Here is a 72,089-nt window from a genome sequence, read left to right as displayed (position 1 = left end):
GATAGCCAAAATTAGTTCAACTTTGGTAGGTGTTCATTATGGATGTAACTCATTTAGTTGGTTCTTGCATATTAAACTTGCTTGAAATTTCCTAATCTTGTGATTTTATTTGGAATTGCAAAATCTGTCATTTTCGAAACTCTTCCTCAGTCCACTATTGGGGAGCATTGGTTGCCTGTCAGATTTAGAGTCACTTTTACATTTTATTCAAGGACCACGTATATAAGAGGCATGTGCCCTGTTCTTCTTTTGGCTCTTGTTTCACATAAAACATCTTGAAGCATTGCTTATTGACAGTCATATAATTGATGTCCTTGGTATACACAATTAATGGGCATCTTATGTGTTAACATGCAGAAACAAGGAATCATGTCTGTTAATCCTCCTGGGAGCCCCTTATATACCCGTCTTAGTCATAATTGTATATGTTTGCTCTTTTTATCCTTGTGACATGGCAGACCCTGATTTGGGCTAAATATTTTTTTATGACAAGGAACCCTGGCCCCAAGGTAGGAAAACCCCGGGTGGGACCCCACAACCACCCTGCCTTACGTGACCCACCTCTGAGAGCTCTGGACAGACCCGTGCACCCGCCGGAATTGATCTGGCGTCTTCATCTCCACACTCTCACAACCACCCCGCTAGCCACTCGGGTAGGCTAAATGTTCAATTGATTATGTTTATATAGTTTTAAGGAGACCATAAGCCAAGCACTAACTTGTCTCTGCAGGAATTCCATCTAAAGTTAAGATACATTATTGACATGAACAACACAAAGCTTTAAGATGCATGTCATATGTTGAGATTACTAGCAGCACAACCAGCGCATATTCACTGCCTAAAGCAATTCATTAAGCCCCATTAGCATATGGATCACCAGTTGACGGTTTGTTTAATCATGCTTCATTTCGAAGATCGATAATGGTTGTTAATCACATTTACTGCTCGATCATGATCCACAAATACCACTAGCAAACAGAGTAGTTACATTTTGACCTGCTAAAACTCAAACGGAACAAGCATGAGTAGGCATTATTGCACGCACACACTCACTTTTTTTTTTTAAATTTTCGGGGGAGAAACACTTCTAGCCCTTTAACTTGTTTGCTCTTGCTAATTCAGTTTGTTCCTTATTCCTTGAAAAAATAGGGATTTCAGAGTTTAGCTTTGGTGGGCTTATCTGCCAAAAGAGTGAAACTGAGCAGTACCACTAAATCATGTGTATTCATTATCATTAGGCTAGTGAATAACACACTTGTTTAAATGTGTTCGTACCATTTTTTTCTAATAAATTCTTGTTTAACAGAAGTTGGACTAAGGTTTGTTTGCCTATGACATAAAACATGACTAAGTTCTAATATTCCATCATTTTTCTATCATCCTATTATCATAGGGCTTAATACTGTCTGGCCAAATGGTCTTGGATCTTAAGGCTTGTTTGGCTATGACACACATGTTCCATCATTTTTCTGCCATCCTATAAAGAGGGGGTCTAATCTTGTTTGGCTAGATGGTCTTGGACCTTAAGGCTAAAGCTCCTGTTTGCCAACCAAAAGAATAATGATAAAAACAGAGGGTCTAAAATACAGTTGGATGGTTGACCACCTACAAATGGCCAAAACCAACGTCTGGGAACATAATTAGAATCCCTTGATTTCTTAAAACCATCTGCCAATGGAAGCAAACAAACCTTTTCCGTTTTAGTATGTTCAGGTCTTGGGGTGGCAAAATCTGACCCGACCCGCCAACCCGCTTCTTATCCGGGTTAGGGTTTGGCTTAAACGGGTCGACCCGCCTAACCCGTTTATTAAACAAGTCGTGTTTGTGTTAGGGGTATGCCAACCTGCCAACCCGTTTGACCCGTTTAATAAACGGGTTAGGCGAGCGGGTCAACCCATTTACATGAACCCATCAACACACAACCCGTTTATATATAATTATATATATTAACTTATCTAGCCCTAACTCCTGTTTGACCAATAGTCCAAACCAAACCAAATTGTAAACAAAAATATTTATGTTATCGGGTCGACCCGTTTAATAAACGGGTCGCCGTGTCATATAATTGTGTCGTGTCGACCCGACACGTTTATTAAACGGGTTAACCGTGTCGTGTCGGGTTACCCATTTAATAAATGGGTCATGTTCGTGTTTGCCGCATCCGACCCGTTTAATAAACGGGTCGTGTACGTGTTGAGGTATTCTCACCCGCCAACCGCTGACCCGACCGGATTGCCACCCCTATGAATCAGGTCTACAACTCAACAACAGATCATGACAGAGCACACATAGATTTTGCAGAGAAAGATTGATGCTATGAAGCTTCCTATGAGTTCAAGGACGATGTCATTTGGAAGTCATATTCCAAGCAACTTTGGAAAAGATTCTGTGGTCAAAGAAAAAGAAAATTGATGAGATAAGACATCATGATCCATTGTTGAAAAGATTCTTTTGTGGAATAAATGACCTAGCTGCAAGGGTTTTAAATATGGTTAAGTTACAGTTGTCACTTCCACAAGGGACACCAGAGAGATTGTAAGATACAATTGTCTCTCTCTTATTGTGACAAAAAAAAAATCTTGGCGCACGTGTACCAACAAGAGGTAGTTCTGCAAACACGAGGGGTGGTACCAACTCCATATTCAATGTAGAAGCCCATGATGTGTATAATTTGGTATAGACATAAATGACACATCATTTTTTTAGTTTATTAAATCTGTTTTTTGCATATATATATATATATATATATATATATAGTCACTAAAATATGAGAATTGAAAATATGATAACTAATGTGTGAACAGCTATTTTTGTGAATTTTTTGTTCTTTTTTCTTGAATCTAATGTGATATACATGCTTGGTTTTATAAGAACCAGCTCTTGAATCATAGGATTTTGATGCATAAACAAGATTTTTTTAACACTTTAAAATCAATGATTCATAATCTTTATAAATATTCAAGTATTCAAAAATTATATTTTTTCATCGAAAATACAAAATTCAATGGTTGATTCCTAGTAAATTCATCATGCCAAGCACATCATCAACATGGTTGGATTTGCACAAAAAGTGTTAGAAATGCCCATATTTCTTATATTCTATTGACTCTATATTATATATATATATATATATATATATATATATATATATATATATATATATATATATATATATATATATTATTTTGACAAACAAAAGCCTCTTTGCACATGTACCTCCAAAAGTAGTCTGGAAACCCGACATGGAGTTACCAACTCCATATTCAATTAACTATCTCATAATGTGTATCATTTGGTAGAGACATAAATGGAGCATCTTTTTTTTTTTTAGTTTATTAAATCTGGCTGTGCATGTCTTGAATAAAGGAGGCCGCAGGGATCAAATAAGAATTCAATTGGCTTTTCAAGTTACCCATTGATTCAGCATTTATATATCTTCCAATTCAGAAAATTTAAAAATGCTTTCTTCTGATGTAATAAAGTTAGTTTCTTGTTTATAAAAGAAAGAACTATATGTGAATTAATATTAGTCAGTATAACTTGTTGGCAGAAAAGCGTAATATGAAATAGACTGGGTTAGCCCATCTGAGTCATGTATTGACAAATTAAGGCATCTTGGTGCAGTCTTGGCTAACTTGCCCGAGATGTGGATTCAACCGAGTCAATTGAGTAGCCTATGGACTGGGTTATTATGGACTGACCCAAGTACCAAATTTTTGGGTCTTGAGAAGATATGAACGCGTGTTAGGGTTTTGACCAAAGAGTCAGTGCGTCCAACACGAGCTTAGTTGATATGGCTATGCCAAGACTCAGTCAAATATTGATTCTATGCATGTCATGCGTCTATGGTGACTTTTGACCGAGGATTTGTCATGGCCAACAAAGCTCATTCTTGCCAAAAATAACTTGACAAAGCTCATTCATCTTAAAAAAAAATCATACTAGTGAATGTCGCACTAAATTGACAGGATGTCACAAGTTCAAAACCCACAGGAGGTGTTCCTTGACGCAAGGTTGAAGCTGGCGGTACTCCTGCTGGGCAGAGGAGATTCCAAGGGTTTTATCAACTACACGCCTGGCAATATGCAGTGGATAGGGGTGTAAGTGGGTCGGGTATGCCTGATCTGACTCAATGTACCAAACCAATTATACTCGACCCGAACCGATATTAGTAGACCCATGGGTTTGGATCAGGTGCAAAATATAAGCCTGTAGTGAAAATGGGTCAGGTATTGTAAATGAAGACCTGAACCCATACGGACCTGACCCAATGATATACTCGGACTCAAATGGTTCTCTATATTTTAAAACCGAACCGACCGGATTATGTACCTGAACCCACTTTATACCCAAACCAGAACCGACTCGTACCTGACCTGACTATATACCTGAACCGACCTGTACCCCAACTGGCTTCATACCTGATTTATTTGAAAACTTCCAATTGGTAAATATTATATATTAAATTAAATATTTAAATATGTTGATAAACTTAGAAATAATATGCATTGCATTTTAGTAATGTAAATTTTAATTCATTTTTGCATATACTTCCTGTTGCCCTTGGAAACTATCATATTGAAGTGAATCCTAGAATAATACTTAAGAACTCATTGAATTTGATACATTTTAAATATGATATATTATTGTTTTTTTTAACTTAAAATGTTTGGTTGGCATAAAATTCATATTTTGACATTATTTAGAATAGTTATTAAGCTTTTATTTGGTTAGCATATAATCTTCTCAATAAACAGCCGATTCCATTAATTTTACATATTTTTTTATTGGCGTGTAACTAGATCTAGAATACCGATCATATCAAGCACCGAGCTGAAATACGAACCTGTTAAGACCCGAACCATATAATACCTGAACCCATTAACCTATATAGCTTTACTTTTTTCAATCATACCCAAACCCAAACCCGACCAGAGTCAAAACAGGTGTAATGAAAACCCAAACTGGTTATACTCAACCCGATGTATACCCGAACCCATTAACCTATATAGATCCATAGTTTTTAGCTGTACCCAAACCCAAACCTGAATTAGATTTGGCCGGGTTTGAGTCTTACTTTTAGACCTGATTCAGAATCGGGTCTGATAAGACAAGATCCGGTTACACCCCTGGCGGTGGATGATAAGGTTTTTTCTTTAGCCACCTAAAACAAAAAAAAAAATTACAATAAATATAACTTCATGACCCTTGAAATACGTTTAGAATATATGGCCGTTCATGGCTTTACATCCACATCAGACCCATCTGGGTCAAGGCCGTGGTCTGACCCTTTACCATTAGGTCTTAGCTGGATCTTATCCTGATACACCAGAACCAGTAATAAAACCTTGTCTATTGACAACTGTTGAATGTTTGAATGTGGCAGTAGTCAGGATCTGATCTGATATTCCATTTGCCAGCCCCACATCCAAACTTTCTCACTTAGACTTCTGGGTCTGACAGAGCCCAAAAGAGTAGAAAAGGAGTGATCAATTCTGGGTCTGACCGGACCCATTGGCACCCTATGGCTAACCTCCAAATACTTAAATATTGGTACTTCGTAGATCACTCGTGGTGGGATCACCATGGAGTATGGGTCACTTCATTTGTCACTCTCTGCTCAATTGCCATACTTAAACATGAAAAAGGCAACAAATAATTTATCATCCCCTGCCTAAGCCGAAGACATAGACCCAAGGGGTTTGAAGTAGTGGGATGGAGCCTGAACCGTTTGACGGACAGTCTAGATTCAAATCCCATGAGCACCATAGCCCTGCCTGAGCCGAAGTTTGGGGTTGAGGAGTAAGCCATCGAAGTTTTATGCTGACAGGACAGTGACCGAAAGCACGGCAGACTGAGCCAGCACGGCTAGGTCTCTGCACCTGGGGTGGTTTCTCCGAGTAAAAAAAAAGACCAAGACATGGCGCTACTACTCATCAGATTTAGTTGAGTATGGCTTAAGGACCATCAATCTAAATAATTCTAACAGCCCATATTTCCAGATCAGTGTGGGTCCAAACATCAATTTGGGTATGTTTTCCTTGACCCCATATAGGATATATGGCCAACCATGAAAAGGGGGCCCTACCAAACTCTAGCTGTATGACAAAGATACAAAGTAATTTCTAGAGCCTGCCTTGAAACTATACACACCGCGTTTTCATTAGCTGAGAACCGAATTGCATTCTGTCATCTAGCTCTGAAACAGTTGTACTAGTTCACAATATATATGGTCTCCCCACACCAACCAACCAAACATACTTCATTCCCTATATAAGGACACACTCTGCTCTCTTCTTGTTCATAACATGAGCTTTAGGGCCTCTGCTCTTGTGTCCAAATGGCTTGGTGGCATCTGAGTCTCCTGGTTCTAGCACTGCTGTGTGTAGTCTCTCTGGGTGCGGACATGCCCGCACCTAGCCCGCAGCAACTTGGTTTGAGCAACAAGGTGAGGTGGTTCAGTTTTTTCAAACACCCAGATAGTGAACATGTGCAAGTTGAGCCACATGATGCAGGAGCAGCAACTAGTCGGTCACTTGGCCATCATCATGCGGGCAATCGATCGGTAGTGGGCGGTTGTGTCATACTCGGCGGGCTTGGTGTCGCTGCTGCTGTTGTCATATTTTGCTATATTCGGGTCACTAGAAGGCCTAGCACTTGCCCATGTAGTGAAAAGTGATGACAGTGAGTTGGTGGTTCCAGTGGTAGCTTGGCTGACTTGCTGGTGAGAACCACTCACTACGTTGCAGTTGTATAGAATTTTTCAAATGGATTCACTTGTAAATATTGAAGGATTTTTGTTTCAATGTCAGCTTCAAGAATCAACAAGACGTAGCTCTTTAGTTTCATTTGGTTTATTTTTAGGGAAAGCATTTTCTTAAAGTGATTTGACAGATCACCTGATCGATCTGCTCTCCTGTATGGTAATCTAAAAATATGGTTGTTCCAACATATCTCAAGAAGACACAATATATGGGTGATTTAAACAGCCAAAATTGTGCTATTAATGATTAGATGAAAATTTCATGATTTTACCACAATGTTTTATGTTTATATCGGTATACTATCATTAAAACATTCATTGCTTTAATTTTTGCATATTATTTCATGCCTTTGTTCTTATTTTATATTTTTTATACGTTTTAAATTTATTTATTTTTAGAGATTTTGCCAATAAAAATATGAGGAAAACAATTATTTTTCACAGCGATAAGTTGATTAAAACATTTTCCACTATGTTATGGGTAGTGATAGGCATTAAATAGTAGTTTCAGGTGGCCGGTGGCACGACCAGTTTTCGCTGAACCTTGGCTAAGCTTAGTCCTGGTCTTTCCTTTTCTCTTTTGGCTAGGCTAAGTCATCCCTATCTGATGAGCAAAGCCCTTGTTGGCCTTAGGCTCGCAAGCACCTATCAGCCTGAACTAAAATGAATCTGGGCCTGCCTGGCCTATAAGTTTGTACTTACAAATTACAACATATAGGCCGCCCAGCCTGAAGAGTTGATGGCTGGGCTGGGGTTTTGAACCTCTGCCCGACCTGGCCCTGACTGAGGCTGCGGCACATTTCACACCCATTTGTGAGGTTGGTCAGTTTAGTGAGAAAAGTGGACCTTATCCATCTTTGACTGGGTTTGGGTATGCTTTTTGGCTTTGATCAGTTTGACCCGACCTGATTACTCATTTAGTGGGGCTGCGGACTACAGTGGACCAAATCTTTGACCGGAGTCTGATAAGAACTAGGTATGAACTTGATCCATCAATTAATGAACTGGGTCACACCAAACCCTAATGGCCCCAAGTCGAGGCAGCCAATTTCGCACCCCAGCTTCATCATTTGACTGCCAACTGGCCCAGTCAATCAGGTCCGGAATCTACTGGTTCTGATCTTCCCATGATATAGACACATCAAAAAGAGTTGAAACTGTATCCTGTCAGATATATTATTGGACAAAAGATTATCCAAATCCAGCCTGCAATGGAGTGGGTGAGTCAGTGCACCTGATCCGCTTGGGTGGGTCCAGTTATGGGCAGCAGCATTATTGGCTAGGTCTGGGTTGGGTCCATCCAAGCCATTAACAAACACAATATGAGATCCATAACATCAATGTACCAACTTTGCTCTTCAAAATCCCAAGGAAATGGTTCCAATGCATTGGTGCACTACCGCAAGAAAAGAATGATCATTATACGATTTTGTTTGGGAGCTGACTGTTGGAGAGGAACTGTGAAATTCCCACAGTCAATCATTGTTTGGAAGAGCGAAAAAAGGGATATTTGAGGGTGTTAAACAATGCTATCAGTATCGGAATCGGACCTGTATCATTTGGCCAACGATTTAGGGGAATCAGCGATTCTCAAAATGAATCTGCTCGGCTGCTAGATATCTCTCTCTGCATCTCAACTGCTTGCTCTATCAGCTATAATGGATTCGACTATTTCGGGTCTCCTCTCTTTTTTCGGGGATATCCTTTGCCCCCCCCCCCCACTTCGACTACGTTCGGTTCTTCCCAGGTTGACTCTCCTATCGGGACTGTTCAGCGTTCCCCCACTGGTAACCGCAGACGGAGGAGGGTTGTCTTTTCTTCCTCAGTTGGTTGGTCTCCTCGTAGATCGCTCAGGTCACGGGGTCTTTTCAGATTTTGTCCCATGAAGATCGTTTGTTGAAATATTAGGGGCCTCAATTCTGCCCCCAAGCATCTGTTTTTGGCGAGTTGGATTAGACAGGGTAATCCAGACTTGTTTGTCATCTGTGAAACTAAAATGGAGGACATTCCGCTTGCGGTCGCTTCTTCTATTTGGCGAGGAGCGGATTTTTTCTTTAAGCCCGCAGTCAACCATGCTGGTGGTATTCTCCTCTTCGGTAAGAAGTCTTTAAATTTATCACAGCTGGACGTGGGTATCTACTCTTTGTCTGTTGCTTTCAGCTTACAGTCAGTTGGTCGAAGAGCAGTGGTGTTTGTGGTTTATGGACCTAATCTCGCTGCGAGGAGGCCAGCGTTTTGGGGAGACCTTGATAGGGTGATTAGTTCTAATGATCAGTGCCACCTATTTATGGGCGATTTCAATTATTTGCTTTCTCCTCATGATTCCAATTCTAATGTCCTTCCTAATCCCTCCATTCGAGGCTTCCAAGACTTTGTTCACCGGCATCTACTGTATCCCCTTCATCTTATCAGTGAGCGTTTCTCTTGGTCGAATAGGTGATCGTGCATGTGCTGTCGTGTTTTTGACAGGGTATTTGTCACCCCTTCTTTGTTGGACCTCATCCCTGATGTTAAATGTGTCTTGTTGGCGCCCTCTATCTCTGATCATGGTCAGCTAATCACTACTTAGGGGGATGACTTCTCCTTAAACAAACACTTTATTTTTCAGCAATGGTGGCTACAAAAGCTGGATTTCAATTCGGTTATTTCTGCCTCTTGGTCTAAACCTTCTGTTGAGCATTGAGCTGCTCTACGGCTTACCAACAAGCTCTTGCGTCTTGCTAAGGATATCAGGGCCTGGATCCATAGTTGCAATGTTGTGAAATTTCAACATTTGGATGCATAAGAGCGTGAGCTTTCTGAATTGTACAAGTCTATGTCTTCCCCAGCCATTTTTTCAGAACCTCAACTTTTGAGTTTTCAGGCTAGGTCCATTGAGTTATCTTTGCTTTTGAATAACTAGAGACTCATGGATGAAATCCGTTGGAAACAGCGATCCAAGCTTAATTGGCTCAAATCCGATGATAGCAATACTAAATTTTTTCACTCCTATGTGTCTCATCGTTATCGGAGGAAGGCAATCCCTTCCATCTCCATTGAGGGTGTCTCTTTCTCTGATCAGCTTGTCAACCCAGTCGTCACGCGCTATTTCAAGTCCATTTATGCCTCTTCAGTGGTCACGAAGGGGAAAATTGGGTTTGTCATGCTTCGGACAATCTCTCATGACCAAGCATGTACTTTACAAAGAAGATTCTCGGATGTTGAGATCTTTCGTGCTATCCAGGATCTGTCTGGTTGAAAAGTGTCCGACTTTGATGGGTTCCATGTTGACTTCTTCAGGATTTTTTGAGATTTCGTCAAACCGGACGTGGTTGACCTCTTTGATGACTTTTATCGCAATTCCAGGCTGCCCTACCCTTTTCATTTAGCTATTATTTTGCTTATTCCTAAAGATGTCGAAGCTTCAGATATCTCTCGGTTTCGCCCGATCTCGGTGATGAGTGCTCTTTACGGTATGATTGCAAAGGATTTGGTAAATAGGCTGAAATCGGTGGCTCAACAGATCTTCTCAAACTCTCAGTTCGCCTTCGTCCATAATAAGAGGGTGCATCATGTTTTTATCATGGCAACTGAGGTTGTGCAATCTTTGCATCTTTGTGGTCATCCTTCCTTCGTTCTTAAATTAGATTTTCATAAGGCCTTCGATTCGGTGCAATGGCCCTCCTTATTTCAAATGTTATCGAACTTCGGGTTTGGTCGTTGGTTCTCTGGCTGGGTTAGGGAATTAGTCTTGAATGCACAAGCTATGTTGAATATCAACGACACTTTCGGGGAACGATTCAAGCTAGAGTGGGGTCTGCGTAAAGGTTTTCCTCTTTCGCCTTTATTATTCAATGCGGTCGTCGAGGGTCTTAATGTGCTGCTTAAGAGGGTCGCTGCCTGTAGTTTCATTGATCTTTTACCGGTTCAGAACTTCAATTTTCATGCTCTAATTTATGCTGATGATATGATCATTTTCGGCGGCGCTAGTGTTCAGCAAATGCTTCAATTCAAGCTTATTCTTTTTCTTTTTCTCTCTCTTTTCGGCCTTTCTCTCAATGAGCAAAAGTGTTCCCTTTCTATGTTTCACGTCTAGCCCTCTATGTTAGCTGTTGGGATGAAGATTTTTAATTATGTTGCATATGAGCTGCCTATGTTGTACTTGGGTTTGCCGTTATAAGTTAAGCGTCTTTCCTCTATGGCCTGGGCTCCGACGCTTCTTAAAGTTAAGCGCAAATTGCTCTCGTGGCAAGCTTCTTATCTCTTGTTTGCTGGTCGCCTAACTTTAATGAAGTACGTTCTCTTGACCATTCCAGAATTCTTCATGTCCATGTTCCTGATGCCTGTGGGTGTAGAGAAGCAGTTGACGCGTCTGCTGGCAAACTTCCTTTGGTCTGGGTGTCATCTCAAGGGTAAGCGTCACCTGGTTGGCTGGCGTTCGGTGGTTTTGCCGCGTTCTATGGCCGATTTAGGTGTTTCTGCGCCCAGACTTAGGAGTATTGCCCTAGCCTCTAAGCAATGCTGGCTTGCTCATCAGCCGGAGAATCCTTGCGCTAGTTTTCTTTTCTCTAAGTATGAGCTTCCTTCTCTTCTTTCAATTTTCCTTCGTTCGAGGCATGGAGCATTTTCCCATCTGCGACAGTCATGGTTGTCGACTTTAGCTATCTTCAACGACTATTTTGATGATCCAACCGATATTGGTAACTGGGTGTATTGGGCTATTGCTCCTACCGGGAAGTTCCTGACCAGCAAAGTTTATAGATCGTTGCTTCCACCGGGGGCGCCTTCGATGCCCGAATCTGCTCTATGGGCGAAGGGCCCTTCTCCCCGAACTCGGTTCCTAGCTTGGTTAATCCTGCACGATAAGGTCCAAACTCACTCTACCTTAAAGAGGTGGGGCTTCTAGCTGTCGAGCTGTTGTGTGCTTTGTCATGCTGCTGAAAAATCTTCTTTCTACCTCTTCTGGTCTTGACCTACTTTTGTGGAGATCTTTCGTAGGACTTGGAAGCAACCAGAGGTCCTGGTTACGGAGGAGTCCTTTGCGCTTGACCTCATCTTGAGTCCGGTCTGCCTTCGGTGCAGTATGCAGTGGTGGTTAATTTGGATATCGTGGTTGTTTACCACTTGGTGGTTCGTTTGGATGGTGCGCAACGATGCCATTTTTCGAAAATCTTTGATTCACATTAATCTTCTTGCGCACAAAATCCTAGTGGTCGTTTACATGATTCTGCGTATTCATCTTCCCGATCTTACTTTTCCTGCTGGTGTTGCTCCGCTCCCCGCGAACAATTTTGGTTTTGCGGTTCCTGCGTGAGCCACTTGTTTATGTTTGTTTTGCTATGCTTTTGTTTTCTTTGGGTTCAACATTGTTGACCCTTTTTGTGGCTATGTTAAAATCTTGTTTCGTCTCTCTCTCTCTCTCTCTCTTTGTGATTTCCTCTTGTGGGTGTTTGCAGTTTCTCTTATGGTATTGCTCCCTCTCTCTCTTTCATTTCCTCGTGAGTGTTTGTAGTTTCTTGGCGTCTCTCTCTCTCTCTCTCTCTCTCTCTCTTCTGCATTGTATCAGTCTATGTCTTCTCCTGACTCTCTTTCTGATTTGCAACTTCTCAGTCTCTAGGCCAGGTCCTTAGAATTAACTATGCTCTTGAAAAGCTGGAGAGTCAAAGAGGAAATTCGTTGGAAGCAGAGGTCTAGGGTGAAATGGCTTGCAGTTGGTGATGGCAACACTAAATTTTTTCACTCATATGTTTTCCATCGTCATAGGAGGAAGGTTGTTCCTTCTATCTCCATTGAAGGTGTTTCTTATCTCAATCAACACGTTAATTCGATAGTCTCGTTATATTTTAAGGACTTATATTCTACTTCGTTAACAGATGATGGTGTCTTTGGTAATATCTTAGTTGGGTCAATTTAGCCTAAGCAAGCCAGATCTATGCAAAGGAGGTTCTCTGACGATGAAATTTTTAGAGCAATTAAGGATCTGTTGGGTTGGAAAGCGCCTAACTTTGACGGATTTCATGTCGACTTTTTTAGAATCTTTTGAGACTGTGTTAAATCAGACGTGGTGAGCATGTTTGATGAGTTCCATCGTAACTCCAGACTACCTTATCATTTTCATGTTGCTATTATTTCGCTTATTCCGAAAGATGATGAGGCGACTGATATTTCACGATTCAGCCCAATCTCAGTTATGAGTGCTCTCTATCGAATGTTTGCCAAGGTTTTGGCGAATAGGATGAAATCGGTGGCTAACCAGATTTTTTCAGACTCTCAGTTCGCCTTTATCCATAATAAGAGGGTCCAACACTCATTCATCATGGCGTCCCAGGTTGTTCATTCCTTGCAGCATAGCGGTCAACCTTACTTTGTTCTTAAATTAGACTTTCATAAAGCTTTTGACTTTGTGCATTGGCCATTCTTATTTCAAATGTTAGCATATTTTGGTATTGGTCATCGTTTTTTTGGTTGGGTGAGGGAGCTGGTCTCAAATGCCCAGACCATGTTAAATATCAATGGTGTTAGAGGAGACCGGTTCAAGCTGGGGCGAGGTTTGCGGCAAGGGTGCCCCTATCGCCTTTGTTGTTTAATGCAGTTGCTGAGGGTCTTGTGGTCTTGCTTAAACGGATTGTTGTATCACGTTTCATTGATCCTTTGCAGGTTTCCGACTTCCCGGGTCATATTCTTACTTATGCTGATGATATGATCATTTTTGGTCGTGCAAATGTTCAACATATGCTTAGGTTCAAGCTTATCATTCAGTTCTTTCTCTCCATATCTGGGCTTTCTCTAAATGAGACCAAATGCTCTATTACCATGTTCAATGTTAATGCCAATATGCTTGCAGTTGGAAAGAGAATTTTTAATTGCACTATTTCTGACTTGCCTATTATGTACCTGGGCTTGCCGTTACAAATGAAGCGCCTATCTTCTGCTGCTTGGGCTCCGACGCTTCAAAAAGTGAAGCGCAAATTGCTTTCGTGACAGTAGTCTTATCTCTCCATCGTTGGTCGTCTAACCTTAGTCAGACATGGTTTTTCAACTATTCCAAAATTTTTCATATCTATGTTTGTGATGCATGTGGGAGTAGAGAAGCAGCTGACGCGCTTGCTGGCAGGTTTTCTATGGTCTGGGTGTCAACTCAAGGGTAAGTGTCACTTGATTGGTTGATGTTCAATGGTCTTACATCAATGTATGGCTGGTTTAGGCATTCCTGCGCCCAGACTGCGAAGCATTGTTCTTGTCGCCAAGCAATGTTGGTTGGCCCACCAACCGGATAACCCTTGTGCTAGTTTGCTTCTTGCTAAATATAGGGCTCTAGCTTTTATTCTGGTTCGTCTGGGAACCCGGGGTTTGACGCTCTCACACTTGCGTAAATCGTGGTTGAGGGCTTTAGTCTGCTTTAGAGACCATTTTCAGGACTCCGAAAATTTTGGTCAGTGGTTGCAGTGGGCGTTGGCGCCAAGCGAAGAGTTTCTCACAAAAAAAGTCTATAGATCGTTGCTCTCGCCGGGGGCTGATTGGTTGCCTGAGGATGTGCTTTGGGCGAAGGGTCCTTCTCCCTGTTCTCGAGTCCTGGCTTGGTTAATTCTGCACGATAGGATCCAGACCCACAGTAATTTAAAGAAGTGGGACATTCAACTCCCGAGTTGGTGCATGCTTTGTCAAGCTGCAGAAGAAGTCCTTCACTTGTTCTGGTCTTGCCCAATATTTGTGTCCGGAAGTGTTTGTTAAGGAGAGGTCCTTTGCTCTAGATCTGATCTTGTGGCCTGTTTGTATTAGGCCCAGCAAGAGGTGGAGGTTCCACATCTGGCGGACGTGGTTGCTTACTTCTTGGTGGTTTGTTTGGATGGCCCGAAATGATGCTCATTTTGGTCAAATTTCAGTTAACATTAATAACCTTGTGCATAAAATCCTGGTAGATGTTTATGCGATCTTGCGTGTATGCATCTTACTGATCTTCAGCTCCCTCCTGCTAATGCTACCTCTCTTTTGAGCGTGAGCCCGTTTATCTGTCTGATGTTCTTTTCTGTTGTGCTTTTTTTATTTGTTTTGGCTTTTGCTCTTGTTTGGGTTCAACATTTTGTTGATCTTCGTGATTGGTAATGTTGAATTACTTTCGTCTCTCTCTCTCTCTCTTTCTCTCTCTCTCTCTCTCTCTCTCTGGGATTGCCGTTTGCTGGATTTGATTAGGTGAAGATGAAGTGGGGACAGAAGGGTGGAACGAACTGGAGGACTCGTATGGATTCGTTTATTAGAAAACAGATGACAAGGGGAAGAAGAAGACGGTGTTAGTGAAGTGCTTGGCGTTTGAGGATATGTTGACGGTGGACGCCGTCCCCATTGGCGATGAGGAGCGGAAAGCGCCACTGAATTTGCAAATCAAGTATTAGCGTTACCTCCTAAACCCTTCTTCTTTTCGTGTGCTCTGAAAACTTGGGTTTTCGGTAAATGAAATGCTGTCTTGAGGGTTGATGCGTTTTGCTTGTAGGGTTGGCGACTACGTCCGTGAAGGATCTTCAGTAAATTATAGCGAAATGTATAAGAATCTGCCAGAACTTGTGGATAAGATTAATGGTTGGATTCTGTCGAAACTTGAGAACCAGCTGGATGAGGGTACTAGTTCAACGAAAGCTTGGTATGGTGTAACTTCTAATTTTCTTTTATTGAGATACTTATTAGCATTCCGTAGTCAAGATGGGCAATTCTGTTGATACAAATTGTGCAAAAGATACTAGATTATGCACACAATTCGTTCAGACGCAATACCGATTCTTCTTAATGGCAGCCACTGTTGCGTGAATTAGCATCGTCGTTGCTTTGATTGGTTAGCAGCCAGTGACGGCGATTCAATGGCTGCATACTCCAAGTATTGAGAAAAAACCATTATGAGTATTGAAAATTTGTTTGTGTGAGAATATTCTTGATCCTTTTAAGCATCTGCATGGCTATGGATCAAAACTTGCTGGATTGCAGAGGAAGGCAGCTTACTATCCGATGGTACTAAAGAGATCATGGGCAAAAATCTTATTCTGTGATGACGTTCATCTTCCCTACACCACAGTCTACCCATACTGGTTAGTTTTGTCTTTGCACATGGTGAATTTCTAGTTTGCCTCTGCCAAAGTTTTGCCTTAATTAAGGGTGCGTTTGTTGTGGAACCACCCATGGGGAGCCACTTTCAAGCAAAAGGGCTGCCTATACAAGAAAGCAGACCCTGCCACGTATTTCTTAGTGTGGTTCTTTTCACCAATGGTGAAAAGAAGAAAATGAGGTGAAACAAACACCCAGATATCTGAATTGAGACAGAGCCTAGGGATCCACCTCTTGAACTTGAATTGAGACAGAATCTACAAAAGTGACGACTCGCTCCTTCAATGAAAGAGTACTTTAAAAGCTAATTATTGAGAACTACAGAGGTGGTTTTTTTCTGAATTAAGATTCTTCCGTCGTGATTGTGTCTTCGTTGGTGTGAAATTAGTTGGTTCCGTAGTTTGAGGTGTGTGTGTGTGTGTTGCTTTCTTAATGTGATTCATCCAATTGTCATGTTATGAATAGGGTATTCTTGTAGACTCGTTATTGGGGATTTGTTTGATATGAGGTATATGATGAAATTTTTTTCTTTGAAACAATTTTTGTGGTTACTCGTAGGTTGGAGATGGGAGAAGGGCACGGTCAAGGACGGCCTGACATGGAAATTACTTCAGAGCCTCAGCCACTTCCAATGAGGTATTCTGATGAGGATTCATTTTTGTGGCAACTTGGTATCAATTTCCTTACATTTTTTTCTTAAGCGAGCCCTTGTCCCTTTTTCCAGTTTTTTGTTGCATTTCTCTTCTTTTAAATTTTGAAGTTATATCTGGCATCAGGTTCTGTTTGATCCTGTTTGGCTGAATTGACAATGAGTAACGATTGCAGGCCACTAGTACCATGTTATACATAGGTGCATGCACGCGCGCGCGCCTATGTGACATGGGTGCGGGTACGGGTGCGACACGGGTGCAGAGCAATTTCAAAAATTTTGGACACGGGGACATGACTCTATATATATATATATATATATAACAATAATAAGATTGTAAATTTTAAAGTAAAAATAAAAAAGTAATTCTATTGAAGTAACAACATAAACTTACCAAAATATAACACATAAAGAAGCTTGTGAGTGTGATAACAACAAAACTTATCATAAATCTGCCTCATCGTCTGAATTAGAGGGAAGAACAGGATCAAGGTAGTTCATGTTGAGAGTATGCAAATCATGTTCTTCCTCCAAGTCAAAATCTTTCGGATTTACATCCAAATACTTGAATGATCCACAACTGCATCAAAATATGACTAACTTAGTATCTAACTTCAAATTTTGAATACAAATATTTAAATACGAACTTTGAATACAAAAGAAAAAAAGTACCTATACTCATATTTGGTGTGACGAGAAATTAATCGTAAATTAGAGTGAACATAAACCAAATCTTCTGCTCTTTTACTAGTGAGTTTGTTTCTTTTAATGTTGTGAATTTGAGTATATGTACTCCAATTTCTTTCACAACACGATGATGTAGCATGTTGGGATAACAACTTCATTGCAAGACGTTGCAGATTTGGTGTCTTTGATCCATATGTTGCCCACCAATTAAGGGGATCTTCCTTGTCCCTTGCCATAAGTGCTGCTAAAGAATCAAATCTCCTAGTAGAGAACTTTTCAAACTCACTATTTACAATCTTAAACATGTGAGGATCATTAAAAAGTCTTCCCAAAGATATCATTTTATTCCTTGATATCTTTCATTTGGAGAAACACGACAAAGACCTTCTGGCAACCATTTTTTTTGCATAATATTTTGGATTGAGAGAGTGTGTTATGCAATGCAAAGGTGTATTGCTTTTATTTCATCTTCTCACTAAAACTGAATGTACATGATTGTAAAATTCCGAATCATCAAGTGCAACATCTTTCTTCTCATGTTTGAAAATGATACTTTAAACTTTTTCAATCATATTGTCCCACATTTCATAAATTCTATGAAGCATGGGTACATCTCTGTTAACTTCTCTCAACATTTCCCAAATAGGCTCTGTAAATTCAACAAAATATGTAATTTTATCCCACCAAAAATCATCACAGATGCATTTTTTGATAGCTTGAGCCTTAACATCATCTTCAGTATGATAAAAATCTCAATCTTAATCAGCCACCATCATCATCAATGCATTCTTGAGTTGGTTAATTCTTTTCATCGTAACAATGAGGGGAACCAAACGAGTTTCATCAACTTTCAGTAACATGAGATCAGAATGCCTATTAAATATAAAAAGGGCATGATGATGGTTTATAACAAAATTTCTAATATTTCGAATATCATGCTCTATTCCCTCAATCCATAAACACATTTTAGGTGCATGTGCATCACCTTTTGATTGATTGCATATACTCTTAAGTGTCAAATTTAAGTTGTGTGCTGCACAAGGAGTTCAAAAAATACGTGAATACATATCTTTACTTGCCAAATTCATTCTTGCACGACTGCAAACTGGAGCGTTGTTAGTAATGATTTGCACTACACTTTTTTCACCTATTTCTTTTATCACTTTGACAAATAATCTCTTTAAATATTCATCTTTATACTCCTCAGATGCATCAACAATCTTAAAAAAGATTGGCCCATTAAGTGAGTAAGCAATGAAGTTTATCAGTGGTCGCCTTTGTATATCAGTCCACCCATCAGAAACAATAGACACTCCATGTCGTTTGCATGCAAATTTTTTAGTCTCTAACAAGTCTTCGATTATATTTTTTTTCCTTTGCAAGAATGACTGCTCTTAGTTTTTTTGAATTAGGAGGCACATACCCACTCAAATTACAATTAGCCAAAGATGTAATCATATCTTTCCAGTATGAACTTCTAGCTACATTAAAAGGAATTGAGCTTGAGTAAAAGAATCGACCAATCTTTTTATCAATTTCTGCTCTTGCCATGTTTTTGAATGACCCTTGTATTGTTTTATTGCCTTTCATCTTTCTTTTCTTCAAAAGCTCTTCTTGTTCATCACTAGCAATAGCAAAAGGTAGATTAATCGAATCACTTCTCATCCCTGCAATTTTCTTCTTTTCAGCTTCTCATTGTTCTTTCTTTAATTGCTTTAACAAGTCTTTGTCAACCCTAGAACATGGCCTAATTCCTAGACCACGAATATGCAAAAGATGTGCTTTCACACGCGTATAAGAACCCGTGAAAGCAGTCTTACATAGATTACAAAGAAATTGCACATGCTCACCACCACCACTACTAGCTTTTATCCCTTTTGTCACAAGCCTCCAAAGTGATTGGAAAACTTCTAATTCAGAGTTAGAACTTGAACCAACTGTATTGACACTACCACTAGAACTCATCATTATATCTGAAAAAGTGAAAATTGAAAAGAAAAGTGAAACTAAAAATTAATCACAAAATCGAAAAAGTAGGAAGGGACAAGGCCCCTTTGCGCTTGCCTGCGTTGCAGGAGAGAGAGCGACTAGCAGGGGCGTCGCTCGTGTCAATGTTGGAAAAACTGAGCGGCAGGGATGAAGCCCCTATCGAATGAGATGCAAGGAGGCAGGGCCTTGCCCTGCCTGCCTGTGACAGAGAGAAGAGGCAGGGGTGAGGCCCCTGCCTACCTAAGGGTGCTCAAGGGCAGGGCATCACCCCTACTGAAAAACCCTAATCGACAGAGGGCATTGCCCCTGTCAAAGACCCACGTGTGGCAGGGGCGATGCTTCTGCCATGCTGGGCAAACAAGCAGCAAGGGGAGGCAAAGCCTTTTGCAGAACACGAAGAGGGAACAATCCCCTCCTCTGCAAAAAAAGAGGCGCAGAGAGGGGCTGAGCCCCTCCTCTGCGAGCAAAGGGTGCAAGAAAGGGGGAGTTGAGCCCCTGCCTATCCTGCAATAAGGAGGGCCGACAGGCCCTGCCTGCCGGCAATGAAGGAAAGGATGAAGAGGGGAGTGGAAAGAGACGCAGAGGGGAGGTCTTGAGCCCTCCCCTGTGTACAAAAGGAACAAGGAGGCAGGGAGGGGGCTCGACCCCTCCCCTATGGAAACAAGGCAGCAGGGAGGGGCTCAACCCCTCCCCTGCGAAAATGGGGCACTGGGGAGGGGCTCGACCCTTCCTCTGCGCAAACAGGAAGAAGAATAAGACAATGAGAGAGAGAGAGAGATTACCTGAGAGGTGGTCGGAAAAAAGGGAGTCGTTGGCGTTGGGAGATGGTGCACGGGGGGTGTTGGCGTCGGCTGCCGAAATACGATGAGCGGGAGGGAGCGTCGAGCGTCGGGGGTTGTTGACGCAGGGTGGCCACGAAACGGGAGAGAAAAGGGAGGGTCGAGGGGCGGTGGCAGAGGGTCGCCGATGGCCTGCCAGAGCTCGGATGAGAGAGGACCCTAACCCTCGACTTCTATAAAAAGAATTGGGGGGGGGGGGGTATTCCCCTCCCCCTACGCCTCTTAAGGGTCGGGTCCGACCTCTCGACTGTTTTGGATCCGGGTCGGGTCCGGACCCAACCCGAGTCCAAATTAATTTTTAAAAATGAACAAAAATAGACTCGATCAAAGTTGATCGAGTCCAAAATGTGGATGGACTCGGCCCCGGTGTGTTGACCGAGTCCGACTCTTCCTTGACGATGTCCGCCCCGTGTCTGAAGCCGCACCGGTGTCAGAGCGTGTCGACGCGGGTGCGTCGACCTTATAGCCGAGTCCGTGTGACTTAGGCGCACACGCTCACACATGGACACTCTTGCAGGGGGGTGGGTGTTTGTGGGGTGTGATAGTTGTCGTATAGGGATCTTGCTTGGCTATTTCTAGTGATGCACAAGCTTGCATGATCATATACTTTGCTCAGGTTTTGTACTTGTTAGATTTGAGAAATTTGCCCTTCTTTTCGTATACATGTTTGCTTTGCCTTTTTTTGGATATAAAACAAATCAAATGGTTAAAAGTCAAAACATGGTTTAAGGAAGCCTTTTGCAATTTAACAGTTTATACGAAGGTGGAAATTCCTTAACTTTCCTCCAATATTAAGAACCTCCATTATTATGTGAGCAGTTGTTCAGTGCAGTTCTGGTCCATTTCTGTTACTGGATGAATGCAGATTTCAGTTCTTAAATGACTGCGTTTTGATGTCCACCTTATGTAACAATTACCATATATTTTTTACCACATCCATTATTTTGAAACTTGCAAATTTTAGTCCTTTGTTTTGAAAACATTTCTTGTGACAGTCTTCCTGAATTTTCTTTCAGCCTGAATCAGAATGTTCTTTGATGCATCCCATTTTTTGTTCTATTTGTGTGATGTTTATGTAATTTCTGCATTTTAGTATGCGTTGAGCGAATATGATTATTATTGCAATTTAAGACAGTGTGTAATATGATTACTTTTTGTCATTTGATGTTTAGACGTGTGGTTCTTGCATCTGCAAATGTGTTCTTTGTTTCATATAGTATGCTTATAACTGATATTGCTGACTTGACAGTCTTTTGTACTTTCAGCAATCCGCCTGCTTCATTCCCAGTCCTCCCTCTTGGAACCAGTGATCTCTTCCCAGGGCCTGGTGCTGGCATGTACCCTGGAAGGTTTAGTTCTAGCCCCACCCAAACTGTTTGAGTATCACTTGTTTCAGAAAGAGCATGCTTTACAGAATAGGATCAGTCCATGATGCTTGACATTCTTTTCCATTGTTGTTTGTTCAGGGACACTTTTGGAAGTTATGGCGGAATGCTTTTAGGTTTATAGAACCTGAACTCTGTTTTGTTTCTAGGAATATGCATGTATGTATGGATTTTGAACTTCATGTGTATTTCTTGTTGCTTTAATAAGACCGAGTGATCCACATTGGGGTGCCATAGGTGGAGACCATGATCTTATGCCCGGTGGAATCTCGTAAGCTTCGTCCTTATCAGTCATTTTTTATTAGAACACCAAGCTTGATGCATATTCTAATGTTCTATTTTTGTTAACAGACCTGTGCCTCCTGGAGCATGCTTCGATCCATATGGTCCTCCTGGTTTTCCTGGTTTTGAACCAAGTCGCTTTGTGAGGTATTTCTTGGTTTGGAAAAATGTGTTTACGAATGCAGTGAATTAGTGAATGGTTTATGATGATGAGTGCAATTGGGGAGTTTGTGCCAATTTGCCTACTTTGAGAAAAGAGCATATTTTGATGCTTGAAAAGGATGGTTATATGAATTTATTTCAGCAAATTGTGTTTACTGGAAGCACAAAGCAATAAGAAAGGCATTTCTATAATCATGGTTGGGCCATTAACTGTTCTTCAAAGGTCTTTCTCTTGTCAATCTGTGTTGTATTGACCATGCAGTTGGAAAATGCTTATCGTTATTGGTATCTATTCTATCATTCTGCAGCTCCTCGTCATTGATGTGAATCTTGCTAGGACAGAGTTGTTAAAATGTAAATTGTAATATATATATATATATATATATATATATTATTTAATATTATTATATTTTCTTTTATTATTTTTTTTCTATTTTTATTTATTTTCTTTTTTAGCATCTAGTTCAATAGAAACTAGATATTTGATCCAGTCAAGTTCCTGTTGGAACTTGACTGTGCAAATAGCTGTTGGACTGTAGTCCAACAACTATAATAAATGTTGTTGGACTATAGTCCAACAGCTATAATAATAAATGATGTTGGACTGTAGTCCAACAGCTATATTAAGAGACTTGGAATCCAACGTCTCTTTTGGAGAGCTCAAAATGAGCTCTCCTCTCTCTTCCACTTTTTTTGTATATATAGGGGTGAACCCCTTCAATGTAAATTACATGCTTCTTAAGCATTTTGTTCATGAATAAAGTATTATTTATTTTTCAAGTGGTCTTCCTTTTATATCCTTTCAAGGGTCATGCTTGTAGTGTCTCCAATAAACACTTGTTTGTGAGTTATTTGTGCATTTGTTGAAGACCACCATTTCATTATATGGTATCAGAGCTACGAAATCCTTAGATCTTGAAGTGCTTCCGCCTCGATTTCCATGCCACATTTACAAAAGGTGTTTCATCACCTTGTTCTTGGCTCAAGAAGATTTGTTTGAAGAAAGGCGAACTTGTGCTACAAAAGATTTTGGTTTTGTATCCTCTCTTATTCCTTTGTCTACTCTTTTTCTTTTCTTTTTATTTTTCTCTCTCTCTCCTCCTATTTATTCCTCTCTTACCCTTGTAAAAGATGGATGACAATGATAAGATCACCATCATTCCTATGAAGCTAAATGATACTAACTATGTAATGTGGGCTTCGATTATGAAGCACCACATTTGGGGAAAAGGTTTATGGGGTATAGTGGATGGTTCTGATTTGGAACCTAAACTATTTCTTACTAAGAAAGAGGGTGATAAAGAGGTTCCTCTAACGGAAGAAGAGAAGAGTAAGGCGTTAGCCACTTATGAAAAGAAATGAAAAGAGTGGAGGATAGGGTATGCAAAAATTATGTCATGGCTCATCAATAGCATAGACATTAAAAAATGCTCTAGTCTAGCTAAGTTTGAGCATGCCGATAAGGCTTGGGAATACCTCAAAAACATGTATTCCCTTAAAGATATTGCACATGTATGCAATTTACAAGATAAAGTTCGGCCAATGACTCAAAAAGATAAAATTATTCGAGAATATTATAATGAGTTGTCCGAACTTTGGGAAGAGTTGGCTCTTCTTGAGCCCAAATGGCATTGTGCCGAAGACATCGAGCTTCGTCAAAAGCAACTCGATATGGAACATTTCTATTAATTTGTGAATGGTCTAAGGCCGGAGTTTGAATCCATCAAATCGGCCCTTTTACATCATGGAAAAATTCCTTCTATTGTTGATACTCTAAAAGAGTTCACTATGGAGGAAAATAGACTTAGAAAAAGTACTCCAAAAGTTGATGATGACTCTGTTTTAGCTGTATCTAGACCGGGGAATCATACTCGTACTTACAAGCCGCCTCATTTTGGAAGGCAAAACGGCGACTTTGATAAAAGAAAAGTTATTTGTCATCATTGTCATGAACCGGGGCACTATAGGCCTCAATGCCCAAAGTTAAAAAGAAGAGAAGAAAAAAGAGTTGCATCTGTTGAATCTGAGTCAAAAGATCAAGATGCACCTGTGTTTATGGCTCAACTGATGGAAATCCTTCAACCTCTTCTCAAAGGGGTATCCTCCTCAACCGAAGCATCAACTGGAGCGGCAATTGCATCTTTCTCCGGTCCAGGTAACTTTCCTTGGCTTTTAGATTCTGGTGCTTCTTTTCATATGACCCCAAATGTTAATAGTCTATCCGAATGTCTTAAAAATAACTCAAGTGTGTCAAAGGTTTTTACAGCCGATGGCACATCTCTTGAAGTAAAAGGAATAGGATGTTTTGAAAATCTTCAAAAATCCAAAAGATTTTTTATCTCAGAAGTTAGATATATCCCTAAACTTAATTTGAATCTCTTATCTGTCTCGCAAATATCTGATTATGGATGTAATATATCCTTCTCTTCTCATGGTTGTTGGGTACAGGATCGCCAGTCAGGGAAGCTGATTGGGGAAGGTCATAGAGAAGGAGAACTTTATTACATGGACTTTTTGGAATTACCCAAGAATGCATTTTGTTATAATATTCAGAAATTAGAATTGGATTTATGGCACAAAAGGCTTGGCCATCCTCATATGTCTAAAATTCAATATTTTCCAAGTTTGAAAAAATTTTGTAATTCTGAAATTTTTTCTTGTAAAGACTGCATTCTTGGCAAAATGAAAAGGTTACTATTTCTTAGTAGAACTTTTGTTTCATCACGACCACTTGAGTTAATACATTCGGATGTTTGGGGCCCCGCACCAGTTATTTTCAAAGGTGGTTATACATATTATGTCATTTTTGTTGATGACTTTTCTAGACATACTTGGATTTATTTTCTTAAACATAAATCTGATGTCTTTGCTAACTTTCAAATATTTCATAAAATGGTTAAAAATAAGTTTCAAAATGATTTCTGTTTTTCGCACTGATTCAGAGGGAGAATTTATGTCCAACGAATTCAAATATTATCTCAATTTACATGGTATTACACATCAAAGATCATGTCCACACACTCCACAACAGAATGGCCTAGCCGAACGCAAACATCGGCACATTATGGAAACTACTAGGACTTGCAAATCAAGTTCCAAAAAGTTTTTGGGCTGAAGCGGTCCTAACTGCCACTTACCTCATTAATAGGATGCCATCTTCCTCATTAAAGAATACAACTCCAATAGAAAAGCTTGTTAATTTAACTCCAGATTATTCTAGATTAAGAGTCTTTGGATGCAAATGTTTTGTTTTCACCAACAGAAATGACAAACTCTCTCCTCGTGCAATCCCATGTGCCTTTTTAGAATATGCTGATAATCAAAAAAGCTACAGGTGTTTCGATTTTCAAAATGACAAATTATATGTGTCAAGAAATGTATCTTTTTTGGAAAAAGAAAGCTTCTTTGAATTTGAAAAATCCAAGGATGTCATTGAATACTCGTTTTTAATTAATCCAACTTCAAAATCCAATGAATGTGATGTTGAATGTGACCTTGACAATGATCAAAGTCCTATTGTTGTTGAAAATGATGATAATGAAGAGCAAATCCATAGGGATGTTAGTCTACAATATTCAAGACGTAGAGAGCAAAATCTTCCATGTGCATTACAAAAATACTCTGAAGTCTCACCTAGAAGAACGTCTAGAATCTCTAAACCTCCAGAAAAATTTGTGTCTTATGAATCTTTTTCACCCACGTATAGGGCCGCCATTACATTAATACAATCATATGTTGAACCATCGTCCTATTCTCAAGCAAAAAATCATATAGAATGGATAGAAGCCATGAAAATAGAATTGGATGCACTAGAAAAGGCCAATACTTGGACGATACAAAATATCCCTCCGGGTAAGAAACCTATAGGTTGTAGGTGGGTATACAAAGTCAAAACCAAAAGTGATGGGACCCTGGAAAGATATAAGGCCCGTTTAGTAGCAAAAGGATATGCCCAAGAGTATGGCATCAATTATGAAGAAACATTTGCTCCTGTGGCCCGTATGACCACTGTTAGAACTTGAATAGCCTTGGCTTTCATTAGAACATGGCCTATCTTTCAATTAGATGTCAAAAATGCTTTCCTGAATGGGAATCTCATTGAAGAAGTATACATGGAAGCCCCATCTGGTATTAGTATCCCTAAGGGTAAAGCTCTTCGTCTAGCAAAAGCTCTTTATGGTCTTAAACAGGCTCCAAAAGCCTGATATGACCGATTTAGTCATGTTATGCTTGATATTGGTTTTCAACCTTGTTTAACTGACACTGCTTTGTTTGTTAAGAAATCTGATGCAGGCATCATTATTCTTCTTCTCTATGTGGACGATATGATCATCACCGGAGGCGACAAACAGGGAGTTGCAAATATCAAATCTCTTCTTAAAACTCACTTTGAAATGACTGACTTGGGTTTATTAAGATATTTTTTAGGCATTGAAGTTGCTTATTCCCCTCGGGGGTATTTGATATCTCAATCTAAATTTGCTCTTGATATCGTTTCCAGGTCTGGAATTACAGGTGGTAAAAAAGTAGACACTCCAGAAGTTGTCAATGTTAAAACGAAAATTGATGATGGAGAACTTCTTGATGATCCTACTCCTTATAGACAGTTTGTTGGAGTTCTTTCTTATCTTTCCATTACTAGGCCAGATATAACTCATGTGGTTCATACAGTCAGTCAGTTTCAACATGCTCCCACCTCTGTGCACATGGGAGTGATTTTGTGTATTATTAAATACTTAAAATCCTCTCTTTCACGAGAACTCTTCTTGTCTGCTTCATCTTCATTAAATTTAATTGCATATACTGATGCTGACTGGGGAGGTGATCCCAATAATAGACACTCAACTACTGGTTTTTATGTGTTCCTAGGTAAAACCTTAATTTCGTAGAGGTGCAAGAAGCAGCAGAAAGTCTCTCTTTCCTCTACTGAAGCTGAATACAGAGTCATGGCAACCACCACTATGGAGGTTGTTTGGCTCAGACGATTGCTAGCGGATATGGGAGCTAAAGCAACGCAAGCTTCAAAGATGTGCTGTGACAACAAAAGTGCGATCTACATTGCAAGCAACCGGACATTCCATGAGCGCACTAAACACATTGAGATGGACTGTCACTATGTCAAAGATGAATACTTACATGGAACCATTGATCTGCCATATGTTACATCAGAATATCAATTAGCAGACTTCTTCACCAAGCCTCTCGCTGCTCCCAGATTTCACTTCCTCTTAGACAAACTTTCGCTCATTGTACCGTAAGTTTGAGGGGGAGTGTTAAAATGTAAACTGTAATATATATATATATATATATATATATATATATATATATATATATATATATACTATTTAATATTATTATATTTTCTTTTATTATTTTCTTTTTCTATTTTTATTTATTTTCTTTTTTAGCATCTAGTTCAATAGAAACTAGATATTTGATCCAGTCAAGTTCCTGTTGGAACTTGACTGTGCAAATAGTTGTTGGACTGTAGTCCAACAACTATAATAAATGTTGTTGGACTATAGTCCAACAGCTATAATAATAAATGTTGTTAGACTGTAGTCCAACAGCTATATTAAGAGACGTTGGAATCCAACGTCTCTTTTGGAGAGCTTAAAATGAGCTCTTCTCTCTCTTTCACTTTTTTGTATATATAGGGGTGAACTCCTTCAATGTAAATTACCATGCTTCTTAAGCATTTTGTTCATGAATAAAGTATTATTTATTTTTCAAGTGTTCTTCCTTTTATACCCTTTCAAGGGTCATGCTTGTAGTGTCTCCAATAGACACTTGTTTGTGAGTTATTTGTGCATTTGTTGAAGACCACCATTTCATTATATTTCCTGGAGTTAACTTGAATTGCATCCCTTGGACTTTTTTTTCGTCACTAACCCAAACATTTATGAGTTGGTCGTTTGACCATTGTTTATGTCTGCTGAGGCTTTGCCAAAGTGACATGAAGTTATTTTGGTTGTCAACTTAATCAGCATCTGCAGACATTGCCTTTGGTTTTGGAATCTATCATGGGAGGGGCCACTCTATTAGATATCAGGGTCACCTTTGGTCAGGATACCCTTAAAAAATCCATTGATAGAAATTTACACAAATAAGGATGCAAGGGATGTGGTGAACAGTGGCAGAATCGGTAGAGTTGAAGTGTATGCAGGTTAATCTTATAAATTAATGGTTCTCATGCATGACATTGGTCATAGGAGAGTTCACCTTTGACAAGGGAAATGCCTATAGTCCTCATGCATGCCATTCTGGTCGGTCCAGGCCTGATTCCTAGCTCATGGCACCGGATCCAGCCAAGCCGACACGTAGATTTGTATGTGTGTCTGTGTGCACGCCTGGCCAGGCCAGGCCAGGCCAGGCTGGTGCATGTCGGATTTTTGAGTAAAAGCTTCAGTATTTTGTCTACCCTTTGTGCTTGTAGGGCTATTGTAGTGGATGCGTTGTTGGAGGTTCAATTGTCTTATTTTTGTTACTGGTTTTTTTCTCCCCTCTTATCTTTATTCTTTGGTACTTCATGCAGAAATCCACGGCGACCTGGAAGCGGTACACACCCTGATCTGGAGCACTTCTCTCCATTCTGATGATAGATGATTTTGCTCTCTGTTTGGCGGTTTGCAAGACTCGGGTGACCTACGGATATCGTACAATGTTTACATGTCCTGAAAGTTGATGAAACGATCTGAGCTATAGTATATATGTACAAACTCAAAACCTTTTGCATGTAAAATGCCTTAGTAGTTATTTTGGTTTCAAGTTGGAGATGGTGATGGCTGGGTTTCTGCCTTTTATCTTTACAAGTTATCAATTCTTTACCTGATTAACATAATAAAAGTTCCTTAAACCATGTGTTATTCTGCTTCTTTATTCATTTGTCCTCTGTAATGGATGATCTGATCCAATAAAATTGATGGATGCCATGATATTTGTATGATGCCCACATAATGTCCGGTTCAGTGACATCATTTTTAGTCTCTCTTTGCGTTATCCCACCTTTTACTTGATGCCTTATTATTATGGCATTAACATGAAACTTGGAGAGTTTTCCATCCACCTGTTGTTGTAACTCGGCTGTGCTGCCCGTTGTCAACCACTTCTGTAGAATGCTACTTGCTTTAATCAGGAAAATACACGAGTTCTTGCTTTCAGCACCACTAAGCTTGTGATATAAGAGCAGGATTGATTTTTACTGGGGTCTGGCCAATTGATAAGTAATGACTCAAGCTGCAGTTGGAGATAAAAATCACTAAAATTAAACCATGCTAATTGTTGATGCCTACTCATCAGGGAAATGTAAGATCATGGCTAAATTGGTGGTTGCATGGTGTTGTATGTGGTTGAGTATATGGTATGCAAGTTTTTTTGGCTTGAGGGTTGGGTGTTTAAACTGTGGTAAGCTTTGTCACATTGTTTCTCCATTTTGGTCTCTGTATCGTGTCCCTTTATATAGTAATTATATTGAAAAAAAAAACTCCGAACAATGGTTGTATTCTTATATCCACAACTAGGGATGGCAGTGGACCGTGGCGGGGCGGGGGACAAGGTCTCCACCCCCGCCCCGTCTCTAAAATGTAACCTTCATCCCCGGTCCACCCCCGTGGCGGGGGAGACTTTGGACCTCCACCCCTGCCCCGTCTCAAAATATGAATCCCTGTCCCCATCCCCGCCTCGCCACCGCCCTCGCCCTGTCCCCGCCCCATCGCTCTAAACAGAAAACTGAACAAAAACCCACTGAGAGTTGGCTTCCAAGTAGGAGGAAAACATCAAAACAAGTCCAAAATAATCAAATACAATATACAAGAACAAGAAATAGTCATAACAAGCAACACCCATCTTCTTCAAAGCACAAAAAACCAAAAAGAACTGAAAGGAAAACAACCATCGTAAAAAGGAGTGAGAAAACAAAGGGTGGTGACAAGAAAACCACATTACCTCATGAGAAGCAAGCATTGAAGAGGCAGTTGGGAAGGAAATGAGAAGATGAGTGTCGTCCTTTAGGGCGAGAAGCGTCGGAAACTGGTGGAGGCATGAAAGATACAATGATGGAAAGAAAAAGAAACCTTTGAAGCGAGATGTGGAAGAATTGGGGCGGTGAAGCAAGAGGAAGGCTCTCAAATTCGAGCCCTTTGTGGGATTTCCTCTTCTGAGCCCTCTTCCCACACTCATTAGGAAAAAAAATGCTTTCGGAGATCCCCCTTTTCTTTTGGTGTAATTGCAAAATGCCGCACACCTTATCAGATATTTACTATGGCACCGACTGGGGATGGGGCGGGGCTAGGCGAGGATCAGGGCAGGGGTAGGGCGGGGAAAAGTGTAAGTCCATCCCCGCCTTAATCCCTGACCAGGGATGGATTTTAACCTTCGTCCACGTCTCCATCCCCGTTTCATACCCTTCATCCCTGGTCCAAACGGGGCGAGGCGGGGCCCCGCTTCCCCCCGATCCACTGCCATCCCTATCCACAATGAGTACACTCAGCTTTGCTCATATGTGGAGATGGCAGTGGACCAGGGTGGGGAAGGGGGACAAGGTATCTACCCCCCGCCCCCTCTCTCAAAATTCCGCCCTCCATCCCTGTCTCTATCCTCGCAAAGGTTTTGATTTTAACCTCCATCCCCATTTCATGTCTTCCATCCCCGGTCCAAACGAGGCAAGGCGGGGCAGGGTCCCATTTTTTCTCGGTCCATTGCCATCCTTTAAAAAGGATTGGGGACGGGGTGCGGAGGAAAAAAGTGAGGATCGGGATGGGGACGACGCTGGGCAGGAAAAAACGTAAGTCCATCCCTGCATGGGTTTTGATTTTAACCTTCATTCCTGGTTCATGTCTTCCATCCCTGGTTTAAACGGGGAGAAGTTGGGATGGGCCCCATTTCCCCTCGGTCCACTGCCATCCCTACTCATCTGGTAAGGGCGACTTGTTAATGTCACCAAGTGGATGGGATGTTACGACTTCTAAACCTGCCGGAGGACATCTCTTGCCACAAGTACTCTGCGATGGGCAGGGGGGACCTCGAGGGTTTTACCAACCAAAAGCTTCCAATATGCAGTCTGTAAAGGAGTTTTTTCCAAGTAGCAAAGAAAAAAAGAAGAATTTTATTCGATTTATATTAAAAGCTACATTTTATCTTGGTTTGTAAGGCCCTTAACCCACTTATCCATATAGGGACTCACATAATCAGTGACAAGGGGGTTTTCCCAATGTCTAGCAAAAAGAAAAAAGTTCGATTTATTTTAAAAACTGTATTGTATCTTGGTTTGGAAGGTCCTTAATCCATTTATCCATATAGGGGGCTCACCTAATATGAACGGATCATACCATTTGGGCATTGAACCCACACCTTGTTTCCATCAACTCTCCTTGAAACCTAGCTGTTTCAATGGGTCGGATCTTACCAGTGACGGATGCTCTCGAGTGTGGGTATGATACATAAGAAATAAAAACATTAAGATACAAAACTTGGTATAATTGGTGGACGTGCCGGAGTGGTTATCGGGCATGACTAGAAATCATGTGGGCTCTGCCCGCGCAGGTTCGAATCCTGCCGTCCACGTTTTTTCTTCAAATCATTTTTATTAAAATCTTTTCATTCAGTTGGTGATAAAACTTGGGGTAATTTTTATGCAGCGACGCTGCTGCCACTAACAGTCGCCCATTTCAACATTTCTCGAGATGGAGACCACTTCCATCTCGAGAAATGCCAAGATGGGTGGCTGTGTGGGCGATGCTTGAGGCAGCGTCGCTGCATATTATGTGAACACAAACTTTTTGTTGCCTAAGTTGGTCTAAAATACCGCCTGATTTTAGTTCAATGCCCCAGGCCAGGGATCGACTAAATTTGGCCAACTAGCCAAGATTATATGAATCAACAAGTTTTTTGTGTCATGAACTCAATCACTGTGTATTTTGACGTGGACATGGACACAAAACACAAGACATCCCTTGGCCAAGTACCAATGTTATATGTTCATATTGTGTCACCGGCTCACACGTCCTTTGGAAGTGTGCACACAAGACAGATATGGGCTGGATCATGGCAGATCTGAATCTGAATTTAAATACTGGGTCGTAAGTATTTTAACAAGGGTTTTGCATGCAAAATTGAAAAAGGTTGAATTTGATCCACCTTGAATGTTTATCCCACAAATATTACAGATCCAAATTCAAAATTCGATTTTGAAGAAAGACAGATCATGCAAGTCTGAGTAGGACCCAAATATACATTCAGATCTTATTTTAAGATTCATATTCTAGAAGTGTGTCAGACTTGGATCTGAGATTCAACTGAATCTTATCAATTTGCACCCTTGGTAGTATGCACCAACCTCGCCAAACCTTCCATTGATGTTATGCTGGTCCAGATAATGCAGTTTAGGCCCAAATAAATCATTCTGCATCTATAAAAAGCACTTCCAAGTTCCAAATGTTGATTCATCACCAGAGATTGCTTAGAATTAATATTAATACTTCATTATATAATGCATCTTTCTATTATAATGCTCTGTTTTCAGATCTGTAACTAAATGTTCTCCTTTGCCAACATTCTTGGATATCAATAAGCACACATTTTCTATGTTCCCCTTTTTTAGGATTAGATCAATAAGCATACGTTGCCTATAAACAATGCAGCGTTAAATTGATTAAATGATCAGTGCGATATCAAATGGCTATTATTGATTAGAAAATGTGCATTAACAGAAAAATTTACAGAGGAATTCAACCATGAAGCCTATCCTAGTTTTGCCCTTACAAGGCCTTCAACTGAGCCAACAAGAGCAAACAATGAGATAAGAAGACACACAGAGCTGAATACCTCAAAGACCAACCATTTGGTTGTCCAAGTGCCCACTCTTTTCTGCACCATGTACATCTCTATTGGGAAATATATGGCCAAAGGCCAGAAGTTAAGAGCACCCAAGACCCCCAACACTTGGTTGAAGTATGGGAAGTACATGGCCAGTGCAGTGGTAGAGACCACATACAGGGTTCTAAAGCACAGCCTGATTAGTTTCAAGTGGTAAACTGGCAGATACGGGATGCCAATGCTGTATTCCTTCTTTAGAAACATCATGTTTTTGGGGAGCTTCCTTGTGATTAATTCTTCAAAAAAGGCAAACACTGGTTGACTGAAGACCTGCAAAGTATATAGACCTCAGATGAAATCAAAATTGATACTGAAAGTGAAGAAATGAAACAACAGAATTGAGAACAGGGTCTCTAGTGAGTCAATTGGGTTACTGCAAGATTATCCAATTGAAGTAAAAGTATAGAAATGCTTAGTGGTGCTTAATCTGCTAACAATGATCTCTAACTAACTTAAGCAACAAATTACCTGGTAGCCACCAACTAGATGCAGTATAATGCAGGCATTGCCAAAGTCAATGAGCCAGTATGGCTCATAAAATCCGAACCCTGTGAGGAGGTTTCCTGGCGCAACGTTCCCAAATGCCGCATATCCGAAGCATCCACAGCAAAGATAGAATAAGGTTGTTATGGCAACAGAGACAACAGATGCCCTTTTCATTGTTAAATTCTCTGGAGGTCTAGACTTCAATGTGTCCTGAATTGTCAGTAATCGCATGTTAGTTTCTGTTCTTGTTTCAGTGAAAGCAAAGTGTCACTCTCAAGTCAAAATAGAGCATATAAGTAATTCATAAACTACACACCTGAATCTCTAAAAGGACAAAAGAATAAGGAAAAGAGAAAGCTATGTCTCCAATGGCTTGAGAGACCCTCCACACTTTCTCAGCTGTTGTAGCCATTTCAACTCCTCTAATATCCCCATAAATTCTTTTGTTATCTGAAAGGAAACATATCCATTTTTCCAATTTCAGCAAAAGCAAGCTCTCTCTCTCTCTCTCTCTCTCTCTCTCTCTCTCTCTCTCTCTCTCTCTCTCTCTCTATATATATATATATATATATATATATAGCATTTTCCAGTTGATAGACATGGGACTCTTACCTATTACTTTAGCTATTCCAAGGCTTAAGCCTATAGTTGAATAGCAGCAGGACATAATTGCAGCAACCGTAGAGAGCCAACTCATGTTGTTAAAATCTGGGATGAGAGAGCAAAATATCTGAATTACCCCAAACATGATCATGTAGGCTGAGTTCCCAAACTGACAATCCGCATTATGCCCATTCCTGTGGTAACAATTTGATTTCATGATAGCACTGCATTAAATAAACAAGACTTTTAACTTGGCTTCATAAATATCAGTTTGTTTATATATATATATATATATATATATATAAAGAGAGAGAGAGAGAGAGGAATGAAAACCTACCCACTAAAAAACATGCCAAACCTACCCAGTGAAAAAAATTTGGTGTTTTTTATAAAATTCTGACTGAGAAGAGTTCAGCATGATTGATTTAGTAGAAATCGACACTTGGATCATGGATTTTGGATAGAAAAAATGGTATTTGGAGCCTCAAAATTTTATAAAAATTGTACGCCATTGATTTTTGAAACTTATAAAAACCTATCCATGCATTGGAATCAAATGCTTCAAGAACTGATTCCTATAAAAACAAGCATATAGATCACATCTGTACTGTCAGAATTTTGAAAAACAACAACAAAAAATCCAATAAAACGTGTGGTGGGTAGGTTTTCATTCTTATATATATATATATATATATATATATATATATATATATATATATATATATATATATATATATATATATATATATATATATTTGAGAGAGGGAAGAGAGACGGAGAGGATCGTACCTCATGCTGACTGCAGTCGTAAGGATATAGGCCACAGCAATCCCATACATGTATAGATATTGCAGTAGGCCGCATGCCCATATCTGGTTTTTACCTGAAAAATATCAACATTAACAAACTGGAACATGGACTTTAAATTAGAAGAAATGCCTACCGATTTAAAAAAGAATGAACTTTTTTTACAGCTGCATACATATTTCATGTTTTTGAATTTGTATTAATTTATGCTGATATTTTCCCATAAACACAAATTTTTAATGTTATTGTGAGATTTTCCACTCAGATTTTTCCCAAGAAAGAGATTTGTGACGTTCTTATGGGACCCATGACATGTCCTACATGATAGTGGACATCTGTGGGCTTGATTAACTTAGCTTGAGTCCCTGTAGGCTAAACAAGTCTCTGACTTGGGCCGGGTTTTCCTCTGTCTAAAAAAAAAAAGAAAAAGGAATAGTATGTGATGTGGTTGACCAATGATTTCACAAACTTAATGTTAAATAATATAACTTAAGGCTCTAGAACCACACCATCACCCACTTTCATCCTGATCCAAACTTATACTGAATTGAGAACTTCCATCTCTTTTGTTCAAAATGGGAAGGACATGGATTCCTAAAAAATCCTGCCAGCTGTCTTTCCACGATAATGTTTTCATATGAGAGGAGGTATGAAAGGATTTTCACATGAAAAGTGATAGTGAGAAAAATTGGGGTTTTACCTAAGTTGACACGCACGGCGTCCATGTAAGTTCGGTTCCTCTTGCCAGTAACAGAGTGAGGAGATCTGTAACAATCTGAAAGCAGATGAGCAGAGACATAGGTAACAATGGCGAAGACCACCATGGTTAATGGCCCTCCAATCCAACCAAGCTGGGCTATGCTCCATGGCAGTGCCAACACCCCGGAACCGATCACTGCAGTTACTATGTGTGCTGTACATGTCCAGATATTCCCTGTTTAGACAGACCACCATGTTCAGTGAGAGCTCTAAAAGATACTGCACGCATAAGCTAGTGCAAACCAATCAGTAAGGCAAAACAATCGATTACAATTATAATTAATAAGGTTTTCTCTGAGTTAAAATTGTGAAAGTAGTGAAGGAAATTAACTAAAAAATAGTAGTGAAATCAGGGAAAAAGAAAGACAGTAATAACATCATCAACAACACCAACAATAACAAAAAACAAAGTTACCAGTTCTTTCTGAGTGTTCATCCTCCTCTGTTGAACACTTTGTAGCAAGTTCTGCATCATTGCTCCTCTCTTCAATCTCCATCTTTCCTAGTGCCCAATGGGAGACCTTTCAGATATAAATAAGCAGTAGAGCAGGAGGTCATATCTTGGGGACTGGCTTTGAAAATCTCAAATGGGAAAAACTTGACCACCCACTGAAAACCAGCAGACTTCAGCGGTTTTAGTACAGATATAAAAAGGGAAGGCCACCAGGATAGGATCCAGCTGGGATGTTAGGTTCTTTGTTTGTAAGAGAGTGGGATCCATGCCTCTATAACTATAAGCCGTTGATTTACTTCAATTGAGCTATGAAGAGCGGTTTGCATGGAGCCCCTTGTTTGATTTGGCTCTATCTTAAAGCGTTTTGAAGCGGCCTGCTTGCCTTTGTCATTATCTATGCATTGGTTTGTACTACCATTAAAAAAGTTCTCAAAGCGTTTTGAAGCCGTCTGACTTTGTCATTATATAGGCACAGTTTGGAGTCTGGACCAATGTTATCAGTACCGATACCCATCGTATCGGCAGAATTTCGATATATACGCTGCAACCTGAATCGGCTATCGTTTAATAAATATAAAAAATACCAAAAAGTATTTTTTTAAAAATTATTTTTAATGGTTTTAACATGTATCACGTTATGATTGACATGTAATAATTTTTTAATATTTTTTTGCTGATACAGAACGATTCAGCTTAGTATCGGTATCTGCTGAAATAGATGAATCGGTGGCCCAACTATTCAGGGCCGATACGGATACAGATGCTGACAACATTGGTTTGGACCATTAAAAGTACCAACAATTTATTTTCAATTTTTCATGTACTCTCTCTTTCAGCTGTGGGTGGGCATCAGGCCGGCACAGGCCCGTTTAGAGCACGGCTCATCAAGTTTTAAGTGCAGCCCAGCTCGGAGATGGCCCGGCCTATTTGTTAATGGGTTGAGTTTTGGCTCGGTTCAGGCTTGGGTTTGAAGAGCAGCCCCATTGGCTTAATGTGGCAATCTTCAGTGGGTCGGTCCAGCTCAATCCAAACCTATTTGTAAGTTATTTTTCAATGAAGTTCATAAATTAATTTCTATAATACCAAAAGCAATGAATTAAATGAAAGATTAATGTGTCTAACTAATTATCTTTCTATTTCTCATATAGTCAATGCAACTAATTAAGTAAAATAGTAATAATTACCAAATAACTATGCAACTAGCTACTAAAAAATTAATTCCCCGATAGCCCGTGGGCCGAGTCGACTTGGCTCAGCCCACTGGACCACCCGGCCCATTGCCCACTCCTACTCACAGGCTAGTGACAAATATCACAAGATTTATGAAAATCTCACGTAATATCGTGAGAAATGGCCTGAAAGCTTAAAACGGCAATTTCTCGCGAGATTTTCAAAATATCACGAGATTTATGAAAAAAAACATAAATACCGCAATTTAAACATGATATTTTATGTTTTAAACGGCTATTTATCATAAAAAAATCATGTATTTTTATTTTTAAATAATTTATATTAATATTTTCTTATAAAAAATAAATTTTGTATTATTTAATTTATTTTTTTTATTGCTGAGATTTTGCCAAAAAAAACGCGAGATTTATGATTTTTTTTCAATTTCTTGCGAGTTTTTGAAAAATGAGAAATTGCCGATAAAACGAGATGAAATAAGAACGCGAGGAAGCAGACTTTTTTTTTTGGTACTTAATTCATAAAAAACATTTTTTATGTGTTGCTATATGCAACTGTATTGATTAAATTATCAAAATTATAAAATAGTATGTGAACATGCCATATCATGTCACTTTGTGTATCCGTATGTCCTGTTGTGTCCGCTAAATCCGGGACTACCCTGTACCTGTCAACGGGTCGGGTAATTGACCCATCAAGTTATACCCAAATCCACTCAAATAACAAATTGTTGGGTTGAGTTTTGTCAGGTCATGAAAATGAAATCCCAAAATCGGATATGGATAATTGTAAAAATTTACTTTTATTAAAAAAATATATAATTAAAATACTCAAGTCGGGTCTGACAAAAAGTTAGGTTGGATATCCGACAAAAAAGCCAGGTGTGATCAGGTACCCTGCAAAATCGTGACCCAAACACGACCCGCATATTACCCGGGTTGAGTACCTGAATATTATTGGGGTTGGCACTTTCCATGCTCATACCATACCCAGAATATAATCACTAAATATTTAACAAACATACATGAGTATTGAGTCCTAGTTATAGCTAAAATCACATAATTAATTGTATCGGCCGTGTCCGCGCGTGTACCCTTGTGACAGCGCCAAGCGACCGCCAGCTTCACCACTGACCGTTGTATAAGCACACAACTCCACCTCAAACTTCAGAATTGGGTCCCAGTTTGGGGGCCTGACTTGGATAAATATTCGTCAGGTTCAGCTTGACCCAGTTTACTTTCAGACATTTATATGCCCCAGTCGAACAAGGATACCCTTCACAGATCTGGCCCGTTGGCTTTGCTACATCGATCCAGGTTGGGTCTCCCTTTGGTATCTATGTTAATTTCACTCATTTCTGAACTGGATCTGGATTTTTGGCCCAACTCTAATAATATAATTCGCCCATCTGCTTGGATACGGGACCTAGAAAGAGAGAGAGATGTTTTAAAACAAGGTGCAACTATGTCTCTAGGCGTAAAGCTCTTGTGGATATTTCCAGCACCCTCTCGTCTGTCAAGAATCACCCTCTTGATCCCAACATGGCCAGCGGTGTCAACGGGTCGGGTTTGGTTGAGACCCAGTAGAACTAAACTTGGACCAGATTTTTGGGTATGGTATTGGATCTGAACCTGGGTCTAATCAGGTCCACTATAAAAAAACCATAACCGGATCCGATAAAAACTACATGAACCAAACTCGGACCATAGCTGGTAAAACCATATTTTTTATTACTTTTACACTGAAAATTTGTGGGTCTTCATCGAAACTCAGGTCCGGTTAGGGTCTGGTATAAAATTTTCACAAACTATACCTGAGTCATTGTATTAATCGGACCTTCAGGTCCAGACCCGGGTCTTCTCATTTATCACCATACCCGGACCCTATAGGGTTTGGTTCAGGTCCGGTCAGGGTAAACCAGGCCCGTTGACACCCCTAAACATGGCACAGCACTCAACCCAGGATCTATCACCATCCAGCTGGAAGCAAGATTCACGTGACTGACGAATTGGGGAGGTGGGACGATCCACTACTTAATAGTAAGGTTGTTTAAGTAGTTGTCTGTCCTACATCTGCGGACACTGTAACGAGGTCACCTTCTGTGACTTGGACCATGCTTCTCCTTTAAATTGATGAAAGTCCTTAGTTGGAATGTGAGGGATCTGGCCTCTAGTGCAGCCCAAAGGGAGGTTCAGAACTAGGGCTGGTAAACAAACGGAAAATGAACCGAACAGGACATGTTTGGGCTCGGCTCCTATTTGTTTTTAGCAGAGCCGAGTTCTCAATTAGGGATGGCAGTGGACCGGGGGAAAGCGGGGCCCCGCCCTGCCTCGCCCCGTTTGGACCGGGGATGAAGGGTATGAAACGGGGATGGAGGCGGGGGTGGAGGATAAAATCCATCCCCGCCGCGGAGGCGGGGCGGGGGTGGACGTGCACTTTTCCCCACCCCGCCCCGTCCCCGCCACGATCCCCGCCTAATCCCCGCCCCGACCACTTTTCCCCGCAATATCCCCGCCCCGCCCCATCCCCGCCACGATCCCCGCCTAATCCCCGCCCCAACCCCGCCCCGACCACTTTTCCCCGCAATATCCCCGCCCCGCCCCGCCTCATCCCCGTTTGGACCGGGGATGAAGGGTATGAAACAGGGATGGAGGCGGGGGTGGAGGATAAAATTTTGAGGCGGGGCGGGGGTGGAAACCTTGTCCCCCGCCCCGCCCCGCCCCACTGCTCTCCCTATTCTCAATCTGACGAGCCCAACATGAGCTGGCTCGTATAAAAACATTCCATGCTATTTATACATGGAATCTATTTTTTTTTATATATTACACTTTATATATATTTTTCATTCTTTGCTTTTTATATATATTTTATGCATTATTCTTTTTATACATTATACTTAAAATATATATTATACATAATATATATTATCTATACGACCTCCCAAGATTGAACACCGTGTTCGAACTCGAATCATTTAAGATAAAACAGCTCGGCAGCTATACAAATCAATCACGAACAAATTCGTGACAAGCCGAATCAAGCCGAGTCATGAGCTGCTCGGTTCGCTTACCAGCCCGTATCAGAACACATTGCGAAAGCATAAACCTGCCATTATCTTCCTCATTGACACTCTGTTGTACCCTGCTGGTGTCGACAAGCTTAAGAGTCTGCTATCTTCTTATGAATTTGAGGCTAGTCTTATTGGGGAGGATGGTTACTGTCATAGGCTTACTTTATTTTCAATAAGCCAGTGTGGCACGACGATCCTTCCTTACCACCACAAACCTACTTATCGCTCTGTCACGGGCATAGAATGCTTTGTAAACCCGCAACGCGCCAAGCTGGTCAGCCTAATGGCCAAAGGCCACATACTAACACATTTTCATGTGTTGAATCATTTTCATTGGCCCTGCGCACCACCCTGTGTGCAACTGCTTAGCCGAAGCTGATCACGCGCATTTTCAAATACGCATTTCATGTAGTTTATGCCGTTTAGTGCATAATCGTCCCATACCAACTATCACTTTCGAAAGAGGCACAAACTTTATCTTAGCCTTGTGTGCCATGAAGCATATTGTGGATCCATGCGCACAACATAGCAAAACCTCGCCACTGAAAGAACAAGACCTTGTACCCCCCAGTCCGAAGACCAATTGATGATTGAACACCATAACGAAGAACACCACCCAGACTCATTCGCCAGTGCCTAGGCATTCACTCGCCTAGCCCCGAGTCACCATACTCGGTTGGAATCGCCTAAGGTGATTCTTGAGAGAATTAACCCTAACTAACACGCACCCTCGTGCGTCTAACCGCTATGCGTGAGAAACATCTTGCAAGCTGAGAGGTCCTTAACAAAATCTCCAAAGGCAACATCCTCTGATCCACTGTCACTGCTTAACCGAACAACACTTCACGTCTGTGCCACCACACAACGATGCACTAACGACGATACTGATGCCTATCACATGTCATGCTACCACTGCACGTCACCGATCAAGTAAATGCATACTGCACGTTCCTACACTCGATGCATTTTTCACTCAGTAGAGCTCCGCACTGCACATGCCCCATTCCGAAAGATCGACCCAAGGCATTCTCTTCCACCCAAAATCATTGTCGTCCTCGACAATGTTGGTGCAGGTAAGAACACAATCTTCACTTATATGTCAGTTTTTCTTTGTATTTATCTTTGGTTTACTCTTTTTCTTCAGCCTACTTAACTTATTCTGGTTTACATCCACCATCACCGTAACCTTTAACACGCTAAGTCTCATACCTTTAACGCATCTCCGATCACTTAGACAACGGTCTTCTACTTTATCAACATCGAGCATTCTCTGCTTGTGAGACCCCAATACAGTCTCAAACACAAATGGGTCATCCTCGCCTCCACGACAAATTTATCGTCTTGATGCTCATAGTTGGGGTGCCTTCCAACCTCAGCAAGGGCAAGTCCAAGTCCTTCGTGGTCCTCATAGAGAAAAACGACCACCAATGCATGCCGCAAAAATATCTACTCTCTTAAGCACCAACTTACAGTTTTCTAATGGTCCAAACTAGTCATCAAGTGAGGGACGCCTACTTACGTATCACCTTAATGTGGTCCTTCAAAGTGTCTTTCTGAGCACTCATCCTCACAAGGGCACGTTGCCCCAATGCTGCACTCCTCTCTCAAAGTCAGTATGATGTACTCTCTCTCAGAGTCAGCAAAACATTCCTGCAAGAACCAATGAGCCACGAACAATAACTTTTCCTACACGTGCAATCTATTGAAGATCTGTCAACTCAAGGGACCAAAGCAATGAGCCTTTTGCTCAACGTGGGCACTCCGCTAACCCACAATATTGAAAGAGTATCTAGAAGTTTAGTCGAGTCACCCATATTCAAGGTGCAAATCTATCCAACCGAATCCAACATGCATTTTCTGCATGCACAAGGAAAATGCCACGCTCCACCTTTGAGCCTAACGCACAACTGATAGAAATCTTTGGTTTATCTACGTTTCCTTAGCCAACTAAACAACAACCTTACACTTTTGCTTTTCATTGACAAGATGTCCCATACCATCCTGCCAATATCTTGCTTCTGTGCTCGACCAACCATACTTCAGCTACGCAAAATTACGTACTCAAGATAAACCATTGTTGTCCTCTTCAGCATCACATACAATGAAAAACAAGGTCTCCGTGAATCTTTCTGCTTTGATACCAATTTGTCACGGGCTTACTTTTTTTTCAATAAGCCAGTGTGGCGCAACGATCCTTCCTTACAACCGTAAGCCTACTTATCACTTTGTCACATGCATAAAATGCTTCACAAACCCGCGATGCGCCAAGCTGCCTAGCCTAATAGCCAAAGGCCGCGTACTAACATATTTCCATGTGCTGAATCATTTTCATTGGCCCTGCGCACCACCTCGTAAGTAGCTGCCTAGCGAAAGTTGATCAAGCGTATTTTCAAATGCGCATTCTATGTAGTTCATGATGCTTAGTGCATAGCCATCCCATACCAGCTATTACTTTCAAAAGAGGCACAAACTTTGCTTTAACCTTGCGTGTCATGGAGCGTATTGCGGCTCTATGCGCACAATATAGCAAAACCTCACCACTGAAGGAACACGACCTTGCGGCCCCTAGTCTGAAAACCAGTTGATGATTGAACACCATAGAGAAAAGCACCACCCAGACTCATTCGTTGGCGCCTAGGCATTCACTCGCCTAGCCCCAAGTCACCACACTCGGTTGGAATCACCTAAGGTAATTCCTGAGAGAATTAGCCCTAACCCACATGCACCCCCCGTGCATCCAACTGCTACACGTGGAAAACATCTTGCAAGCTGAGAGGTCCTTAACCAAATCTCCAAAGGCAACATCCTCTGATCCGTTGGTACTGCTTAACCGGACAATGCTTCACGTCTGTGCCACCATACAATGATGCACTAACGACGATACTGATGTCTATCATATGTCATGCTACCACTGCACGTCACCGATCAAGCGAATGCATACCACGCATTCCTACACTTGATGCATTTTCCACTCAGTAGAGCTTCGCACTGCACATGGCCCATTCCGAAAGATCAGCCCAGGGCAGTTACAGTCGTGTGATTTAACTTTGGGTCCCTCTCCAGGTGATGTTACATGGTTGTGTAGCTCGATACTACTGGTTACAACTGTCTTTTACATTTAGAGAGGAGAGTTGCATGTTTTCAGTAGTTGGTGCCTGGATGGATACCCAAAGTAGCATCATAAGACAAGTTCCTGAAAAAACAGCTGTAATTGCATCTCTGAAAGTGGCTGCAGGATCGAAGCTTTTGGAAGAAACAAGTAGGACGAGATTTTTTCTGCTGGATGCACTGCTCCCACGTGCATAATTAAGAATAGTCATAGCCATGGAGCATAGATGCAGAAGTTTTGTGCCTACTTGTTTGTGTGAAGACTGAAGAAGCCCCTACTCACTCTGGGCAGAACTATTCATGGCTGCCGGCCACAACTCCAAAGGAGCCAGACAGATTCGGTCATGATCGACATAGCATAGCAAGAGAGAAGGCGTTTTGCTGTGGCTGGATGAAAAACAAAAGATTTTTTTGGGTCGAACTGAAAAGATGGATGATTTGGGCCACAGTATCATAACTAGCTCAGGCTATGTCACATGGATATGATTGACGATACAAGGATATGGTCATTTTTATGAAGTTTTAATATGACTAGTATATAAGGGGACACGATACATGGGCTAAGATGGAGTACTTGTGTGACATAGGTCTCAGGCTCAACTGAGAAAAAAAATCAAATTTACATTTTCCAACAACAGGGGGCATGCAAGAGAGGGTATGACTAGAAATCATGTGGGCTCTGCAAATGAAGGTGAAAATGCTACAGTCCATGAGTTTCCTTATCAAATCTTTGTTAAAGATGATCCCGGTTCGGCTCTATATGACGATCTAGGTTCGGATTTATATGTTCTAGATCAATCGAAGAGATTTAATGAACCAATATCAAAGAGTCCTACAAGGTAGTGCAAAAAGATAGGATCGACCATGAGGCAAAAATACATCCTTGAAAAGGATAAGGATAAAGAAGATAAGGCAATTGAGAAGGAGGTTAGAGAGACCTAAAAAAAAATTTCTACCTGTAATGATTATCAGCTAAAAATGTAACCAAATATCTAGAGATCTAATCTTCAAAATAGATCTCCCTTGATCTTGTAAAGAGTCTATTTTATAAGGGAACCTCCCTCTCATGAAATCGTTGAGAGAAGGAGTATTGTGGATGGTTGTAGCCGAACTACATTAAAAGTTTTGCGTTTTATTTTTTTCTTATCATTTTTAGTGTTTGGCAAGTTTGAAGAATGTTGGGTGACTTGTCACACTCTTTCATGGTATCAGAGTTAATAGTGTCTTCTTCTCCAGTTCCCTCAGGATCATTGGTTCCAAATCAGGCCATTCAATGAAACACTTTCTCGAGTTTAGTCTCCATTAAACTCGACCGCAACAACTATCTTTTGTGAAAATTTCAGATCAAGTCTGTTATGTAGTCTCAAGATTTGATAAAGTATGTGGATGGGACATCCCAACTCCCTGCTCAATTTGTCCAAGGTACTGACTCCTCTCAAAATCTTAATCCAGAATATGCTATGTGGAAGAGAGCAGATCAACTTGCTTTGATTTGGATCAAAGCAATGGTACATGAATCTGTGCTCTCTCAAATTATTCGCATACCAACTACTCTGGAGGCCTGGATTGCCTTCGAATGCTCGTATGTGTTCCACTCAAGCCTACAAATATTGCAACTCAAGCGAGATTTATAAAACATTAATAAAAATGACAAATTCATGGCTGATTATCGGAATGAGAATAGGTTCTTGGCGGATTCATTATGTGTCGTTGATGAACAAGTGTTTGACAATGATTTTGTTAGTTACACTCTTAATGGGCATTATGAAAGTTTTGTGACCCTATGACTCATCTTTCATGTTTTATTGACATTTATGAAATGCTATTAAATCAAGAAAAGAGACTTCAGTCTTAGCTCCTAAGCCACTTGTTAATAACTAAAATTCCAACACAATTTTTTCATGCAAATAGGAAGAGGTCGTGATCATTTTTATCATGGTCACGATCGTGGTAGAAATAAGAAGTTTGGCCGAAAAAATCAAAACTTTTACCAAAATGATGGTGGTCAACAAGATAGAACTAATGGCGGTAATCGTGGTGAGACTCAAGTCATTTGTCAATTCTGTGGAAGAAGAAATCACACTGCTCAACACTGTTATGACATACCCAAGTCATTTGCAGCTATGACCATGAATAACACAACATATTTGAATTGGTACCCTGATAGTGGAGTATTGCATCATATAACTGCAGATGATGCCAACATGACCAACAAGGAAGATTATCATGGCGCAAATGGAATAATGGTAGCCAATGGCAACAACTTACCCATATCAGGAATCAATAATATTCTCTTACCTTCCAAGAATGATTGTTTGCTTTTGAAAAATGTGTTACATGTGCCCAGTGTTAAGAAAAATCTGATTTTGGTTTCTAAGTTTGCTACAGATCATAGATGTTTTTTTTAGTTTCATTCTCATGATTTTTATGTGAATGATTGTCAGAAAGGAAAAATAATTCAAAGCAGACCGATTAAAGCCTGATTAAGGCAGGGATGTACGTATGACCAACACATAAGGACAACTCTCATTTGATGAACATGGCATATGTGGCAGAAAAACTCTCTTATTCAAAAGTTTGGCATGCTAGGCTTGACCACCCTAGATACAAACATTTATTTGAAGCAAAACAATTATTTGAATTTTATTGATGATAATAGTTTATGTTCTACATGTATGATTGAAAAATGCATAAGATCCCTTTTGATAAGTCTAAACATGTCTCTAGTGCTTCACTAGAGTTCATACATGCCGATCTTTGGGGGTCGACTCCAATTCCATCAAGAGAAAGGTATAAGTTGATTTTTCAAGATTTTTTGGGTTGTTTCCTTTGGTTAAGAAATCAAATTCTTTCAACTATTTTCAAAGCTTCAAAAACATAGTTGAAAAGCAAGTAGGGCAAAATGGTTATTTTGCCCACACACACCACAATAAAATGGTGTGGTGGAAAGAAAGCATAAGCACGTGACTGAAAGTGGATTATGTATGCTTTTTATACTTTGTTGAAATTTGATTTTGGGGTGGATGCTTTTAGATATATTGTTCATTTGATTAATCGCCTACTAAGCCCTAATACAAAGGGAAAGACACCTTATGAATTGTTGCTTGGAAAACGTCACAACTATGATCACTTGAAAACTTTCAGAAGCACATGATACCCTTATCTTGTCCCCTGTAACGATTCAAAGATGAAATCAAAGTCTAAGGCATGTGTTTTTATTGGTGTTGGTACTTATAAGGGTTTTCTATGTTTTGACCTGGTTTATAAAAGAACCTATATTTTCCAACATGTGATGTTTGATGAAACTCAAACTTCGATGACCAGTGAGAAACTGTCAAGATGGTTGAGAAATGAGTCTCAACTTAGGTCTGATCATAGTTTGGGGCATCTACAACGGTCAGTTAAAGTTAATGGCTCTAAGGTCAAGACCAATCATGATGATCGGCCAATTTTTTTTGCTCCCACCTAGACTAGATGCCCAATTTTGTCACGATGAGTTTGTTCACAATATTGTTAATAAGGGAAATGAATGTCTAGAAAATAATGAACAAACTGCTGAGTTGCTTAATGATAACGATGTTGATGGTAATGAGGTGTCTGATCAGCCCGTCCAAGATCAAACTTACCTAATGGTGACTTGATCACAGGATGGTACTCTAAGACCAAGGTTTACTAGTTCATCTCCTTATATTTTTGTTTTGGTCTGGTTAGCCAGTTAGTCCAAGTATCTAGATACAAAGGTGAAAAGCTTAAAGACCCAACTCAATATCACAGTATTGTAGGGACTCTTCAATATATTATCTTCACTAGACCAGACTTGTCATATGTTGTAAATAAGGCAAGTCAATTCATGCACAATCCAATGAATATCCATTGGTTGCTTGTGAAGCGTATTCTCAGATATCTCAAAAGTACCATCAATTTGGGTCTTCAAATCAAATAGTTGTATGTTGTCCGCCTACACTGATGCCGATTGGGCCAGATGCCCAAATGATCAAAGGTCCACTAATGATTATTTGTCCTATCTTGGCTCAAATATATTATCTTGGAAGTCCTCTAAGCGACAAACCATTGCTTATAAAGCATTAGCAGGAGGAGTCTCAGAACTTCTTTGGTTATAACAATTAATGTGTGAACTTGGTATTCGAGAATATGAACCCCCAATCATATGGTGCGACAATCTTGAAGCAACCTATCTATCTGCCAATCATGTTTTTCATGTTAGGACCAAACACATAGAAGTAAATTTTAACTTTGTCAGAGAAAAGATGACAAAGCAAGAAATTGAAGTCAAGTTTGTTCTTTTTCAAGAGCAACTAGCAGATATTCTCACAAAACCATTAAGTGGTCCAAGATTCAGTTATTTGAGAGACAAGCTCAATCTCTAGGAGATTAGCTTTTAAAGATGATCCAGGTCTGGCCCCATATGATGATCTAGGTCTAGTTCTATATGTTCCAAATCTATTGAAGAGTTCTAATGAACCAACATCAAAGAGTCTTAATGATACAAGGCAGTGCAAAAAGATAGGATCAACCATGAGGCAAAAATACATCATTAGAAAGGATAGGGATAAAGAAGATAAGGCAGTTGAGAAAGTTAGAGAGACCTGAAAAACAAATTCTACCTGTAATGTTTATCAGCTGAAAATGTGGCTTGATATCTGGAGGTCTAATCTTCAAGATAGATCTCCCTTGATCCTGTAAAGAGTCTATTATATAAGGGAACTTCCCTCATGAAATCGTTGAGAGTACTGTCGACATAGGCGGTAGCCAAAACCACATTAAAAGTTGTGTTTTATTTCTTCCTTATCGTTTTTAGTGTTTGGCGTGTTTGAAGAACGTTGGGTGACTGTTCACTCTTTCAATCTTAGCATAGCGTACATGGTTGATCTGTGCTTGGCAGGCCACTTGGTTAGAGAGGAACACTCACCAATTCGAAGTTTATGAGTGAACACTTTCAGCTAAAGCTCAAACAGAAATTTGGTTTGAGATTGGCATCCAAATGGCCTGGTAAAGACTTATCATGGTTGGTCACAAGAAGATTGGAGAGTATCCAGTACACTGTGGTCGAGGGTGAATCAGTTTAGTAATTAAGACAGATGAGTTGGCAGGATTTTGTGGGATCCATACTCTGGTTTCTGATAATGTTCTGTTTCTGCAATGGTTTATTCTGCCGTTTATTATTTTGTTGAGTGTGGGTTGAATGATGATCGCCCAGAATATGTAGCTGTGCTTATCAACTATATTCTGCATAAAATTTTAGCTTTTGTTCAAACAAAAGAAGATCAAACATTATAATTAATCAAATCTGTATTTGATCCTACTGTTTTGATAAAGCTCACACTAAATTGCATGCCCAAACAAACAAGGGACATTTACTTCACGTGGCAAGACAGGGAAGGCAATGTCTGCTTTCCAGATGTAATCCAGTCATTGTCTTTAGATCTTTTCAATTATCTTTTTTGGGGATAAGGAAATCTCAACAGAGTGTCAGACCATTTTAGGTGAGTTCAAAACCCATGTGGACTGGCCCCTTGCTTTGGAGAGTAAAACCCTGAGATTGCACGCCAACAGAGGTGCACTTACGTAAAATCGGTCGTGGAATATCTGGGAGAGAAAAGATGAGTAAACATCATCTTAACAGCGTGAACAGGGCCCTGTTTCAATTACCTTACATGCAACAGATGTTATATCGCCAATAAGTTGTATTTTGCTGGAACCTTACCACCAATATAAATAGCACAAAGAATCACAATACACTAAAACAGAGAAAAATGACGCACACAAGAAAAATTTTCTATCAAAGAAAACGCTTGGCAGTATATCAATTGTTCAAGCAAGAATCACAAAAAGATCAACATAAAACTGCCACAAAGTATGAACTTACTGTCTGAAATTTCAGACTACAGAAATGTTTGTTTTAGGGAGAAATGACTTGTTTAGGCCCATGAAGTCTCTCATGCAAGAAGACTTGTGTTTAATCTCCTTCTTAATAGCATTGCTTATATATGCTGAAACAGATAGAGTCTCCAAACTTTTGCATCCATCCAGGAGGATGTGAAAGACTTCCACTGATGTGGGGCGGCAACTGTCAAAAAGGGCAATGTTCTTTATATTTGGGAAATAGCTGACAATATCTTGTGCCTCCTTTGATGTCATAGACCCTTTAATCCCAAGACAAACAAAATCTTTGCAGTTTTGAGTGATGTTCAGCAAAACATCGGGCAATATGAGATCGTGTGTAACAACAATGCCATGAAGCCAATTAAGCCTTCTGATAGCATCACAAAGACCCTGGCTTGTTACTTCGCATCCAAGTTGTGAGCTTAGATGGAAAGACCTAAGCTCATGGCACCTGTCAACAGCATTAGAGATGTTAGAGCGACATTGTTCAATATTTCAATGAATCCTTTCCTGTTTGACAACATACACCAAATTCACTCACAATAAGTGACAAATTCTAATTCAGCTTTTCATGAGCATGAAATAAACTGGAGTCCATGGAAGTGGATCTGATAGATCAAGGAAGTAGATTAGAGTTCACTTTCAAGGTCGGTGCTGTGGGACGGAAGGAGGAAGGGTTGACAGTCAACATGGAAAGGGGGGGGGGGAGTGTGTGTGAATCAATGACAGACCAAAATGAGAGCATCGTTGGATGGACTAACTGGAGAGAGGAAGAGGTGCCAAGCCTAGGAGTAATAAGGAAAGGCCAATGAATATGCATCAAACTTTACGGGTTATTTCTATTGCAGATAAGGAGTCAAGAGCCCGTCTTATTAAACAGAGCAGGAATGGGAAGGGAAGGAATAAGAAACCACAACTGTGCAAAGTCAGTACCGTGCCTCCAAAACCATCGGACCCTGAGATGGGGGAAGGTATTGATGATTTGAGGAATGCTGATAGTAGGAAGGAAGTAACAACCATGGATATCTATGGGGATGGAGATAGTAGTGCAGAATGTTTGCATCTGGGTGCTGTAAAGGATGCTAATAACCCCTGTTCTAGTCCTCAATGAAGGTTCTTTGTTGGAACCTGAGGGGATTTGTAAAGGGGTGGCTGTTAGAGAGCTGCAGGATGTACTCATACAGTATAGGCCAGCTATAGTCGTTTTGTTGGACTCCATGCTAAACACTAGAAGAATTGGAGATCTGAGAACAAGATTTCCCAACAGAACTGATTGCAAATGATTGGTATGCTGATGGGATTGGAAGAGTAATATGTGTGTGGGATCTTAGCAAAGTGGTTATGAAAGGCTATGAGATGCATAGGGCTTGGATTGCAGGAACATTTATGGAACTGAGTTCCCAGAATATATTTATGGCAGTGGGTTGTTATATGTCAACCCACATTTATTAGAATGCAGGATTTTTGGGTTTTGCAGAACGTTTTAGTTTCATGTGAGTTTCCGAATTTAATACAGGGGAATTTTAATGCTATGAGAACTGCAGCTGACAAAACAGGGTGATACCCCAGTCGTTCATCGTGTGAGATCTTTAATGTCTTCATAGCTGGGGCCAGACTTATTGAGGTGGCTGACGATTCCAGGAGATTTACCTGGTCAAATAATAGAAGAGGTGCAGAAAGGATTTTGTATAAATTGGATTGGAGTTTCGTGAATGAGATCTGGTTACAGTTATGGGGCACGTCCAACAACCTCTGAATCCTGCCAAGGATATGACCTCAGATCACAGTCCCATTCTGTTTCAACACGTAGATGAGCCCTCTGATGGTCCAAAACCATATAGGTTTTATAAAGTTTGGTCAACTAATGAGGAGTGCCGCAAAATTATTGGTCAGAGTTAGCAGATCCCATGCAGTGGGTGCCCAATGCTGCGGGTCATGTTTAAGCTACAAGAGGTGTCTTACAATCTGTGTATATGGAGTAAGAGGGTATTTGGGAAAATAGAGAGTGTGGCTAATTGAGGGCGATAATAATACAGCATTTTATCATACAGCGGTTAAGGTGAGAAGGCATAGGAACAATACCCACCTGTTGAAGCAAGAAGGGGATATAATTCAGGGCCATGCGGCCATTCAAAAAGTTTGTGTCTCATTTTGAGGAGCTTCTATCAAACTCAAATACAGATGGGGTGTTAGTTCAGGAAATGGCAGGGGGTCTTCTGGTGTCGGATCAGGAAAACATCAAGTTATTGGAACCAGTAACAGATGACAAAGTGAGAAAGGCTGTATTCAGTGCCAATGGGGACAAAGCACCGGGACCGGATGGGTTCCCGGGGTGCTTTTTTCAGTCATATTGGGATATTGTGGGGGAAGATGTTTCCAGGGCAGTAAAAGATTATTTTCGGAAAGGGAAGATAGTTCGCAAACTTAATGCATCCCATATAGTCTTAATCCCCAAAGTGGAAAGGGCTAACACTCTTGCCAAGTACAGGCCTATTGCCCTGTGTAATTTTTTGTACAAACAACAACAACTACGCCTTCATCCCAAAACGATTGGGGCCGGCGATATGAACCAAAAAAGAAAATCATTCTGGGTCTTCCATATGAATCTTCTCCTCCAATCATTTTTATCCAATGCCATGTCCTCGGTGAGGTTCAAAGCATTCATATCCTTTCCTATCATCTCCATCCAAGTCTTCTTAGGCCTACCTCGACCTCTTTTAACCAGAGTTACCGGAAGCGCCTAGGCAAAAGGGGAAGCGCGCTTCCCCGAAGCGCGAAACGTCGCGCTTCCGAAGCGTGAGGGGAAGCGTCCCCCTTTTTTGGGAAGCGCGCTTCCCTTTTATGGGAAGCGCTTCCCCCATTTTTTTCATTTTTTTTTCGCTTCCCCTCGCTTCCGGTTCGCTTCCTAGGTCGCTTCCGAGACGGTTCGGAATTTTCTTCTAAGTGGTCCCACGCTTCCCCGCTTCCTAAATTTTTGAAAGTGCCTCGCTTCCCGCTCCCGCTTCCCGTATTGCTTCCCGCTCCCGCTTCCTCGACTGGTAACTCTGCTTTTAACTAATATATTTTTTCATTTCTCCATCCTTCTAACTGGAGCATCATTAGGCCTTCGCCGAATATGTCCAAACCACCGTAAACGATTCTCTCTCATCTTATTTTCAATGGATGCAACGCCTACCTTCTTACGTATCTCCTCGTTTTGAATCTTATCTTTTATTTATTTTCACACATCCATCTAAGCATACGCATCTCAGCTACACTCATTTTTTGAATATGATGTCTCTTGGCAGCCCAACATTTCATACCATATAGTAAAGTGGGCCTAATTGTCGTCCTATAAAACTTTCTCTTCAACCGCAATGGCATTCTACGATCGCACAACACTCCAGTTGTACTTTTCCATTTCATCCACCCAACCTTTATCTTATGATTTACATCTCCATCAATTTCTCCATACTTTTGAATGATAGATCCCAAATATTTGAAACAATCATCCACCGGTATTTCTTGCTCACCAAGCTTCACTACACTCCCATCACTACTTCGTTGCTTACTAAACTGGCATTCTATATATTTTGTCTTACTCTTACTCAACTTAAAACCTCTTGCTTCCAATGTCTGTCTCCATAATTCTAACTTAGCATTAACCCCAACTTTAGACTCATCAATCAAAACAATATCATCAGCAAATAACATACACCACGGCACATTTTCTTGAATTGATCTCGTAAGCTCATCCATCACTATAGCAAATAAGAAAGGGCTTAATGCAGATCCTTGATGTAACCCAACCGTTATAGGAAAATTGGTTGTCACCCCTCCACAAGTGCGGACATTGATTACTACTCCTTCGTACATATCTTTAATTATACTAATGTACTTGAGAAAAACACCTTTCTTCATCATTGTCCACCAGAGAACATTCCTAGGTACTCTATCGTATGCCTTCTCCAAATCAATAAAAACCATATGCAAATCTTTGTTCCTCTCTCTATATCTTTCAATAAGTTGTCTAAGAAGATGTATAGCTTTCATAGTTGATCTTCCAGGCATAAAACCAAATTGATTCTCCGATATCATGACAATCTTCCTCAACCTATACTCAATTACCCTCTCCCAAAGTTTCATAGTATGACTCATGAGTTTTATACCACGATAGTTTGCGCAATCTTGTATATCACCCGTATTCTTATATAGAGGCACCAAAGTACTCTTCCTCCACTCATTAAGCATCTTATTTGTCTGCCAAATCTTGTTAAAAAGATTTGTCAATCATTCTAAACCTTTCTCACCCAAGCATTTCCAAGCCTCGATAGGTATATCATCTGGGCCAACTGCCCTTCTTGATTTCATTTTCTTCAAAGCCTCTGCAATTTCTTTCTTTTGAATCTTGTGCATGAAGTCACAATTCATCTCATGAAAAGGAATTAAAATTTCTAGACATCATAGAATTTTCAGGCTTTCAATTCCACAAGGCAGACATGTGCTTGCAACTAGGGAATTTTTTGTACAAAAATTTTGGTGACTAGGATGAAAGGAATATTCTCTAGAATCATTTCTACAAATCAGGGGGCGTTTTTAATGGAAGATGCATTCGGGACAGCATCTTGGTGGCCCATGAATTTGTGGATCTACTGATGCATTATCATGTCCCTGCGGTGTGCTTGAGGGTTGATTTAGCTAAAGCGTATAACCAAGTAAGCTGGGATTTTTTGGAGAATGTGATGATTTGGCTGGGATTTCATCCAGCTTGGGTGAAGGTCATGACTGCTGTTAGTACTGTGAGTCACGCAGTTTTGGTTAAAGGATCACCTAGTAGATACTTTAAGAGCAAGAGGGGATTAAGACAGGGAGATCCCATATATCCGTACTTATTTCTTATCGTAATGGAGTGTTTGTCAAGAAGATTGATTTATGCAGTGATGAAAGGTGAGATTGAAATTCCCTATTTTCCCAGATCTGATCGTGCCGTTCCAGCCCTATTGTATGCTGATGATGCAATCCTTGTGTCCAGGGCCACTAGCAGATCGGTCGGAAAGATAAAGGTGATACTTTCAGAATTCGAAGGCCACTCAAGATAGCAAGTGAACCCCATAAAATCGGTCATTATTTCATTCAACATATCAAGTGGTTGCATTGACAATCTGAAAAATATTTTGGGATGGAAAGTAGGTCAGCTTCCTAACAAATATCTGGGGCTGCCTTTATTTCATGGGCCCATGAAAGTGGAGTATTGTGAGGACCTATAACAAGTTCAGAGGCAAACTTGAGGGATGGAAGGCACGACACCTCTCATATGCAGGGAGGGTATGCCTTATCAAACACGTTTTGGCAGGGGTGAAATCATATTGGATGATTTCATTTCGCCTCCCCATTGGGTGAAGCTAGACAAGATCATGTGTAATTTTCTATGGAATGGTACTAGCCCCAATAGTCACATTCACTTGATGAAGTCAGATTTGTATAGGCCTCGGAGTGAGGAGTGGGTATAAGAAGATTGGTCAAGGTCAAGAGGACCTATATGGCGTTTCTTGCCTTGCAAAATTTGAGTGACAGCAGAGGATGGATATCCATGATGAAGAGTAAGTATTTGACTATCAAAAGTTATGCCACATGGATACAGGTACGACACGGCGAATTAAAAAAATGTGGGTAGGGGGACACGGCTATATGTATGTATATATATATATATATATAAAGTTGTTTATTTATTTATATAAGTAATGTTTTTAATGAAGAAAGATAATCTGATATTCTTTGAACATGAGAGGGGGCAAAGTGAAATTTTTTAAAAGAAAATAAAAAAGAAAGAAAAGGGGATTGAGATTTTTTTTTGTTATAAAGGGGAAAGGGGCTCTGCATAACCCCCATCCTCTCTCTCGATATATATCCAGGAAGAAGGAGAACGAGGTAGAGAAGAAGATGAAGAAGGAGCAGGAGGTATGTATAGGGCCTCTCTCTCTCTCTCTCTCTCTCTCTCTCTCTCTTCTTCTTCTTTGAAGAAGGAGAACGAGGTAGAGAAGAAGATGAAGAAGGAGCAGGAGGTATGTGTAGGGCCTCTCTCTCTCTCTCTCTCTCTCTCTCTCTCTCTCTCTCTCTCTCTCTCACTCTTCTTCTTCTTTCCTCCCTCCTCCTCTGCTCCATTGTTCTTCTTATCACTCAGCCGAGGGTGAGAACAAGGCGAAGGAGATACCTGACCCTGCGCCAAGGTTCCCGAACTGTAGCAGAGTACACCGCAGAGTTCCATCGTCTTTCCCTGCGTGTGCAGATCGAGGAAACAACTCGTCAGCAGGTCACGAGGTACATTTCGGGTCTCCGCCCTGCTATCTCTGATGATTTTAGTTGTGTCACAGTGGAGACATTAGATCAAGCCAACAGTTATGCCATGAACATCGAGGACAAGCTGAAGCGGAGGCAGGAATATCGGACGACCCGTAGTGAGCCCACCAGCCGACCCAAGCCGAGTTTCCCAACCAGGGGAGCGAGCTCCCCTAGTGATGCAAAACCTAGAACAGACCTTAGCAAGCCCGACCAGTCAGGCCCAACTTTCCACACCCGGTCCAAAGACAAACCTACTGAGTCGACCCTTCGTTGTTTTCGGTGTCAAGAGTTAGGACATATCGCGTCCAAGTGTCCGACCGTGAGCAGGAACACCCATCTTGTTGAAGGAATTGTCGAGTCCGCAAGTAAGAGTGACAGTGATGACCATTCATTAGTTGAGGTTGAGGATGAGAGGGGAGTTATAGAGTTTGACGGCAACGTCGAAAGTTTGTTGTCCATCCGTCATGTGTTGACCACACCCCGAGAGGCGAAGGAGATTTTGCAAACGTAAAAAAAAGGGGGTTTCAGGGTGGGTCTCGATTGTACCCAACCCGACCCAATCTGGACCCAACACGTACCCGTGCCACACCCAATACCTGTACCTGTGTCCTGCCGTGTCTGACACGGGTACATGAGGTCTACAGTCATGTCCCTGTTGTTGAGATTAAAGAGGTTTTAAGTTTAAGTTTTCTTAAAAGTAAGGTATTTGTTATTTTGTGTTTAATAAGGGACTTGTATGTAATTTCTTTATAATGGCCTCTCTCTATTTAACATAGAGATTAGCCCTAATCAATATACAAGTTTTACATTCTTTCTCAGCCGACCTCTCTCTCTCTCTCTCTGTGTGTGTGTATCGGCTCCTGTTGACTCCAGTAATATTCTCTACATGGTATCAGAGCAGCTGGTCTTGGGAACGTGAGCACAGGTTCTCTGCAGCAAAGGTGTGCGTCACGTGTTCTGTCTAAAGCTCGAGTAAAGAAATAAAAGGTGCGAGTTTTTTTTGTTTTGTTGCATAAATATGATAACAGATTTGGTGTCTGACAGATGTCATGACCCAGATCTGCAATCAGATCTAAAGGCCACGACAAATTTTTGTCAACCAGATCGAGCATCGGCAGCGATGGGTGATGTACAAGAAAAAAAACATTTTTTTATTATGGGTTGAAGTGGAAGTGAAAGAAAAGTATATTGTTCAGTCGTAGATCTGGATGATATCTATGCTATCTTGGGGCTGTTGTGAATTCTGTGATAAGGGGATTTTTTTTTTAACTGACTTGTCGCTGCCGTGATTTCTGTTCGTGAAAAGATCTTATCTGGGATGTGCTTATAACAAATCATAGGCATAATGATCCTTTGTCGTTGTTTTGGTCGTGGACCTAGATGGCATGTTTGAAGTGGTTCTGTTTTTTTTCAGATCTGTTGTCGTAACTCATCATTGTTTCTGATGTGTGTTGAACAACCTAGTGTGGTCAATTTTTTTTTTCTGGTGCCGTGATTCATCATCTTTTCTGTTGTGTATTGAACAACCTAGTGTGGTAGATCTGTTTTCAGATCTGTTATCGTGACTCCTCATCGTTTCTACGGGGTGTTGGTTTGAACTCTGAGCTATCTAAAGAGGGGATCTGATCGTTGGTTGTGTTTCGTTTGTTTGTTTTTGTGGATCTGGGATAAGTTTTTTATGGTCATTTATTGCAGCATTATCGGCTAGTGTTTTTCATTATGGGTGAAGCTTCGAAACTCGATTCCAAGAACGAGACTATTGGGGAATATAAGGCATTTGCAAATCCGTTCTCGTATGGCTCGTCTGTGAAATTGAATGAAACAAATTATGCCAGGTGGTCCAGAACTTTCATGATGTCAGTATCTGAACATCGTAGAAAACACATACTATTGGAGACTGAACCAGATGATAAAGTGGGAAAATATATCACTTGGGATGAAGATAATGACATTGTTATGTCATGGATTATGAATAGTGTCGAACCCCATATTGCAGATGGTCTAATTTACCATAATACAACTAAACAGATGTGGGACAATATTCGTGATACGTACTCTCAAGAGACTAATGTGAGTCGTATCCTGCAAGTTAAACAAGAGATATATAATTTGCAGCAGGGAGAACAAACCTTGGCTCAGTACTATGCCTCCGTCAAATCAGCATTTGAGAGACTTAATGCTCACAGGCCTCTTTGTTGTTCGAAACAAAATGATCATCAAAAACAAACTATGGTTGCTCGGTTTCTCACAGAATTATCTTCAGAATTCTCTGTTGCTAAAGTCCAAATGTTGACTGAATCTGATATACCTACGCTTGCTGATGCATACAATCGCTTAAGCAGACTTGTTTTTTCTCTTCCACAATCTCATCCTATATCTCAGACATCTGCTCTAACTGTCTCATCAGGTTATGGACGTGGAAATGCTCAAAATATTAGAGGACGAGAACATGGAAGAGGTATGGGCGGTAGAGGTAGACTTCAATGTACTTTCTGTGGAAAATCAGGATACTTAGAAGATCGTTGCTGGGACAAACATGGATGGCCAGCCTTCTCTTCATCAAAGCCTACTGTTCCAAAAGCAAATGTTACAACTCTAGAGGTAGCAAATGCAAATGAAACTACTCCTGCCAACGACTGTATTACTCTTAGTCGAGCAGAATATGATGAATTGATAACCCATCGGCCTTCATCTTCTTCTCCTGTAGCTGGTGTTGCCTACTCAACAGGGGATCATCTTCATAAAAATGATAGTAAGTGGATTATTGACTCTGGTGCCTCCAGACATTTGTGTGAAAATTCTAATTTCTTTTCAGATCATAAGGATATTACAGTTCATCGGGGAGTCTCATTAGCAGATGGGAGTTCCTCACCAGTTGTTGGTCAGGGAAATATTTTTATATCCTCCTCCTTACAACTGAAAAATGTTTTTCATGCTCCCAATTTTCCTCAAAGTTTACTCTCTGTTAGTTGTCTTACCAAAGAACTAAATTGTAGAGTGATATTTGATCCGATGGGTTGTCATTTTTAGGAATTGCTGACGGGGAAGAAGATTGGTGGAGGCTATGAAGAAAATGGAGTCTACTACCTACACCATCTAGTGGGTAATGTTTATGCTGCAGTGGAACACTCATCCAGTCCTGTTCAGTGGCATCGTCGTCTTGGTCATCCTTCGTTGTCAAAGCTTTGTTATGTCTTTCCTCAAATTCCTTCTACTACATCATTTCAGTGTGAAGCATGTCAGTTGGGCAAGCATCATCAAAGTTCGTTCCCTTCAAGTCAGAGTCAGTCTAGTTATAAAGTTTTTGAACTTCTTCATGCAGATGTATGGGGTCCTAGTAAGATTCCTACTAGGACTCAGTGTCGATATTATCTTGTTATTGTTGATGATTTTTCTAAGTTGTCGTGGGTCTTTTTAATAAAAGAACGATCTGAAGTTCCAAGTATTATCAAATCCTTAATTTTTGAAATAAAAACTCAGTTTGAATCTGTTGTCAAGATTGTTCGCACTGATAATGCTCTTGAGTTTAAATCAAAAATTTTGTTACAATTTTACCAAGATCATGGCATTCAACCCCAAACTACATGTTCATCTCAACAAAATTGGGTGGTTGAGCGCAAACACCGGCACCTGCTTGATGTTGCCCGGACCCTTATGATTCAATTCAATGTTCCTGCGTTATATTGGATAGCACTGCTTGTTATCTGATCAACCGCATGCCTTCATCTTCTGTGGGTGATCAAATTCCATTACATATCCTAAAACCTAATGCCCCACTCTTTTCTTTCTCACAAAAAATATTTGGATGTATTTGTTTTGTACACAAACTTGGCCCTGACCGTGATAAATTAGCTGCTCAAGCTACAAAATGCATATTTATAGGTTATCCAAAAAATCAAAAGGGATATCGATGTTATGATCCTATTTCTCGCCGAAAGTATGTCAGTGCGGATGTATCTTTCTTGGAATCCATTCCATATTACTCTAGTACCGGTTCCCCGCTGCAGGTTGATCCAGCTGAGTCTTTTCCATTACCTATACCTCCTTTTCCTTTGGAATTTGTGCCCTCATTACCGAACCAAACTACATCCTCTTCACGATTTCATAATTCTCCATTGGTATATGTGCGTAGAGCTCCACTTCCGCAAGGGCCTTCATCCACTTCTTCTCCTGAGGTAAGTACTACTGACAACAGTGATCTTCATGATGATGATAACAGGCCTATCGCTCTATAAAGAGGACACGACAATGTACCTTATATCCCATATCTCATTTTGTCTCTGATGTTAGAATTGGAAATCAGATAAAAACTTTTATTTTACCTTATCTGCTGAAACTATTCCTCTGAACTATCAACAGGCAGAGCTAGATAACCGGTGGAAGCTGGCTATGCAAGAAGAAATAGATGCTTTATTATCTCAGCATACATGGGATCTAGTTGATTCCCCAGTGGATGCTGACATTGTTGGATGCAAATGGGTATATAACATAAAGTACAAATCGGATGGTTCTATTGAAAGGTACAAAGCCAGATTAGTAGCGAAAGGGTATACTCAGACTTATGATATTGATTTTTTTTGAAACTTTTTCTCCTGTTGCACGGATGGGCACCATTCGTCTTGTTCTCTCAGTAGTTGTTCATCATGGTTGAAGTTTGTGTCAATTAGACGTGAAAAATGCATTTCTATATGGGGATCTATCTGAGACAGTTTACATGCAACAACCTCCTTGATTCGAGGTTGAGGGGGAGTGTCAGAAGGTGTGTAGATTGAAAAAGGCGATATATGGCTTGAAACAAAGTTCGCGTGCATGGTTTCAAAAGTTGTTTGAGGTGATGTCAAGTTTTGGCTTTAATAGGTCAGCGGCAGATCATACATTATTTATTAAGAAAACTAACTCAGGCATAGTTGTTATGGTGGTATATGTGGATGACATCATTCTTACAGGAGATGATATGAAAGATATTGAAGCTACAAAGGCTCATCTTCAAAAACACTTTGTTACAAAAGACCTTAGTTCACTTAGATATTTTTTGGGTATAGAAGTTGCTAGGAACCGTGAAGGGATGGTTTTGTCTCAACGAAAGTATGTTCTTGACTTATTAAAGGAAACTAGAATGTTGGGAGCTAAACCAGCAAATATTCCTATGGACCAAAAAGTTCAGTTGTTTGAAGAAGGGTCGAAACCGGTTGATAGCAAAAGCTATCACTCACTAGTAGGTAAGTTACTATATATAACTGTGACTAGGCCTGATATTGCTTTAGCAGTAAGCAAAGTTAGCCAATTTATGGACAAACCAACTGAGGTACACTGGAATGCAGCTATAATGATTCTCAGGTATTTAAAATCTTCTCCTGGAAAAGGGTTATTATTCAAGAAAGGTGGAACTCTGGAGATAGTGGCTTACTCTGATGCTGACTATGCAGGATCTGTAGTAGATAGAAAATCTACCACAGGATTCTGTGTCTTTTTGGGAGATAACCTAATTTCATGGAGAAGTAAGAAGCAAAATGTGGTTGCTAGGTCGAGTGTCGAATCAGAATATAGGGCTATGGCCCAAACAACTGCTGAATTAATGTGGGTTCGTACGGTTCTAAATGATCTTCAGGTGAAGGTTTCCTCTCCTATGACCATGATGTGTGATAACAAGGCTGCCACATATATAGCGAACAATCCTGTTTTTCATGAGAGGACAAAGCATATTGAGGTTGATTGCCACTATATAAGAGATATTGTTCAAGCTGGTCATATCACTACCAAATATCTAAATCGGAGGACCAAGTTGCAGATATGTTTACAAAGCCGCTTGCTAGACCAAATTTCTCAAAATGTTGTGACAAGCTGAGCATGATTGATATCTATGCTCCAGCTTGAGGGGGAGTGTTGAGATTAAAGAGGTTTTAAGTTTAAGTTTTCTTAAAAGTAGGCTATTTGTTATTTCGTGTTTAATAAGGGACTTGTATATAATTTCTTTATAATGGCCTCTCTCTATTTAACATAGAGATTAGCCCTAATCAATATACAAGTTTTACGTTCTCTCTCTCTCTCTCTGTGTGTGTGTATCGGCTCCTGTTGACTCCAGTAATATTCTCCACACCTGTGACAGATCAAAAGTCTTTGGACATTAAAACGTCCTCTTTGGGGGTCATGGGGATGGAAGAGCATAGCATGGGGTTGGGAAGTAATATCAGACAGAGTTAGTTAAGCAGTGAATGATGGCACCACCGCGCAATTCTGGACAGAGCCCCGGGCTTCAACTATATTAGTTCAGTTGATACCAGGGGAAATCTGTGGGACCATTCAGAGGCAAATAGGTTTCACTGTAAGGCAATGTGTTGACCTATTCAGTCATCAAACTCGGTTATTGGAAGAGCTGCCGACAATAGTGAGAAGCAGCATACCACAACTCAGCCAAGATAGAGATAAACTGCTGTGGAATGGGAGGAGTTTTAAGATCACTAGAAGTGTAGTGTGGGCGGAAATAAGGAGGAAGTCCATAGAGAGGATTGGAGGAAATTACTTTGGAAACTGATTCTGTTTCCCAATGATGTACATATTGTATATAGTATTTTTGGACAATAAAAGGAAGGGGGCCTTACACCCCAGCTGATTGGACAATAAAAGGAAGGGGGCCTTACCCCCCAGCTGATTCGATTTCAAAAAAAAAAAATGGAGTCCCAAAATTTTGCTGCATATTATTTAAAACCAAAATGGAGGGACATCCCTATCCCAAGAGAAATTGCCAAAAACTGTGGCTTTTCAAAAGAAAATAATTAAGGCCTTTTATCAGTTTGCATTCTAGCAGATATGACTGAAAAGTGATGTCAATCATGTATCACATATTCATTTTTGTCTTCAGACATTTCTAGCTAAAGCACTCTTTCAAAAGAAAACAATTTCCATTCAGAAATGACTAGCAGGAGTTGATGATGGTTTCTTGGAATACTGCAATCATAGGGCCCAGCTTCAAATGTTCCATGAACCTACACACACACACACACATACACACACATTTTGAGAGTATAAGCAAAATCTCTAAGAGCTATAGTCTGCTTCCAGTGAAAAGCAAGAAAGGGAAAAGAAAAATACAACAAAGCACCATTGCAACCAACCCCTGCATGTTGTCTCCCACTGCTTGAGCATGGTAATGGACTTCCTATACTCTGACAATAGCAGTGATATGTAACATTGCTAACCACATGTTTCTCACAGAGCAAGGAAGTGAATATGGAGTATTATGTGACCGGTATAGCCACCCCTGTACTTGATTGAAGTTTATTAATGAGATGGATGGCAGCTACATCCACTGCCACATAAATGGTGCTTTCTATAGACAACCATGCATGACATTTGGTTGGATGAGGAAAGAGGAAATGTAACGAAGTATAAAGAAAGAGGCAAAAGGCATACCTTTCAGCAATATAAAGCAAATCCTCATCTTTTGTTTCATTTGGAAGCATGATTGAAAACATGGATTTGCAGTTATGCTTTAAAACACACTGAAGGACTTCAGAAAAATTTGGGTTTGCCTCTGAATCATTGAGAACAGATTTACGTATGGCCCTCCAACAACTCAAGTTCACATGTCTCCAACAGAGTTGGTCCTTAGAAGCTTCATTCCATGACTGGCAAACAAATGGCACCCCACTGACAAGATCACGGATTGTCGACTTTTGGAAGACCTTTACAAGAACATCTCTACTCAAATTCTCCCAGTGAACTGTTTTCTTGGTTTCCACAATGTCATAAGGTAGCTGAGCTTCATGAATCACAAACTCTTCCATTTCCTTGTTTGAAGACTATGTGAGGATGTTGTCTCCCCTACTTTGCAATACAAAGTAAAAGTTGGGTCCATAACGATCAGAAATTATCAAAATGGTCATGAGCAAGAACATTGTAATCGGATATATTGCTGTTGCTACCCAAGATGCGAGTAAGAAAAATCCTGCTAGTTATATTCATGGCAAGGAATGTTCATAGAACAAACTGAAAAAAGTATCTTGGAGGAGACAAGTATCAGAGTGTTTATCCACATGCCAGGCAAACTATCAAATCAACATAGTCCATCTATTCTGGTAAGATGTACAAGTCACTACTCACTAGTTTGCCAACTGTAGCTACTGCCTGTCTAATTCCTTCAGAACTACAAAGAATCAGGTTGCTTTTCCGGCAACCATGATCACAACCTTGTCATGCAGGTGTCACAAAACTTTTCATCAAAACAATTCCAATTGCAACAACTCATATGATGGTAATTTATTTTGGGGTGGGGGGGAGCTGTGGAAGAGAGAGAGAGAGAGAGAGAGAGTCATATACTAGGTGTCTCCATTTTCACCATATAGAGAAGCACCATCATACTTCATACAGTATATTTCATCTAAAAAAAGGGTTTGTTGCAATTAGAATTTTATTGTGGCATTTCAACAATCATTTGTATGCACCATGAAATATCAGAAGGTATTATCCCAAATGGAAGCTTGAAGTACCCAAAAGAAAAAAAACACGAAAATTGAATGGATAAACGGAGCAAGAAAATCCAGAGACACACCTCAATTTCTTCTCTCTGTAGATTTGAGCCTACTCCGCACCAAATTCTTTCCAAAAATCTAAACAACGATTGTAGGGTTATATATATATATATATATATATATATATATATATATATATATATATATATATATATAGAGAGAGAGAGAGAGAGAGAGAGAGAGAGAGAGGGGGGGGGGGGGTTGGTGGTTTTCTGTTTGACTCTTCCGCGTCGAAGGGGGAAAGAAAACGCCGAAAGTTGCTTCTCGGAAATTTCGGGGGCTACGAAGATCATCTTTCGATAATCTCAGAATATCCAGATATACAAAAAAGTAGCAACATGATATTCGATTCGAGTCGATATGTTATTTCCGGATATGGATTATTTAAGTATAATCTGAACGTGGATTCCGAGCAGATTCGAATCAGCATTTTAAGTTGGATCTAGAGTTGCTCCAAATAAATAGCTTCTTTTTGTTCTATTTTTTCTGCATCCAATAATTTTCACATGTATTTAGGATTCAGGTTCGTTCTTGCCTCCTTGGATCTGATTCTGAGCTGGGTTCAGATTCGAACCTACTCTTTAAATTTTGGATTTGAATTAAGGCCTAGCAAGAATTCCTTTCCGGCCCTTAGGAGGGCTATCCGATGTGGTTTGTCACTTCCAGCAGGGTCTGACTCAGTTATAATTGGGCTCGGGCCAACCCTTTAGGCCTGACCTAGTTAACGGGCTGGGCCTATCACACCCCATTAAGTAATTGGGTGAGTCCGGCATGAGTTTAATCAGACCCAGCTGCATTTTGCAGCTGCAGTGCCACTTGAAACGGGGTGGGTGCCCGACAGCATGGGCATCAGGCCAGCCCATTTAGAGCTCGGCCCATCGGGTTTTAAGTGTGGCCAGCCCAATTCTTAACAGGCGCAAGAGCAACCCATGACCGGGCTCATTGGGTCAATGTTCAGCAGGGTGAGTCTAGCCCGACTCAAACCTATGACCGGACTCATTGGGTCAATGTTCAGCGGGGTGAGTCTAGCCCGACTCAAACCTATTTGTAGGTTATATTTTAATGAAGTTCAAAAATTAATTCCTATAATACCAAGACCTAAAAGATTAATGCACCTATCTAATTATCTTTTACTATGCAATCAATTACTAAAAAAATAATTAGGTAGTTTTGATGATAAGGAAAGAATTCTCAGGTCATGGCCTCTTAGTGAATTTTGAGGCTACAGGGAACCGAAATTCTGTTTCGGTGGATTTGGCCTTATGCACGGATCAACTCATGTCGGTAATTGTTGAATTCAAGAATGAACATCTCGTGGGTACCGGGATCCACGCGTACAATGCAGCTCACAGGTGAGAAGAGCTATGGCACATCATTACCTCTCATTTACAAACTGTCCTGTGGGATCATAGTTGGGGGATTGGAACACCACCACCACCTGCTGCTCCCCTCTGGAATAGGTGGGTTCCTCCCATGGACTGTAACACCCTAATCTGGGACCTCAGGAGTCCGAGTTCGGTTGGTATTACTTCCCAGAGGGAAGAGTGCAAAGCTTACACAGTGAAAACGTGGCTAAAAAAAACTTTTCATTTTATTGCATAATAAAACTTTTTCTTACATTGGTCATCATTCATAACAGAAGAAAAGCAATTACATCATTTTCAATTACAAGAAAAGTACAAATATACCACTGCTCTGCTGAAGACTGAAAAAGAACTACTCACAAGCGACTGATCTAATGCCTGGAACCTACAGTTGTAATTAAACAAAAATGGGGGTGAGTCTACAACCCAGTAAGAAATAATCATAAGTAAATAAACAATAATTTACAACTGTAGTGGGCTCTAAGCCCCTAGTCTTATTTTAATTCTCGATACACCACACATGTTTGTATATTTTAATTTCCCCCATTATCATTCTCAAATGTTCTCTTTCACACAACTATCACTAGGCTGGTTATACCGGTAATAGTCATCTATGGGCGTAGCAACCCTGTAAAACACCCAAATTCTACATGTTGGCCAAACAATGAACCATACACTCCCAGTGGTCCCCAGACCACCAGGCACTGCAGTGAACCACCACGGGGACCTCGCCGGGAGGTCAAGCTCTCAATCTCGGCATGGTTCATGCTACATCCTAAACATGATGGTTATCAACCATCCATGATCCTCTAGAGTCCCAAACCAGTGTGAGTGAAATCCTAAGTCATAACTAAGTTCACACATTGAACAATATTCTCACATTCAAAGTTCACTCGTTCTCTCACGAGTGGTGTCATGACTAATCACAACAATCTCATTCTTAATCTCATGGTGACATTAAGACTCACTTAGCATACAATGATGTAGTGTCTCTACATCGTTAAATCACCAGTGGCCCACTCTCCATGGTGGCTGCACTCTGGCCGCGAACCAGGTAGCCTTTGCCACAGGTCGCCACTTCCGGGGTTTAAGGGGTCATGCATGCTGATCTCAAAGTATTTATTCACACGTGAATAGATTAAATGAGACTCTAAACTAAACATGGTCTCATCACAATGCATGATATTTGGCAATCATATAAACATACAATCACAATTCGAATTTCTTTTCATCATGCATGACATATCAAAACTAACTTGCATATCACATCAACATATATATATAACTCAACTCTAAATGTCAAGCATGGATTTTATGCATGTCATGGTCTCTCAAAACTATCATGCTAATCAATAACAACATAATAACAACCAACGAAAAAAATGTTTATTTACATCTAAGATTACTTATAATATCCCTTACCTCAGGTGCTGACTCTATGCTCTCTCCGAAATCGAGCCTCACGAAGCTCTAACACTAGGATCTGGTCATTAAGGTAATATACTTTAATCAGTTCACACACTTCTTACTAAAATTACCAAAATACCCCTCCTGAATCTTATTAAGGAAACCACAATTTTTGTATTTCAAGTTTGACTGAATTTCATAGACTATTGGATTCCCCTCTTCAATATGAATCCAACGCACCAAACCTCACTCGATTCCAAGTTCGGAGTGCGAAGATATGCCTGTTTTACTGAAATGGTTCTCACAGATCCAAATGGATCTCTTGGTACATTTCGGATTTCGGGACAATCCGAGACTATCTTATGATCCAACTCTTATCTGGATCCAAACCCTGTCTGTTTGGATTCAGATCCATTTCATAACTGGATCCAAAACTGCTTGAGTAGATCCAGAAAGTCTGAATGGGTCTGAACTGGATCCATTCCATTCTGACTGGATCCAAAATAGCCTGACTGAATCCAGGACAGATTGATTGGATCTGGGCCTGCTGGGCTGGATCTTGGACAATCTGATTGGATCCAGATCTGCCTGACTGGATCTAGGATCATCTGAATGGGTCCAGACCTGTTTGACTGGGTCCAGATCCGAAACTGATCCAGTCAGATCTAGACCTGGTTAATCTGGATCTGAGACGGGTCCAGATTGAACTGGGTCTGAACTGAAACCCAGATCTAGACCCGAATGATTCAGTTTGGACTTTGGTTCAACCGAATCGGTACAGATTCGATCCGATCTGAACCGGTTCTACCTGAACCCACAAATAACCGGATCAGTTTGGCTTGAACCGGTTCGACCCAAACCGGTTCGACCCAAACCGGTTCGCCCAATCCACGTGACCCGGTTTGGTCTGGGTGCGACCCGGACCGACCCGGTTCGGTCTGGGTCGCACCCAGGCCGAACCAGATTATATATTTTTTTTTTCAAGGTACTTGGTCTGGGCGCGACCCAGACCAAGCCATCGGTCTGGGTCGCACCCAGACCGACCCGGTTCGGTCTGGGTCACCCCAGACCGACCCGGTCTGCTTAAAAAAAGGACCGAAAGGGGCAAAGCCCCTTTCGTTTACAGGGAGGGGGCGGCCACCTGCCGACCCTCTCCACTGTGTCCAGGAGGGCATCGACCGGTGGCCGGTGCCGGCCGCCCCCCAACGCAGGGAGATCGGCCACCGGCGTCGGCCGGCTGGCCGATCCCCTCTCTCCTCTCTCTCCCCCTCTCTCTGTTTCTGTTTTTTTTTTCCTTTAAACTGTAACTCGCCGGCAGCCATGGCTGCCGGCCCTCTGAGTTCCCAATAGGAAGAAAGAACGAAGAAGAAGAAGTTGGAGAAGGGGAGGAAGGCACTCACCTTGCCGCAGTCGCCACCGCCGGTAAGTCTTCTCTCTCTCTCCCTCTCTGTCTCTCTGTGTGGGGTGCGGAAGGAGACCCTGCGTGGGGTTTTTATAACCCTCACGCAGGGTGAGGGGTGAGGGTAACCTCGCCCCCTCCTCTCGCGGATTATGGGGGGTGAGGTTTATCCTCACCCCCACTCGTTACGCGGTTTCCCCTTTGGGGAAACCGTTTTATTTATTTATTTATTTATTTTAAATTTTTAACGCTTATCCCCTCCGGCGACTTTGTCGGAGGGGTTTTTACATGGACACTCTGATAGTGAAAGGTTCAACAATGTCATTGATGTATGTGGTTTGAAGGAGCTTCCCATTCCCAACTCCCAAATAACTTTGCACAACCAATAGGCTGGCCGAGCCTTCCGCCGGGGGCGGCAATTCCCGATTTTGCAGGGCTCCCTCTCGTCCCTCAGCTCATCTCAAATCACAACGGGCTCTTGATTAACTTGGCACTAGCTCTTCGCCCCGTCCCAATTTAAATTCTGCAAATTCTGAATCAAGAGTGTGAGGAGATTGTCACCAAATGCTTGGAGCGGGGTATACAAGGCAATGCCATGTTTTGTCCTCACATCCAAGCTGGACGAAACAAAAAGACAACCGTCCAAATGGGCAAAATCCACTCTTGACCACATTCTGGACAGAATCACAGCCATTCAAGTAGAATCAGAAGTCTGTTAACACTACTGTTGGTCACGGGACTCGTGAGGATGTCTCCAAGGAGCTTCATCTCAAGGAAGAACTTCAAGTCCAAGAGAAAATGAAGAGGGAGATCGCAACACTAAATACTTTCATTCCGTGTGCAACAAGAACATATTGCGTAATCGAATTGGGAGCCTCATACGGAATGATGGGTCACTCATTAGTTCGACGGAAAAAAATTAAAGGGGAAGTAATTAGATTCTTTTCATATCTATCGAATAAGATGGATCACTCTCACTCCTCCTTCCCAGGTCAAATAAATCTCCATCATCACCCGCCACTCTCGGAAAAGAAGTGACGGGTGATGAGGACAGAAAGGCAATTTTTGAGATGGACGTAGTAGTGCCCTGGTCGGGTCCGGATGGATTCCCAAGTTTCTTCAAACACTTCTAGTACATTGTGGGAGGAGATATCTGTCGAGCTATAGTAGATTTTTTTCGCAAAGGCAAACTCCAATAAAATAAGAGAATGAAGAAAAAAAACTGAAGCACCGAAAAATGTTATCTCCCTTGTATTACAGAACGAGACTCGTATATATACATGAGTGCAAATATAGGATAATCATGTACAGTTGTTTACATTAGAAAAACAAAAAATCTCCCAAAAATGTGGATCTAAGATTCCACAAAAAAGTAGCCGATCCTTGATATGATATCTATCTCTAACAGCTCGTTAACACTCCCCCTCAAACAGGTGTATAGAGATTTTGTATACCTAGTTTGGAAACGAGCTTAGTAAACTGATCTTTGCCTAAAGCTTTTGTAAAGAGATTTGCAACCTGATCTTTAGAGAGTACGTAGTCTGTGCGGATAATCCCTTCTTGGATTTTTTCTCTCACAATGTGGTAGTCAATATCAATGTGTTTGGTCCTCTCATGATAAACCGGATTTGCAGCAATTTTCATAGCTGCTTGATTATCACAAAAAGTGTGACTAGTTTTTTGATGTCTGCTTTGAGGTCCTTGAACAGACTCAATAACCATATACTTTCACAGACTGCATTGGCCATAGCTCTATGTTCAGCCTCAGCTGAAGAGTGTGATACGGTGGACTATTTTTTTGTTTTCCATGAAATTGGGTTCGTTCCAAGGAAGGCACAATATCTGGAAATTGATCATCGAGTGTCTATGCAGCTTGCCCAATCGGAATCACAAAATATCCTTAGATTGAGAGGACTATTACTGTTTAGCAAAATGCCTTGACCTGGGCTTTTCTTCAAGTATCAAACAACTCTCAAGGCTGCCTTCATGTGTGGAAGATGAGGAGCAGTCATAAATCTACTCAAAACATGAACTGCAAAGAGTATATCCGGTCTTGAAATAGTAAGATAAATCAGACTTCTGACTAGATGCTGATATGATGATGGATCAGCTAGTAGCTCTCCTTGAGAATTCAATAGAGATAGATTTTGCTCCATTGGAAAGTCGACTGGCTTAGCAACCCAAAAGACCCATCTCATCAAGAATTTCAAGAGTATATTTACGTTGAGATATAGCAATTCCTTGCTTGGAACGAGAGATCTCAAGACCAAGAAAATATTTTAACAAACAGAGATCTTTCATATGAAATTGATGACTTAAATATTTCTTGACGTCTTGAATCATTTCTTCATGATTTCCTGCAAGAATTAAGTCATCTACATAGACAAGAATGACGACAAACTTGTGATCATGAGCTTTAGTAAAGAGTGAATGATCGGCTTGAGATTGAGTAAAACCAAAATCTTTCAAGGCGTGAGAGAACTTTGCAAACCAATTTCGAGGCGCTTGTTTTAGACCATATAGCGATTTTTGAATTTTGCATACCACATTCTCCCCCTTTCGTTCAAAGCCTTGCAGAAGAGTCATATAAACATCCTCATGTAAATCACCATGAAGGAACACATTGTGAACATCCATTTAATGTAAAGACCAATTTTGAGAGGCCGTAGTAGCTAAGTGACACCTAACTGTAACAAGTTTAGCCACTGGTGCAAATGTCTCGTGGTAATCAAGCCCTTCTTGCTGAGAATAACCTTTGGCTACTAGCGGAGCCTTATCACGTTCAATTGAGTCATCAGAGTGATATTTGACTTTGTATACCCATTTACAACCAATGGGTTGCACCCCTGAAGGAAGGGTAGTAAGAGTCCAAGTCTGATTGTCTTCAAGTGCCTGTATTTCAGCTTCCATGGCAAGTCGCCAATTAGAGTCTTGAATTGCTTGTTTGAATCTGGTAGGTTCTGTAATGTGAGAAATGCTAACAAGAAAGGCTTGGTGTTGAGGAGAAAAATGAGTGAAATCTACACTGTTATGGATTGGAAATCATGTACTAAGAGCCTTACTTAGAGAATGAGGCAATGTAGTGAGTGAACTCGTAGTAGCTAAACAATAAAAATATTTAAGGTGTGTACTAGGAGCACACACTCGAGATGAGCGTCTTGGTTCAATGGTGGAATCTGGTGAAGAAAATGATGTAGAAGGTAAAGATGATTCGGTTGGTGGATTTGTTTCAAGGCAAGTGGGTAACAGTGGAGCAATGAATGTTGGCTCCATGTGTCCAGATTCATTAAATGGCAAAGGAAGCAGAATAGAGTTACTATCAGTCATAGAGGAGAAAGGAAAAACATGTTCTTCAAAAACTACATCCCGACTACTGAAAAGTTTTTTATTATTCAAATCATAGACTAAAAAGGCTTTTTGACCATATGGGTAACCCAAAAAAATACATCGTTTTTCACGAGTATCAAACTTAGAATTAGGATTTAGATTAGTAGCAAAATAAAAGCAACCAAAGACCCATAAATGAGAAAAGATGGTTTGCATTTAAAAATCCGCTCATAAGGAGTTTGATTATTAAGACGAGGGGTTGGAGTACGATTAATAAGATAAACAACAATTTTCACACATTCTCCCCAAAATTTCAAAGGTAGGTGTGCTTGAAAGCGAAGTACTCGGGCCACTTGTAATAGATGTCAATGCTTGCGTTCAACCACACCATTTTGTCGTGGTGTGTCAGTACAACTATGTTGATAAGAGATACCGAGATTGGACAACAAGGTAATAATATCAGTAGAAAAAAATTTGGCTCCATTGTCAGATCGAATGGCTTGAACATTCGTCTGAAATTGGTTGGACACTATATTGATAAATTCCTTTAGTAGTCATTTTGTTTCATGTTTGTGTTTCATAAGATAAGCCCACGTGCACCGAGAGTAATCATTAACAATAGTTAAAAAATAATGAGCACTACTTAGCGATGATTGAGAATAAGCTCCCC

The 72,089-nt window shown here is 40.6% G+C and overlaps 2 protein-coding genes and 1 non-coding gene across 4 annotated transcripts; 1 reads left to right on the top strand and 2 right to left on the bottom strand.

Moving 5' to 3' along the window:
* Window positions 1–31,304: 31,304 nt before the first annotated feature.
* Window positions 31,305–31,386, top strand: TRNAS-AGA (transfer RNA serine (anticodon AGA)). The gene has a single exon. It is a non-coding gene; the product is annotated as a tRNA-Ser (tRNA).
* Window positions 31,387–32,492: 1,106 nt separating this feature from the next.
* LOC149823010 (putative amino acid permease 7) lies at window positions 32,493–35,439 on the bottom strand. 2 transcript variants are annotated; one of them, XM_089981379.1, is made up of 6 exons: window positions 35,294–35,439; window positions 34,576–34,669; window positions 33,796–34,010; window positions 33,500–33,633; window positions 33,166–33,393; window positions 32,493–32,967 (listed from the first exon to the last, which is right to left on the bottom strand). In XM_089981379.1, the coding sequence occupies exons 1-6, from the start codon at window positions 35,415–35,417 to the stop codon at window positions 32,563–32,565; spliced, it is 1,200 nt and encodes a 399-aa protein (XP_089837505.1). In that variant the 5' UTR covers window positions 35,418–35,439; the 3' UTR covers window positions 32,493–32,562. The 2 variants fall into 2 exon arrangements, with proteins under 2 accessions (XP_089837505.1, XP_089837506.1); XM_089981380.1 differs by having other exon boundaries at window positions 33,796–33,980; window positions 35,294–35,435.
* Window positions 35,440–48,965: 13,526 nt separating this feature from the next.
* Window positions 48,966–63,997, bottom strand: LOC149823009 (F-box/LRR-repeat protein At3g48880-like). Its single transcript, XM_089980486.1, has 3 exons — window positions 63,943–63,997; window positions 62,805–63,215; window positions 48,966–49,527 (listed from the first exon to the last, which is right to left on the bottom strand). The coding sequence occupies exons 2-3, from the start codon at window positions 63,176–63,178 to the stop codon at window positions 49,071–49,073; spliced, it is 831 nt and encodes a 276-aa protein (XP_089836612.1). The 5' UTR covers window positions 63,179–63,215; window positions 63,943–63,997; the 3' UTR covers window positions 48,966–49,070.
* Between the last annotated feature and the right edge of the window lie 8,092 nt (window positions 63,998–72,089).

Source organism: Nuphar pumila, chromosome 11 (assembly GCF_984573655.1).
Source record: "Nuphar pumila chromosome 11, dmNupPumi1.hap1.1, whole genome shotgun sequence".
Classification (NCBI taxonomy): Eukaryota; Viridiplantae; Streptophyta; class Magnoliopsida; order Nymphaeales; family Nymphaeaceae; genus Nuphar; species Nuphar pumila.
Note: the sequence above shows the minus strand (reverse complement) of the source record. Positions and strands in the feature narration are given on the sequence as shown.

What these genes read in the sequence shown, in the direction of transcription:
- LOC149823010 (XM_089981379.1), bottom strand. Translation starts at nt 35,417, where the DNA reads ATGGTGGTCTTCGCCATTGTTACCTATGTCTCTGCTCATCTGCTTTCA. An exon ending in CGCCGTGCGTGTCAACTTAG is followed by an intron (nt 34,670 to 35,293) that starts GTAAAACCCCAA and finishes GATATTTTTCAG; the next exon opens with GTAAAAACCAGATATGGGCA. An exon ending in ATCTAGTTGGTGGCTACCAG is followed by an intron (nt 32,968 to 33,165) that starts GTAATTTGTTGC and finishes TATACTTTGCAG; the next exon opens with GTCTTCAGTCAACCAGTGTT.
- LOC149823009 (XM_089980486.1), bottom strand. Translation starts at nt 63,178, where the DNA reads ATGGAAGAGTTTGTGATTCATGAAGCTCAGCTACCTTATGACATTGTG. An exon ending in TTGCTTTATATTGCTGAAAG is followed by an intron (nt 49,528 to 62,804) that starts GTATGCCTTTTG and finishes TGCTGTTGACAG; the next exon opens with GTGCCATGAGCTTAGGTCTT.